We start from the raw sequence: 71199 nt of genomic DNA on the forward strand, positions 1-71199 counted from the left end.
CGGCTGCCGGACAGGGAAGAAGAGGCGGCGCGAAAGCTGCGGTGACGCCTAGGGTTGGGAGGCGGCGGCTGTGTTCTAACACTGGAATGAATCACTTCAATCTCTTCTACTCCCTCTGTTCACTTTTATAAGACGTTGAAGACATTTCAGACAATGTGCAAAACAACCTAGTTTGAGTTGTCTAAAACGACTTACAGAAGTGAACAGAGGGAGTAACGATTTTTAATACTTTGACCTAGTATCGATGAAAAGCGAGAGATAGACTCTTGGTACTAAAGCTGAGTAACACTCTTCTGTCTCCTCGGGGCTCAGGTGCATTACCCTCGCGTCTCTAGTGTACGTGTCGTGTGATATAATCTAAATATGTACTCGTCGTTTTGTTTTCTATTATCTATATCTATATCTATACCAATATAAAAAGACCCAAATGGGCAGATACAAACCATTTCGACCATCAAATAATGTTATCTAGCGGTTCAAATCGCTCCAATGTTAAGCACCAAACATGTTTAACGTTCTAATTACCCACCACTGCCGTTGGTTATAAACACGCTTTGACTCAACGCCATCCCTTGAAATCTGCCATGTAATTAATATCCTATCATTCCGTGAAGAAGTAATTGATATCTTACCAAATGACAATGTGCAACAGATATACTTACCTAATATAACATGCAACTAATATACTACTCAATATAAACGTGCATTACACGTACATTGTTACTAGCCAACACCGGAGGGAAGAATGAAAGATGAGAACTTCCAACCGATCTTGGAAAATTTTGGAAAGAGATGTAATAACTGGAATGAAAGATTCATGTCCCAAGCAGCAAAAGAAGTCAATGTTAAATCAATTGTACAATCTTTGCCAGTATACGTCATGGGGGTTTTCAAGCTCAACCAAAGCTTCTGTGATAAGTATGAAAAATTAATCAGAGACTTCTGGTGGGGAGACAAGGATGAACATAGAAAAGTTCATTGGATGTCATGGGAAAATATGACAAAATCTAAGCGGGATGGAGGCATAGGCTTCCGTGATATGCATTATTTCAATCAAGCGCTGCTAGCCAGGCAGGGATGGAGGCTGCTGCAATTTCCGAACAGCTTGTGTGCCCGGGTCCTAAAATCTAAATACTACCCCAACGGAGAATTACTGAATACTGTATTCTCCTCAGATGCTTCCCCCGCGTGGCGAGGCATTGAATTTGGACTTGAGCTTCTGAAAAAGGGTCTCATCTGGAGAGTGGGCAGCGGAAGGAAAATCCAAATTGAGAGAGACCAATGGATTCCACGAGACGAAGGCCTAAAAACAGCACGTTTCATAAGCCGCTCTAGACTGAGATGGGTCAACCAGCTAATGCTTTCGGACACAAAGGAATGGAACGTTGACCTCATAAGGAAAAAAATTCATGCTTTTGATGCAGACGAAATCTGCAAAATCCGAATCCCCGCTGCTGAAGTAGAGGATTGTGTGGCTTGGCACTATGAAAAGTCTGGCGTCTTTACCGTCAGGAGCGCCTACAAACTTGCCGTCACACTAAGTAGAAATGGAAGGGAGGCTCCCTCTAGCTCGTCGAGTGAACCCGGGAACAGAAGCATTTGGGATGTCATATGGAAAGCAAACATCCCAGAGAAAATAAAATTTTTTGGGTGGAGAGTGGCGACCCAAACTTTGGCAACAAAACATAACACTTTCAGAAGGACCATTGTGAAGGAAGACACATGTGCTTTATGTGGAATGGAAAGTGAGGATGAGTTCCATGCGGTTGTTTCATGCACAAGAAGCAGGGCGTTGAGAGCTGCCATGAGGGCTAAATGGGACATCCCCAAGGAAGTTGAGTTCAGACGAACGGGAGTGGATTGGCTGCAGAACCTCCTTCTGCCACAATCAGCTAGCATCAGAAACAGGATCTTGATGATACTGTGGAAAGCCTGGAGTCTCAGGAACAACACCATCCATGGGGATGGGAAGGATACTGTCACGGGAGCAATGCATCAACTCCTCAGACTGGGCGAAGAATTGTTAGCGGCCGAGCAGGCTGTTAACATGCCTGTTAGCAAACAAGCAATCACACTTTTTGATCAGAGCACAGCCAAGCCTGCACCCCCGGAAAATAATCGCTGGATAGCACCTGCAACTGGGTATATAAAAATCAACTGTGATGCGGCCTTTCTTAAAGAGTCAGGGGACACTTGGGGAGGAGCAGTAGCTCGAGATCATCGGGGTTTTGTCCACTTGTCCGTCGGACGTCGGCTGACCAGTGCAACTCGGTAGAAGAGGCAGAGGCAGCTGCTGTACTGATGGGAATGTCTGAACTGTTGAACATTTATGGGGGACCTATAATCCTGGAGGTGGACTGCGCTGCAGTGGGCCGGAACTTGATCTCGGAGGACCCCTGCAAGTCGTCTAGCTATGCAATCATAGCTGACATAAAGAAACCTCAAATGCCTTCCAAAGGTTTGAGGTCAGGGTGATCAACAGAGCTCAAAACGAGCTGGCTCACCAGATTGCAGCCACAACAAGGGCATCAGATGACCACAAAGTGGTGGCAGGAGTGCATGATTCAGTGAGGCAACAGATGGTCAAGGAGTATACTACTACCATTGCATAAGTGTATGCTTGGTTCTAAAAAAAAAAGGTACACAAATTTTGCGTATTAAAAAAGAAATATTATAAAACGGAGGGAGCTTTTTTGGAAAAGGACAACTGGAGTGACACAGATAGCCGCCAGCTCAAATCTGATGGTCGTGGACCGCAAATCGCCGAGATGAGGACGAAACGAGCAAAAGGGGTTCCGCTGGAGGCCAGGCCAAGCCAACGAACGGACTGGAAAAAAAGCTGAGCTTCCACAGTTTACCTCTTCCCCCTCCGGACCCGATCTCGGCGGATGGCCATTTACTTCGGCCCCTCTCCTTCTCCCTACGGATGCTGCTTCCCTCTCTCTCCACCCCCAAAAATTCCCCAATCCCGTCGACAAGGCCAGCACGGGCGGCTTCAGGTGAGCGAGTCTCTGAATCCATCCGTATTCTCTCTTTCTTCCCTCCTCTCCGAATCAATGGGAGCGAACTCTCTGCGGGTTTCTTTTCGCCGATCGTCGTGGTGATTTGGGGCATTATGGGCACGAAATTGTGCCCGCCTTTTTATATCGGGGTGCCGGGATTGGGTGGATTGCTGAATTCGGGGGCGCTTGCAGCGTCGCGGATTTTGGCGGCGAATGATTGGTTTTGTTAATAAAATATAATGGGTGATCATTTTTCTGTTGCAGAGTAACGCCAGCGCCCCTTTGATTCGAGGGTTCTTGGGCGACATCCATCATGTCTATTTCCATGAAGAATTTGGATCCGGCTTTCCGCGGGGCTGGACAGAAGGAGTATCCTTTTCATGGCTTTCAATCATCAGTTTTGCTAAAGCACTTTAATCATCGCTATTTCTAGGTTTTTTCTTGAGATTATAGGCTGGGCCTGGTCAGGACGATTTTCCTCGGCAGAAGAAGCAGAAATCATCTAGGTCTATTATATCGATGGGATAGAACTGTTTCTAACAGTACACTTTGTTGAATTTCTATTCTGAATAGTATTAAGGATGTAGACAACAAGTAATGCTTATTTAAATTTCTTCATTTAATTGCCACAAGTCGTACCCCCTCCCCGTTCCAAGTCATACTAGTAGTTCTTTCATGGTTAAAATGCTGCGCTAACACAGTTCAGTCGGTAGCAAACATGAACTAGAAGACCTATCATGTCGTCAATGCTCATTGTTTAGTGGTAGAAGTAAGGGCCTTTTGTAATTTGTATAATGGTCACAGTGTTGCATTCTTATTTATACAAAGATGCTCAAGCTTTTCTGCATTATGGACAAGAAGTAGAGAAATGGCTAGATACACTATATTGGAACGGTGAGTAAACAAAACAGTAAGGATGATGAGTCTAAAGCAAAGATCAAGCAAACAATAGTAAATGCTGATAAAGAATGCATTTTTTTTCCTTTTGAAGTTCCTTTTCTTCATTGATCCCCATAAGTACTGTTCATAGGAGTGTCATATACGCCCATAGTGCTCCTTAATTACAATACAGCGGTTTGGAGATATGGCGTATTGAAAATTTCAAGCCAGTTCCTGTACCGACATCTTCACATGGAAAATTTTACATGGGTGATTCATATATCATCTTAAAGGTATGGGCATATTTATGCATTGTTATGCAGGCATTTTTCGTTTGGAACATTGTTGGTGCATAATTGTAGAAGTAGAAGAATTTTTCATTTTGAAAATAAAAAAACTTAGGTCAAGATATAATATTAGCTTTCTCGTCACTATATCAGTACAATATTTAATCATTTTGGTGCATCATATTATTCATATCCATAACAAGCTAGGTTGTTTATGCCAATACACTTATTTTATCTTGATGTTCGGTTTGTATATGGCTCGAATTCAGCTCTTACGTTATTGCTTACGGAACCAAAAGATCCCGCCCTCATGTTCTTTTGTCTCCCTACAGACAACAGCCTTGAAAAACGGTTCCTTCCGCCATGATATCCATTATTGGCTTGGTAAAGATACTAGTCAGGTATATTCTCAAATCATTTGGCAATGCACCACTTGATTTAGCTATTCCGACCTGTTTCCCAGGCTTTGCGACAACTAACATGCTTAATATTTGTCCTTGAAGGATGAAGCAGGAACTGCTGCAATTTTAACTGTGGAGCTTGACGCTGCACTTGGAGGGCGTGCTGTCCAGTACCGGGAATCGCAAGGCAATGAAACTGAAAAGTTGCTCTCATATTTTAGACCATGTATCATGCCACAGCCAGGAGGGGTAGCTTCTGGGTTCAATCATGTAGAAGTCAATGAGCAGGAGCACGTTACCAGGTTATACGTGTGCAGAGGAAAGCATGTTGTTCATGTTAAGGAGGTAAGCTTTCTAAATCACTGTCCTGTTCAATTTAAGGTTAGTTCATTTCTTGATTGTGCTGGCTACTTCACGAACCAGGTTCCTTTTGCTCGATCTTCCCTCAACCACGACGACATATTTATTTTGGATACCAAGTCCAAAATATTCCAGTTCAATGGCTCCAACTCATGTATTCAAGAGAGAGGAAAAGCTCTCGAAGTTGTGCAGTATATCAAAGATACTTTCCATGAGGGGAAGTGTGAAGTCGCAGCTGTTGGTAAGCAACTCTCATAATGTGCCTCGAGTATTTCTAATCACGTTTACAAGATCTGACAAGTGAGAGTCCTCTGTAGAGGATGGAAAGTTGATGGCTGATGCCGAAGCTGGTGAATTTTGGGCTTTGTTTGGTGGCTTTGCTCCTCTTCCGAGGAAGACAGCTTCAGAGGAGACTGGGGAAGAAACAGAAGCTGCAGTCAAATTGCTATGGTAATTGATTACCACTAAATACCCATAGCACAACATCATCAGTAGCCAATAAGAGTAATTTGATATCCACATGATTTCATCCATGACTGTGAGATATATTAACTCTTGAATATCCAACTGAGTAGCTATTTTTGTGACTTCTCAGTTTTAATCAAGGACAGCTGGAGCCTATTGGTTTTGAATCGTTGACGCATGATTTGCTTGAGACAAACAAATGCTACTTGTTAGATTGTGGTGCTCAAATGTATGTTTGGATGGGCAGAACTACTTCTTTGCAACAGAGGAAAGGTGCAAGTGAAGCTGCCGAGGTAATTTGTATGCCTAGATTGATTCTACTACATATTAATTACATCTATGCAAAAGTATTATAAAGCCTGAAGGCTCTGATGACCAGAGTGTAAAATTTTCACTAAGTGGGAACATGAAAGTGACCCGGTTGTAGGGGGAGGCTGCTTAACCTCCTCACCAACCTCAGTTGAGTTCTGGGAACTGTTTGGGTGCATGTCGCCTTGAGAGCGCTTGTCATTTTTTTAATATGAATGTTCTCACTTGCTAGCTGATACTATAATATGTCCTGTTGATTCTCAACAGTCAACTATAGTTTTGTAGAGAAGTATGATAATGTTCTGGAGCAACTTGGATGCATTAATACATGTTCTTTCTGAAGGTTTACTTATTTCCGTCTCAGAACGACAACAATACATTATATATTCAACTGACTTTAGAAAAAGTACCACCTTGGAGAAATATCATATAGCATTCTCTGGAAATATCTTTCTAATCCTACAATCAAAGTATGCTCATGTTTTATATTTTATGTTGCTGCGTGCTCAGTATGCTTTACTTTTGTACAGAAATTGCTCACTGGTGATAGCCGAACAAAATCACATGTTATGAAAATGATTGAGGGATACGAAACAGTAACGTTCAAGTCAAAATTTAATGAGTGGCCACCAACTCCTGATTTGAAATTGTCGTCTGAGGACGGAAGAGGCAAAGTTGCAGGTTACTGTCTATAAATTATCAGTTTTGGTATTACGGATTGCCAAAAGGTTCATTAAATCACACATATTTATCTAGTATTTTCTTTATACAGCTCTCCTCAAAAGTCAAGGATTAGATGTCAAGGGCTTGATGAAAAGTGCACCTGTAACAGAAGAACCTGAGTCTTATATTGATTGCACTGGTCATTTACAGGTATTCTTTTTGATGACTTCCTATAAATTTGTATTGTATGAGTAGTGATCAGTGGTTATCTGTCTTGTGCATACATGTTTTAAGGTGCTAGTCTGCTAGGTCTCTTTGAATAGTCCACATACAAATTAGTCATCTTGTAAATCCCTAAACCCAGCCATGCCATTGATCTGCACTCATTTACCTTTTGTGCTCACCCTCCAACAAAATTTTCTTTGCATAACAGCATTCATCCATTTTATCTTGGTCCATGTTTGATGGTGGTTTTGTATTCTACATCTTGACATCAGGTCTGGCGTGTAAATGGAAATGCCAAGACTCTTCTGGCATCATCCGAACAATCAAAATTTTACACTGGAGATTGCTACATTTTTCAATACACATATACTGGAGAGGACAAAGAGGAATGTCTTATTGGAACATGGTTTGGGAATAAGAGTGTTGAGGTACTATCCATACACAAAACCAAGTCGAGATATGAGTTTGGAATTGATATGACACATGGGTGGTAATCAGTAATTGATATCTGTTCTGAATTTGTTAGCCAAAATAACTGAAGATTAGCAGTGTTAAGCTGCTAGTCGTTTCCTGTTCTCTGTTGATAAGACAACAGATTTTTGGACAAATAGTTGTGTATTTGCCTATTTTAAATGCGGGTTTGTGCATTCAAATGATCTTAATTGCTTTCAGGAGGAGAGGGTGTCAGCAATTTCACTGGCTAGCAAGATGGTTCAGGCTGCAAAATTCCAGGCTACCATGGTAGTAACCCATTAGTTTTTCATATGTGAATCTTGTTTCCACTCTCTAATTTATTCTTCTGTGCAGGCTCGCCTTTATGAAGGGAAAGAACCAATTCAGTTCTTTGTCATATTTCAGAGTCTCCAAGTGTTTAAGGTTTGCTTCTGACAGACTGACGTTGTTAGATAGATAATTCGAGTTGAATGTAACATCTATTATCTCACTAATTTCCGATGTAGGGTGGTCTTAGCTCTGGATACAAGAAATTCATTGCTGAAAATGGTCTGGATGATGATAGTTACTCTGAAGCTGGACTCGCGCTATTCCGGATTCAAGGCTCAGGACCAGAAAACATGCAAGCAATTCAAGTAGATGCAGTAAGTTCATAATCATTTTTTTTTGTGATTAAGATCATATCTTCATATCATTTGCTTTATCTCTACCATCCTTTCACTAGGTGTCTTCATCCTTAAATTCGTCATATTGTTACATTCTACATGATGGAAACAGTGTGTTCACATGGATTGGGAACCTGACTACCTCACTGGATCAGGAGTTAATTGAGAGACAGCTAGATGCAATTAAGGTGTGAACAATCTTCCCTAGGCATTTTTTTTGTATTTATGCAACTTTCCTCTGTGTCAGTTGCAAATTCAGTATCTGAGCTCATTAGTCTTGAAGGAACAATACATGGCATAAAATGAGCTCTTGTTTACATCATTAGTATATGTACTCCAATTGCCATGAAAAAGGAAAAAAAAGAAGTGCCCACGAGAGTAAATGGCGTCTATTCATTTTAATCATGATATATATAATTCTAATAATTATCTGTGGTTATCTGATGTTTTGAATCGTATTGTTTGGTTATCACCATTGCCACCGCCCTCCTTGCTATCTTGGTTGATTTGATTTGAATTGTGTTATTTGATTATGCTCTGAAATAGCTTTGACTTTGGTTCGGCTATCCATTTGTTTATCTTTTAATTTGTGCTTCCCTTTTTGGTTATACAGTCAGATCTGCCATCCAGATCACAGAAGGAGGGCAGAGAAACTGATAAATTCTGGGAATTACTGGGTGGTAAAGTGAAGTATTCAAACAAGAAAATAGAAACAGAGCAGGAAAGTGACCCTCGTCTTTTTTCATGCATCTTACCCAAAGGTATTCACAAAGTCATTATATGATGTCCTACTCAGTGGAGTTTGCATTCCAACATGTACTGACACTTCTGTTTTTCCGGTGCCAACAATATTGCTGTTGGGGGTTCAAGATGGCAACTTGAGGGTAAGCAAAACAACAGCGTGAAGGTTTTCTACCTGAGAATGCCCGTCCATTTGCATGTCTAATGCCAATTTCTTTCAAATTCTACTTGAACAGGTCAAAGAAATATATCACTTTACTCAGGATGATCTGATAGCAGAGGATGTTTTTGTTCTATATTGTCACTCGTACATATTTGTTTGGTTCGGTCAGGAGGTTGATGCTAAAGTGAAAACACAAGCTATGGATATTGGAGAGGTAATAACAAAATCTTGCGTAGTCTAATTAGAACTTACATTTCCTATTTGCTCTCTTACTTTCTTTTTTTCATTGCAACTGTGCCAGAAATTTCTCGTGCGCGATTTCCTTAGGGAAAATCTCTCCCGGGAAACAACGATTTTCACTGTCTCGGAAGGAAGTGAGCCTCAATTTTTTACTAGGTTCTTCACCTGGGACTCTGCAAAATCTTTGGTACGTTTTTCTTCTTTTTTGCTTTTTTGGTGAGGCATTGGTTGTTAGTTGGTATATAAATTGCATGTGCTTGTTGTGAAATTAATTGCAGTTTTTTATTATTTATGATTGCACAAGCACCTAATTATCCCTTAATCCTTATTTAGTTCTAGAATAAAATGCATCTCACTAACTCTTATTTTTGTTGCAGATGCATGGCAGTTCATACCAAAGGAAGCTTGCCATTTTAAAGGGTGGAGCAACTAAATTGCTTGATGTAAGTCTTAATCTAATCATCTTGCAGTCCTCGGTGGAAATCTTAGGTTCCATGGCTTGTAAACGATACTTCCATTCTGTCATTTCTTTGCTTTGTTAGTGGCTGGCTGAGTCTTCCCATGTTTTGTGATATACTCTTGCATTTGTGGATATTGGTGCTGAAGTGTGCATATATGCATGTGACTACTGACTAATGATCATTACCTCTCGTACAGTCGACAGTCCTATGAATGAGCCCATTGTTCAGCATTTGTAGAGCCATTTTGTCATCTACATGAATGAGCCTAAACACAATGCGCACATTAGTTTGAAATAAGGAGATAATTGAGTATCACTTAGTTGGATGTCTGACCTCGCTCAGCCCACCCAGGGTCGATGCCTGGCCTCCCTGTGGTCCTCGGCTGTTTGTTCTAAATAAAAGTACCACAGGTGGCTAGTGCCTGGTGACGAGTTTATTATTTTACTTTATTTCGAAATAAGGTGTACGAACTGGGTAACAATAGTCCTTTAGTGGAATAACTGTTTTTTTCTTGTTCAATTACATAACTTGGAACTGATCAGTACAGTTTTACTTTTGGTCATGTATGGTGGCACTAGTATCTTTCAACTACAATCTTAAGTAGTATGCATCTTGGTATTATTTTGTTTTACTGATAAATTGCTTTAACGACCCTTTGCAAAACATCTCTACTCTGCGTTGTCAGAAACCAAAACGCCGAACACCAGCAGTTTCAGGAAGAGGTGCAGCACAAGATAAAGCTCAGCGCTCAAGAAGCATGTCCACCAGCCCGGAGTGCCACCGCGTTCGAGGCAGATCTCCGGCCTTTGCAGCATTAACTTCTGCCTTTGAGAAACCTAGTACCAGGAATCTTTCCACCCCTCCCCCTGCTGTTAAGAAGCTTTTCCCTAAATCAACCGGACCTGATACGTCGAAAGAGGCAGCTATCAGTGAGCTCACCAGTTCTTTGGAGGGTCCCTTGAAAAGAACAATACCGAAGTCAGTAAAAGGTATTGTGCAATACAACTGCTTAGACTTTGTGATGCCAATTGTGATAGGACTTCTGTTGCCTTACATATCTCCTTTCTGGACCTTTGCAAAATTAAGCGAGCCAAGAGGCAGGGAAGACAATACAGGAGGAAGATGGCGCAGGCGACGACGAGCCAGAGGATGACGAGGGGCGTACAGTCTTCCCGTACGAACGCCTGGTAACCACATCCGAGGATCCTGCGCCCGACATCGACATCACCCAGCGCGAGGTGACTGATGAACTGTTCCTCTTCCACTCCCCACCCCCTCGTGTACTGCTACCTGACATGTGCTGCTGCTGCTTCTGTAAACCGAATACAGATCTACTTATCGGCGGCCGAGTTCCGCGAAAAGTTGGCCATGAGAAGGACAGCGTTCTACAAGCTCCCCAAGTGGAAGCAGAACAAGCTGAAATCTGCAGTGCAGCTCTTTTAGCCCCGTCGAATGCCGACCAATTTTGCGGGGTTCTTCTCTTCACCTAGCTCGAATCGATTATTTTCCTAGGCTCTGCTTCTTCCAGTAAATATAGGTCTCTGAGGGGTGTTTTTCTCTACTGATCAGAGCTCAGGCAGGTTCTGTTCTGGGGCTCGGCGTTTTTGTATTCTTTTTATTTTTTATAAGGTTGGTCGTTTGTGTGCCTGCCGGGCAGCAGAGATAAGCATGATCGGAATGAGTTGTAGCCTGGTGCGTCAGAGGTTCAGGTGCGAAACAAGGGCGCCTAAACATATGTACAGCAGACTGTTGAACCTGCTCAGTCGCCAAATTCGTTTTGTTTATTGCATCAATAAAGATTTATGGCGTGGGTAGCTGCCATTAATCATCCATCAGCGAGAATGTATCCAGTATTCTCGTTGCATCTGAATATGGGTTACCACTGCTGCATCTGTGGCTTTTGGGTCGTTGGATGGGAAAACGATGGACAAGATGCACATTTTAGAAGTAATCACTATGTATTTGTCAAAGCCAATCCGTGCTCCGATTCCGCAGTAGTTTCATTGTTTTGGTGTTTCAAGTTTCTCATGTGCCACATTTCAATTTAATTGCGGTTTTCACAAAAAGAATGATTTTTTATAAGATGCACAAAGATTAGTTGAGTTTTAATTTAGGTTTCCGTTATTCATTGTACGTCCCATCTTATTGATGTTTATTAACTGAGATTTAGCTGAGGTTTCAAAAAAGGGCTAAGTGAGGTTACAACTATTCATTGTGCTTTCTCCCTGTCGTCGTCATTTCAATGATGTTTCCCACAACTAGTGAGATTTCAAATAAGTTTCAAGGTCTAAGATGAAGTTTGACAGAAAGTCGGTAAAACTCAAACCACAATTTTACCATAGTGAAACACGTATGGAATTGAGAAATCATCAAGCAACAGTGGAACTTGGTGAAACACAATTTGAAACTCCATGAAGAAATGTGTGGTTTTAGAAAAAAATTTAGTTGTCAGTCAAGTTACAAAAAAGTGAATATTTCAAATTTTGAAAACATATCTGACATTGCTGTTGTTTCGAAGATGATGGTCAAAATGGATCCGAAATTGGACATTCGATTCAAATTTTATGACTTTTCTGTTTGGACAATAAAAGATAATAAATTTATTGATGGAATAGTGAGATGCGTTCCATAGGTTGCTTTTGATGAAATAGAAGGTCTATTTTGGAAATGCGTGCTACTGATCTAGCCTTATAATGGCCCTCTATTTTCTATCCAATGGCTTAAATGCCATGGGTAAGGAGTCCTCTATGGACGGGCTCAATACGCTATGTCCATCAGCCACACCTCTTGATTCAGGTCTGTAGTTGCCGATCGTGCCATCTCTACATGTGTGATGACCAAATAAATGGACAGAGTTGTGGCACTCGAAATTTATGTACGAGGTGATAGTATGGAGTTGTGGCCGAGGCCCTGCTGGCAATAAACATAGGTACAACCTGTTGCCAAACTCCACTTGAGGCAACTTGGTTTGGTCCAGCGTCAGAATTGCCAACTGGTCGATTTTGAGTGAGCTAGATTGCGTTTAGCTCAACTCATATAAAAAGGAGAGCGATATGGATTTGACACAATCGACACAATGTAAAAATTTGAGCTCAATGTGGTTTGTAATGTAAAATTTTCAGGATCCGCCTATTGTTGCACTGCACAAGGGCTAAGTCTAACAAATGAGAGGTCTACATAAGTACTTATTGCCTTAGGCCTCTTATTTGTATGACTAGCTTAGCATGCATGAATGATATTCAAATCAGGCATGGTAGGGCCAAGCAATATAAGAGGATAAAAGTGTAGGTCTTGATCATGAGTTCTGTTGATTAGGGCGAGAGGTACATGTGATTGTTATAGGCAACCAAACAAACCAAGGAGTTTGACAATACAAACATTTTCAACATATCCAATTGCAAGCGGTCTTCTTTGCCAAGCATTGGTTAAGCAATCTAATCCAAATTGTAAATCAAACTAGGGAAACAGACTTTACACAGTTTATACGAGTTGAGAGCGGTGCTATCACATGGTAAGTACTAAGCAACATCAACTACTTGTAGAACCAAGCAATGTGAAAGACATATATGTTCATGAAAGAATAAACAACCTATGCCAACGATCAAGAACGATCACTAGGTTAGGAATGTGCCTTATTTTAGAGGCAATCATGTGATGATCAAGTTCCTTGTATTCATGAGATATTAACATTGGCCATTGAATATCATCTTAGACATGGAATACGTGATTAGTTTGTGAAACTCTATATTATACCATGACATTATTCTAATGTCCCTAGTTGCGGAGGATACGGGGGCCACATATCCAAAATGTAGCATGTCTATCAGCTGATGATCATGTTTGAAAGGTCATGGATATAGAGATATCGATCCGATAGATGTGGTTGAGTTGGACTATCCTGTTTCCGGATGCAACGAGTAGCGACAATATAGGAGGATGGATCTGTCCAGAAGACCAAGCTAAGCCTAGGAGTTGGAGTTGGTGTGCGGAGTGAAAGTCGGCTGCTAGGACAAGTAGGTCGGCTCACCTATGATGGGCCTTTCCATGTAACCCTTTAGTTCGTATCCCACAGGGGAGACTCTCTCGGAAAGCCCTAGATTTAGGTCTTCCCCACCTTCGACCTCTCCGCTGCCAGGTTTATAAACAATATAGGATTATGAATACCAAAGCATGAGTTTCAAAGAGAGCTCAGTGATATTCAGATATACCTTAAACTACAAGGCCACAAGCCAAACAAACAAATAGAAACCAAATTAATACCGAAGAACACAAGTTGTGCGCCGGTTTTGACCTCCAAATATGCTGAAGTTTAATATAGTACGTACTACCTCCGTCGTGGTTTATTGGTTCCCTTCGCATTTTGTGCTAAGTTTTGATCTTAGATTTAACTAACAAAATGTTAATGCATGTAACAAAAATGATATCATTGAAAACTATATTCGAATGTGAATCTAATCATATAATTTTTTATTACATGCATTATTATTTTATTAGTTAAATCTATGGTCAAAGTTTGACACAAAATACTAAGGGAAATAATAAACCTGGACGGAGGTAGTACAGTATATAGGAGATGAGGAGACTTCCGGTGAAGCGAGTTGGCAAAAAAAATGATCCGATTTGAAAATGATCTTGGACAAGGCAAAGAACAAGAGGAAAAATGGTCGGTGGGAACGGCAGCCGAGGGAATCGAAACATTGGACGAACAATACCTTCATCGTGGGCAGCATTGTGCGACGCTAACCGGGCAACCGGCGGGAGCCGCGGCGCCGTCCGCGCACTGGCTGGCCCAGATTGCGCGTCGGTGGCCACTAGCCACGGCGCAGGCCGTCGCTACGCCGCCCGAGGCACGAGACGGAGCGCACACAGAAACTGGAGGCGGAACCTTCGTACGCATCGAACGAAACGGAGCGCCACGTGAACACGCGCAGGGACAGGCAGGGTGCCCGAAGCTCGATCTGGCGGCAAAGACACACGGCCGGCCAACTGGAAAACCGAGATATGCCCGTTGTCCCTTCTGGCTCGTGCCCTCCCGCGGCGTACCTCGCGGCGCCGCGCCCGGCCGGTGGCCTTGCCCAACGGCTACGCCTCCTCGGTCAGCGGCGCTGCGGCGCGCGGGACTGCTTATAAAGCCGCCGCGGCAGCTCTGCTTTCCTCCGTTACCTCCTCCACCCCAGCAGAGCTCGAGAGACCAAAGGGAGTTGGGGGAGATCATGGCGAGGAGCACGCGCTCGCTGGCGTTCTTTGTGCTCGTTGCCCTGGCCGTCCGAGCCATTTCCGCCGTCACCGATGGTAACATCTCGGAAACTTTATCCCACGAAATTCCAGGGGCCATATACTGTGATCTTTTCTGACAAGTGCACCTTCTTGTTGCGCAAAGGGCTGTTGCCCAACGGGGACTTCGCGCAGGGGCCGGACAAGTCGGAGATGAACGGCACGGTGGTGACGGCGCGCCACGCCATACCGAGCTGGGAGATCTCCGGGTTCGTGGAGTACATCGCGCCCGGGCACAAGGAGGAGGACATGATCCTGCCGTTGCCGGCGGGCGCGTCGGCCGTGCGGCTGGGCAACGACGCCGCCATCCGGCAGCAGCTCAACGTCACCCGCCACATGTTCTATTCCGTCTCCTTCATGGCCGCGCGGTCGTGCGCCCAGGCCGAGAAGCTCAACGTGTCGGTCGACCCCGAGTTCGGCGTGCTCCCGATCCAGACCGTGTACACCAGCACCGGCTGGGACACCTACTCCTGGGCCTTCAAGGCCAGGCACAGCACCGGGTGGCTGAGCATCCACAACACCGGCGTCGAGGAGGACCCGGCGTGCGGCCCCCTCCTCATCGCCGTCGCCATCAAGACCCTCTACGCCCCCCACCACACCAAGGGTTCGTCGTAACATATATATATATATATATATATATACATATATAATTCCCAGCATGTCAAGATCATGCATGATTCAACGCCATTCCGAAACTCACCATGATCAGCTTGGAAATCTAACTAGCTCTCGATCGACAGGTAACATGCTGAGGAACGGGGACTTCGAGCAGGGGCCGTACATCTTCCCCGGCACCCCGTGGGGCGTGCTGGTGCCGCCGATCACGGAGGACGTGCACTCGCCGCTGTCGGGCTGGACGGTCATGTCGGACACGAAGGTGGTCAAGTACGTGGACGCGCCGCACCACGCGGTGCCGCGGGGCGCGCGCGCCGTGGAGCTGGTGGCCGGCCGGGAGGGCGCGCTGGTGCAGGAGGTGCGCACCGTGCCCGGGCGGGCGTACAGGCTGTCCTTCGCCGTGGGGGACGCCGCCAACGGCTGCAGCGGGTCCCTGGTGGTGGAGGCGTACGCGGGGCGGGGGACCCTGAGGGTGCCGTACGAGTCCCTCGGCACGGGCGGGTCCACGCCCGCGGCGCTCGAGTTCACGGCGGTCGCCAACGAGACGCGCGTGGTGTTCCAGAGCTCCAACCATCTCATGAAGTCCGACGCCACGCTGTGCGGGCCCGTCGTCGACGACGTCTCGCTCGTCCCGGTGCGCGTGCACGCTGCCCGCCGGCTGCGTTTGTAGCGCATATCTATCTTTTTACAGTAGTTTTGGAGTTTCTTACGTTTGTACCGGCCGGCATTCGATGCGCCCTAGTGTTGAGCGCCGCGCTCGAGGCCGTTGCATCAACGACACAATATATAACAGTCTCCCTGAAGGGACACTTCAACGACGCAAAACTCCCCAGCGTGGGCTAGGTAAGTTGCTCGAAAATTTTGCACGCGTAAGTCGATTTTGCACAGAGAAGAAGTGGGCAGAGGCGCGCGTGGAGCTCCGTAGCCGAGGCGAGGACGCTGGAGGTTGAAGGAAACGGCTCGATGTAAAAGATGCATAGGGGCCCTTAGATTTAAATCGGACAGCTCAAAATATCAACCAACACCAAAAAACAACAACATGCACATGCATGCATCAAGCATGCGCACTCTTATATGATTTAAATGTAACATATTTGCATCAACAGACGAAAGCCAGCGATGGTCACTCCACAGGTCCTTGCTTGACTACACATGTGTGACATATATGTGCACGTTCCAGCACCGGTTTGAAATCAGTCCAAAAGAAGCTTCCCATAGAAATAATACCTGATGGGTGGCGTCCGCCCGCCTCGTCAAGAAGCTTCCCCTTGCATGATTGACATAGCGTTGGCAGGCTGATCGACGACATTGGCTGATTGGCAACGCTCCAATTTCCTGTTGAAGCTAAAGTGGTACCCTCTATGAAATTGCAACCGTCAACACTTCGCCTCTTGGACGATCTTCCTCACAATATCGTCGAGGGTGATCATCTCCCACTCTTTGTCATTGAGACGTAAATGAGTGAGTGGATCCATCTGCCGGAGTCAGCTGCAAACTACACACCAACATCTGCGTTCGTGCACAGGTTGGATGGGCTCCATGCAGAAAAGCCTCTCCAATTGTGAACCGAGGGCCATGTAAGGGTACTGATCATGTTAGAATCCCCTTCTAACCGTTAGATCTTGAACGATTTGGTCACGTCGCATCCGACGGTCATGATGACACGCTGGTTGTTGTTGCCTATGGCCTTCTAGGATACGAAGAAGGCGGTGACCTCGGCTTCTAGGTGTCACTTCCAAACGAAAACACCGTCCATCTCTGTGATGCACTTTGTTGAACGCCCTACACCAAAGACCATCATCGCGATTTAGTCGTTAGTGGGGAACGGAGTCAAGCAATGATTAGGGTGATGATTTCGAGAGGAGCAAGGTGGTTTCGAGAGCATGCAATAAAGATGACGACAGTTAAGGACGTGAGAGGGTGGGGGTAGAAAAGACAACACCTTTATAACTAGATTTTTTATCGGTCATGTGAACGTGCAAAACCAAGTGTTACATTTCGACAATTGTTGATGTGTCGATCCAATCCGAGCAATCGCCTGAAATCTGCATCTTACCTACACCCAACTATCACTGTCCGGATAGTGTCAAGAGCAGGGTTAAGTCTCAGCTTGGAGTCCATAGTGAGGATTTTCATGGTTCTTATCTTGGGATGCCCACGAAGGTTGGGAAATCTCCTACTAGCACCTTCACATTCTTGACTGACAGAGCATGACAGAATATTTTTGGATGGTCCGACCGACCATTGTCTAGGGCTGGAAATAAAACACTACTGAAATCAATTACACATGCCATCCCAACATTTGTCTCCAGCTGCTTTCGCCTTCCTATCGCAACAACGTGTGAGAAATTTCGCCAAATTGTGGCCCATCAATGGTGGGGTCGAGAGGATGGAAAGAGGAAGGTACACTAGAGATCTTGGGCTTGGCTCTCGACCCCGAAGTCGCTTGGTGGTATGGGTTTTCGCGATATGGCGCTATTCGACCAGGCAATGCTCGGTAAGCAGGGATGGTGGCTCCTCACTGTACCTGATTCACTTTGTGCTCGTGTTCTGAAGGGCAAATACTATCCAACCGGGGACTTTTGAAATGCCACGATGCCTCGAACTGCCTCGGCGACCTGGCGTGGTATCCTACATGGTCGGGACTTGCTGAAAAGAGGTGTTCAGTGGGGGCATTGGTGACGGTAGAAACATACGCATCCTATCTGATCACTGGATTCCATCAACACCGCCGGCTATGATGCATCCTTTGTCTCCCATTCTTGTAACCGCCATTGTCCATTGTCTTCTTGACGAGGTGAATGGCTCTTGGGATGTGGAGACCGTGAGAGCTTTCTTTCCTGAGAAAGTGGCTGATGATATCCTTTAGATTCCAGTTAACAGCTTCAGGGGTCCAAATTTTGCTTGCTGGCCTTTTACCAAATTTGGAGAGTATACATGGCGTCTTGCTCTGAACCTGTGAAAGGTGTGTTGGATCCTGAAGTGGCCGAGGCCATGGCGCTCCGTCGAGCTGTCCGTTTGTCGAGGGAGGAAGGCTTTGCTGATGTGTTTTTCAAGTCAAACTGCCTCTCAGTGGTGCAACGCATGAAATCTCCAGTCTTGGATCGTTCCATGGTGGGATCTGTTTTGGCTGAGGCCAGGGAAGTGGCAAATGGTCTCCACTCTGTGTCGTTCTTGCATGTGCGTCGGCATCTTAATGTTTTAGCTCATGTCTTAGTTAGATCAAGCTTGTTTTCTACTAGTCTTTGTATTTCTGATTCTGCTTCGGATTGCATCCGGGAGACTCTTTGTAAGTTTGTTGCTTGATCAATAAAGGCCGACGTTCTCTCTCTAAAAAAAACTAACAAAATAAGGCATGGTTAGCCAACCAATAAGACTGAAGTAAATATTATGTTCGCCTCCCCCCCCCCCACACGTAGTTGGTCCAGCATGTCACACAAGAAACCATGTAACCTCCCTTGTATCACTCATGAAAGGCAACGGTCGTTGGCTTATTAAATCACTGACATGTGAGACCGTCTGTGAGTAAACATAGTAAGCCAAAACTCATTTCTCCACCGCCAAAACTCATCTCTCCACCGTGTCTGAAAATTTCCCCAAAACTCTTCTCCACCACGCTTGGAAATTTCGTTATTTTTTCATGTTTTATTTACAGTTAAGTGTCAAGAGTTGTCTTTTTTGAAGGCGGAAAAAGTGGTGTACTGGAGGACTCACACAGCCGTTGGATGAAAATTGAGCGGTGGAGAGTACGGATGTGAGCATGTACACGGGGAGAAGGGAGAGCAGCGCCCGTGTAAAAAAAAAGGCCGTGGCAGCCACCCCGTCCACGTGGCGCCCAACTGCTGGGCCAGCAGATCGATTTCCCATCCAACACCGGCGCACTGCACCCGGGAGGCGCGAACGCAAGCCACAAACGAACGACGCGCCCCCATTCTTCTACCGGGCGCCATGGCCGCCGCCGCACTAGCAACGCCTACAGGCCTCCTCAAGCTCCCTCCTTCTTACGAGCCACCTTCTTCCCCGTCCTTTGGCACCACCTACGGACGGCACTCGCGGAGACGGCCTCGCCTTTGCCGCCGCGGAGCCCCGCTGCTCGCGGTGGCGGCTGGGGAGGTGTCGTACACTGAGCCGGAGGAGGCGCTGCTGGAGGCCCTCGTCGGCGTACAGGGCCGTGGCCGTGCAGTCGCGCCGCGCCAGCTCCAGGCAAGGAACCAGCCCACTTGGCTTCAGACTGCAGTACGCGCGTGGGCGCGCGCCATGTGCTTGTTGAAATGTTACTGATGCGGCGTGGTGATCCGCGTGTGCAGGAGGTGGAAAGCGCAGTGCAGACTCTGGAAGCGCTGGAAGGTGTGCCCGATCCGGTAGGTGCCCTTGTGCTTTTTCTGTATGATTGCGCTTGAAGGTAGCTATGGAGTTACCTAATGAGCTCATGGAAGTGTATATTTGTGTTTTACAAAAAAGGAAAAAAAATAACCATCATTTGTCGGCAGCATGTGCATATTTGTCTCGAAATACTTTGATCTTCAAATGGGCACAACTAAAGAAGTGAAGATATGCATATTGTGCCATGAAGTGAATTGCCATCAACAATTTTCATTATTCTAGAAAAAATAAAATCAAATGATCCAATCATGTTTAACTAATTAATTGTACCAGTACAGAAGATACTCTCCCTCCGTATAAGTTTACTTGTCACTTTTGACCGTATCATGGTTACCAAGGAAACAAATTCATTCATCCAGTGTGTCAAGAACAAAAATGCATCTATAACTGAAGATGGAGTATGGTGAATGAAGTATTACATTGCTCTTAGCATTTACCGAGGTGACTATTAGAGAAAATACAAATAACGAATACCTCCATTAGCATGCATGTATTTGACTGCTGTAAATTTTCTAGAAAAATATATTAGAAAACAAAGGTTGCTGCTTAGCATTTATGGTTTATATGCAGACCAATTCAAGTTTAATTGAAGGTAGCTGGAAGCTCATATTCACTACAAGACCAGGGACGGCATCCCCCATTCAGGTAGAATAAAACTAGCATGCTCATGTGAGCAACTATATGTTCCATTTTGTATTTTATCTATGCATTACGTATTCAGCTGTTGGATCGTTCACACCTGTAAAAGTGACTAAATTTATTCTCAATTCACATTCGATGCAGAGGACATTCGTTGGAGTTGACTCTTTCAGCGTCTTTCAGGAAGTTTACCTTAGAACAGATGATCCAAGGGTGGTCAACGTTGTCAGGTTTTCAGAAACAGTTGGTGAACTGGCAGTACAGGTAACTGCTCTGTCGATAACTCAATGTCGCCTTAGCTTCAAATGTATAGGGAAGCTTTGTGTATTTTGATGTTTCCTATTCAACCATAAATATGCTTGTGATAGTCTTGCCCCAAATTCTGCTGCTTCATTTATTGCTGCCCTCAGTGGCGTCTAATTGTGTTTTCCAGAGTCTGGTTCTATATAGAAACTCATCGGGTTGTAGAAGAATTACATAATAATATATGTATAGTAAGCTTCAATGTCATGCTAGAGGGAAGTGCATGGGTATTTCCTGCACAGAGTAAATACAACACTGAAATTAATATGAGGACCAATATTATCAGGAGCTAAACAACAAAATTGATAAATATAAATTCACTTGATCATCTGATTTTTGCTAATAACAGTGTTTTAGGATAGACCGGAGGGGATACGGTAGCACTATATTGAAACACATTGTATAATACATGATACCATTATGGGTGTCCTGATCTTTCGATGAAAACCATGATATTGATTTGGTGGAGTAGACTTTGACGATCGGATTACTCTGTGCCCAAGAATTCTTTTTTAGCTTCATGGAGAGGCTTCATTTTAGAATATAAGGCACCAAGCAATACATCGTCTTCATGCACTGTCTTCATCTTGAAGTGACATTATCATCATTTTCTTCTTGGTCTTGACATTGATTCCTCTTTTGAACTTACATTCTTGGTCTTAACTCGTGCTTGAACCTTCTTTTGACCAGCAAGTGGAAGTAGAGGTAGTAGTGGTTGTATCTACGGTGGTCATGTCCCCGTTAGTACATTACAAAGCCGGTAGTAGAGCCAAACACATAAATATCGTTCATTTTTCTTAGTGTGGTTCTTTCGTAAGACTTGGCGGATAGAAGATTACTGCTCAATTAATATGTATTTTTTTTATTATTGTAAATGTTGAAGACTCACTGAGTGTTTAATTGATCTATTGCCATAGTAAAAATGGAGAACGTTGGGAAGAGATGGCTTCTGCTCCCTTAAATATAGATACCTAAACTAGTAGTCTGGAACTGTTGATTCAATTCAAGGAGGATATATGCTCTTACTTATGCTACTACTAAGTGGTACATCTATAGTGCTTTAAGGATGTTCTGCATGATTTTGCAATGAGGTTTGTTAAACAAAATATCAGGCAGAAGCAACTATCAACGATGGGAAGCGCATTCTCTTCCGTTTTGACCGAGCAGCATTCGCCTTCAAGTTCTTGCCATTTAAGGTTCCGTATCCGGTGCCATTCAGGCTTCTTGGGGATGAAGCAAAGGGTTGGCTTGACACTACATACTTATCTCGTAGTGGTAACATACGTATTTCAAGGGGAAACAAGGTATGTAATACATTGTCTGCATGTAACGTTGCAGCCATGGATTTAGGGTTTTGAATTGCGCAATTATTCTCTCAATTTTGTTGAACCCATGGTGGAGTATATGTAAAGCACTTCTCTATAAAAGATGCGGTTTTTTCCAGACCTCCTTGTATTTATTAGCTTTCCAAAACAACATGTAGTGCAGGGAACCACATTTGTTCTCCAGAAAAGTGCAGACCCAAGGCAAATGTTGTTGTCAGCTATATCTGCAGGAACCGGAGTAAAAGAGGTATGTTATTATACCTTGGATGTCCATTATAGCAGTAACATGAGGTATTCATTTGTATAATATGCTTGTTGGACAGGCTATAGATGATCTTACTTCAAGCAAAAAAGGGGTTGTGGTTGATATGAACACCCTAGCGGGAGAATGGCAACTGTTGTGGGCTTCACAGGTCAACCTTTACATAAGCATTACAAAAGCGATTTGAGATTTCTATGCATGTCATCTCTTGTCTGTGGAGCTTGATTTCTTGTTGGTCATGATTTTATTATAATTGAGTATTTGACTATGGAAATCAAAATATAACAAGGCATCCCCAGACATTTATGAGTAACATCATTTGCTCTACAGTATCTTTTTATCCAGTAATTTATATTTGTTACACAACTCTAACAATATTGTACAGTTTGCTATGATTTATGTGTAAATCTATTTACACCAGGGTTCTTCCCAGCCACTCTTATAAAAGAACATACAAAATCGTACGGGTATCAGACCGAGATTGAAGTTATGATTCTTGCTAGAGTCAAAGAAGGTCGATGCTTTTCTGAATGTTTTGAAGGGTCTGAGAGCTGATGCATATTTATGTTTGATGAATGCAAATGACTTGGTAGCCCTGACTCCTGTTATTCACAAAAACTTTGGCGGTCCTGAATGTAACCTGCACCTAATGGTTCAGATAATTACTCTCTTCTGTGTAAAAATGTGAAGGCTTTACGAAAATGGGCTCAAAACTATCTGACTCTTGTGCAATCTAGTGGTTCAGAGAATAACTCTCTTCTGTGTAAAATATGAAGGCTCAAAAGTCAAAACTATCTGACTCCCGTGCAATTTTCCATGTAACCGCATAAGTAATTAAGTATATTCAAAATGATACAGGAGAATATATACTATACTTTAGAGATGGCATCTGAGGCGTAGGGGTAACTTCCACTGCTTGTAGGATGTGTTTTCCCTTTCATATATTTATTTGTATGTGCAGAGTGAGAGTGGAGGTGGAAGCTGGTCATCTGTTGCATCTGCCGGTCTCAAGGATTTCCAGGTAAGCTGCAGAACCTCAGAAAAGCCGAGGAAAAAGATGATATGATACTCTCGTGTGTTTCTTGGTAGTTGACGTGAATCAACTATTCATTCAGACCATAAAGGAAGATGGGCAACTGAAGAATTTGGTGAACCCCTTTCCAGGTGTCAGCCTCAGTGCAAGAGGCAACATATGGTACGTTTGAAGAGCTGCATATATGTTTATGTGTATTTGTCTGGGATGATTCAGTCGTCAACCATAGCAGTGAAGCAAACATAGTGTGGGTGTCTTTACTCCATTTCGTTAGTACGTGTGATATACAACTCTTAAAATTAATATGCTCACAAAATCAAAGAAAATGGCATATATTTCACTAATGCCATAAGGAAATGCGAACATGCATGACTGTACAGTTCAATATTCTGTACACATGGTCACATTCAGGAGAGGTGATGTTAGACGTGTTGCAGGAAGATTGTAAGAATGGTACATACAAATGACTACATAGATGTTTAAACCATCCGGACATTGGCTCGTTTCAATGCTACTTTCATACATCAATACGCTGTGGTGCACAAGCTTGATACATCAGTTTGTTACTATTCAATCTGTACATGTATCAAAATTCAGGTCACACATATTTATTCTGTTCCTTCTTGGAGTTCCCTTGTGATCTTGATTTATAATTTTATACACCTCCATTTCAATACTAACACAAAAGGTACACTTATATTTTGTGCTAAATATGTTCTGTTGAACTTGCAGCAAAACTGGGAACAATACCTTCGGCGTGTCCATGAATGAAGGCGTTACTCAAGTTGGTGGTGTACAGTTTCCCTTGGAAACTGGAGGAGAGTTTGTCATGGAGATCTTGTAAGACCCGATTCCCATTTCCCTTGACTTAAAGATAAGAGTTATGGACTGACCGATTTGTTGGTCATTGGTGACTTGACATATTTAATAATTAATTATTGTCCTGATATCTATGAATTTCCTTTCAGGTACATTGACAATAAGATAAGAATATCTAGCCTCAACCAGCACAAGCTTGTTCATTTACGCATTGTAAATAAAACATAAATGGCCAAATTGCTTGAGCTTATTACTGTAGATTGTTGTATATACCACAGTACTTAGATTGATGAAATTATGCATCTGCGCATATTTACGATCATGCAAATTTTGAGTTCTTTATTATTGGGAAACTGTACTTTAATGTAATATAAGAGATTTCTCAAATCATTACTGTGATGCACCCCTTTTTTTTATTTTCCCTAATTATCATTTCCCATGATTTATGCTTTTAGTTAGGAATATTTTCTCTGCCTAGTCATGATGTTTGAAGAATGCCAAGACCTCCAACGTATATAAATCTTGTTATGACATTCCTCATCCACCAAAAACACCGACACCCAATTCCCCATTTTACCCCTTGGTAAAAAGCCTCCAAAAATAATAAGAAGAATTCCCCCATTTTCATGCACTTACAAGACTTATTTTTTTTCCCAACGAGCTTCCTTTGATACCTAGACTCGTCGACGGCATCACTGTAGTAATCCTGGTCAGCACAAGCCATGTATTCATGAAGCACAAATCTGTAAGCACTCCTAACTGAAAAAACTTCATTCTTCTCATAGTGCCAACTGCCAAACAATAAAATTTTCACTGGCGATATTAGGAACACACAAGCCAATCATAGGTATAGCATCACGAGGGTAAAAAATATGCCTAACCAGATCCTCATCCCAACTCTTTGTCCCGGGGAGGAAAATGTTACACCCACTTAATCCTTCATCTATTTCTCTTGCTATAATTTTTTAGTCCAGACTTTCTTGGCAGCCAATTTGTTCGGCCAATATTGACATGCTTGCCACATACACTCTTCACATGACTCTTTTTTCAATAAGTCCAAACCATGCACGATTTACTTGCCACAACAGTGAAAAAAAGAAGAGAAAAAGATAATCCAATAAATGACCATTAGAATAATATTTTCCCTTGAGTAGTCTCGTATAAAGAGGCCCAGAATTACTAGGAAGTGTCAAACATGTATTGCCAAAAGAGCCGTATTAAATAAATGTAGGTCATGAAAACCCATACCTCCATGCGCTTTTGGCTTGATAGTCCCCCTCCCCACGATAACCAACGTACCTTTTGTGGGTTTCTCCTTCTCCCCCACCAGTAGTCCCTAATCAAATGAGACAAGTCGTTGCATAAAGCAGCGGGAAATCTAAAAATCCCTATCACATAAGTTGGCAAGGCCTAAATGACAGATTTAATCAAACTCTCCCCAGTCGCGCTAGAAGGATACTTCTTCATCCAATTCACTATCTGCTTCATGAATTTGTTTTTTGTAGATTAAAGTTTGCCAGCTTTCATGTGCCCCTCGGGAATTGAGAGTCTCAAACATTTGCCCTCAAAATTGTCCGTGACCACATGAAGAATCACCATGATGCCTACTTGGTCCTGAAACTGCACCTTTTGCCAAACATAATATAAACATTTGGATGAACTTAAATTTCCGTCTCTCACCCGATTCTTACGAAGCCAGTATATTCTTGATGACCAGGGATTGGTCAATGAATGGTTTTACAATATAATTGCGTTCGAAATTTCCATTCGGCCGGTCGTGAGTTTGATTCCAAGTAGCTGCTTTTAGTTTTGTTGAAATGTGTTAAATGGTTCCATTCGAAAACGTTTTCTTGGGGGGGATTTTATGCTCAATTTCTTTTCGTGCATCTAAATCTATGAATCTATTTAAGGGCGAAGTGAACTTCAGAACACGATATTTTTGACCCCTCCTTGTTTCAAAACAATAAAACTTCTTTGGTCCCTGTTACACTTTTTTTTCAGGGTCCTACTACACTGATGTGAATGTGATGCTCAGAGTTGTGGAGCGAATCAATCTGTGATTGGATGGTTAAAAAGATAGTGATATCACCTACAGCTCACTAGGGTTCAAGTCATAGACTTACACTAGTGCTCGCATTTTTTCTGTATTATTTTAGGCCCAGAGACGATGTACGGCTATCATAGGAGCTAGCTCTTGAATGCGTCAAACTTCACCAAACCTCTCGTTGCAACGGAACGGACGGCGATCATTACTGCTCGTCAGCGTACGGCCACACACCGCCAGAGGTCGCCGTCGCCGAGCAGCTCCGCCCTCGTGCGGATATACAGTAGCACTCCAACGACATCACATTGGCAAGAGACGACAACGCAGGTCGCGCTCGGGCCAGTCAGTTCCCTGTCTGTCCCCGCCGGGGTCCGGCAACGTCCGCGCCGCACGCACGCACGCCACGCGCGCGGCTCACAAGTGTCCGTTCCATCTTGCCGCCACGATCCATCCCCGGATGCATGAGCGGCCGCGGAGACGTGACCGGTCGGCTGTCCCGCTCCGCATGCCCGTGTACGTCGGCAGATCTCCGTCCGGGAGATATATGTCTGCGTACGGTTTGCTCGTTATGGCCAGAGGACTTTGCCGGTGCGTACAGACCATCGCACGTTCGAAAGATACTACCGGCACATGCCCGCTCCTCGAGGCGGGCGAGGGCGAGATTTCGAAGATACCGGTGCACACGCAGCCGGCCACGGGAGACTGGATTGAAGGCACGGAGATTTTAGGATTTTTGGGAAGAACATTCGGGTCCGATAGAAACGTGCTCTCGGAAGCGTCGTCGGGTGGAGTACGCCGTGGTTGACTTGAGCGAATGGGAGCTCCCCACGTGCCACCATATGAGGCGGAGGTTAAAGCCTCGTGCCATGCGGATGCGTGGGCCTGAAAACGGTGTATGCCGAAAATGCTGTCGCCACAAGCGAGAGGGAAGCGTCGGTGATCTGCTCATCATCATCCTAGCACTGACAGGCGGGTCCAAGGGTTGGTACAAACATATAAAACCGAATGCACTAAGTGGGTCTATGGACTACTTCCTCGGCTCTCAAATATAAGATGTTTTGGATATTTCAATATGAACTACATACGGACTGAAAACACACTAAAATGTGTCTATATATCCGATCCAAAAAAAGTTAGAACATCCGATATTTGTGAACGGAGGGAGTACAACACTTACAACTATGATGAAAAATTCACATTATCTTGTGTGCTTTCAACATCTTTAAAATTTATGGAGCATGGAAGGAAAAAAAAACATCCGGAACAGGTTTTCTACGGAATTCAAGGGTTACGATATCTTGCTTTTACATCTCCTTATTCCTGAATTCTATGATACGTTGGCCCTTGTACATTTTACCCCGAAAAAACTACGAGCGTGATTACACGGTATTTTTGCTCTAAAATTTCCCACATCTGAATGCACCGCCGTCCTTTTGGCAATACCATCCAAGTAGCTAACCCGTCAATTGTTCGCGACAAGCAACAAAATGTACAGCTCATGCACACCTTGCATTGCACCATCTTCAAATCGCATGGATCATAGAAGAAACCAAACGCTAGAACGTGTTTTCTACGAAATTCAATAGGTCATGACATCTTCTGTAAAACTTGTATTCTACTGAAATTCAATTTATTCTGCGTGCTTTCACCCTGCTCAAACTTATGGATCATCGGAGAATCCAAACCACGAAATGTGTTCTCTACGAAATTCAATAAGTCACAACATCTCCTGCAGAACTTGCATTCTACTAAAATTGACTTTTCTTTTGCATGCCTTCACCCTCTTCAATTTTTATGGGCAAAAAAAAAAAAATCTTGAAACATGTTTTCTACGGCATTCAACAGGTCACACTCTAGAATTTTCCAACTGAAATGCTTGATATGCCTGTGTGTTGCCTTGTGCCTTTTGGCAATACCATCCAAGTAGCTAGCCTGTCAATAGTCAGCGACTAGCCACAAAATGTACATCTCATGCAAAACTTGCATCATACTAAAATTCACTTTATTTTGTGTGCCTTCAACATCTTCAAATCTTATGGATCATGGAAGAAACCAAAGTCTAGAACATTCTGCCTACGAAGTTCAATACGTCACGGCATCTTCTGCCGAACTTGCATTCTACTAAAATTGACTTTTATTTTGTGTACCTTCACCCTATTCAAAATTTATGGACACATAAAAAACAATTTCATAACATGTTTTCTATGGAATTCAACATGTCATACTCTAGAATTTTCCATAACTGAAATGCATGCTATGCTTGTGTGTTGCCTTGTACCTTTAATTTGGCAAACCATCCAAAGCTATCCCTTCAATAGTCCGCGACAAGCCACAAAATGTACATCTCCTGCAAAAATGTCATCATACTAAAATTCACTTTATTTTGCGTGCCTTCACCATCTTCGAATCTTATGGATCATCGAAGAAACCAAACTCTAGAACATGCTACCTATGAAGTTCAATACGTCACGACATCTTCTGTCGAACTTGCATTATGCTAAAATTCACTTTTTTTTTGTGAACATGCTGTTGGGGAACGTAGCAGAAATTCAAAATTTTCTACGCATCACCGAGATCAATCTATGGAGTTTACTAGCAACGAGAGGGAAGGAGTGCATCTACATACCCTTGTAGATCGCGAGCGGAAGCGTTCAAGAGAACGGGGTTGATGGAGTCGTACTCGTCGTGATCCAAATCACCGATGATCCTAGCGCCGAACGGACGGCACCTCCGCGTTCAACACACGTACGGAGCAGCGACGTCTCCTCCTCCTTGATCCAGCAAGGGAGGAGGAGAGGTTGATGGAGATCCAGCAGCACGACGGCGTGGTGGTGGAAGTAGCGGGATTCCAACAGGGCTTCGCCAAGCGCTGCGGGAGGAGGGAGATGTGTCACGGGAGGGAGAGGGAGGCGTCAGGGCTTAGATGTTGCTGCCCTTCCTCCCCCCCACTATATATAGGGCCAAGGGAGAGGGGGGGCGCAGCCTTGGCCCTTCCTCCAAGGAAGGGTGCGGCCAGGGAGGAGTCCATCCTCCCCAAGGCACCTCGGAGGTGCCTTCCCCCTTTAGGACTCTCCCTTTCCCTTATCTCTTGGCGCATGGGCCTCTTGGGGCTGGTGCCCTTGGCCCATATAGGCCAAGGCGCACACCCCACAGCCCATGTGCCCCCCCGGGGCAGGTGGACCCCTTGGTGGACCCCTGGACCCCTTTCGGCACTCCCGGTACAATACCGATAATGCGCGAAACTTTTCTGGCGACCAAAACAAGACTTCCCATATATAAATCTTTACCTCCGGACCATTTCGGAACTCCTCGTGACGTCCGGGATCTCATCCGGGACTCCGAACAACTTTCGGGTTACCGCATACTAATATCTCTACAACCCTAGCGTCACCGAACCTTAAGTGTGTAGACCCTACGGGTTCGGGAGACACGCAGACATGACCGAGACGACTCTCCAGTCAATAACCAACAGCGGGATCTGGATACCCATGTTGGCTCCCACATGCTCCTCAATGATCTCATCGGATGAACCACGATGTCGAGGATTCAATCAATCCTGTATACAATTCCCTTTGTCTACCGGTATATTACTTGCCCGAGATTTGATCGTCGGTATCCCGATACCTTCTTCAATCTCGTTACCGGCAAGTCTCTTTACTCGTTCCGTAACACATCATCCCGTGATCAACTCCTTGGTCACATTGTGCACATTATGATGATGTCCTACCGAGTGGGCCCAGAGATACCTCTCCGTTTACACGGAGTGACAAATCCCAGTCTCGATTCGTGCCAACCCAACAGACACTTTCGGAGATACCTGTAGTGCACCTTTATAGCCACCCAGTTACGTTGTGACGTTTGGTACACCCAAAGCATTCCTACGGTATCCGGGAGTTGCACAATCTCATGGTCTAAGGAAATGATACTTGACATTAGAAAAGCTTTAGCAAACGAACTACACGATCTCTTGCTAGGCTTAGGATTGGGTCTTGTCCATCACATCATTCTCCTAATGATGTGATCCCGTTATCAATGACATCCAATGTCCATGGTCAGGAAACCGTAACCATCTATTGATCAACGAGCTAGTCAACTAGAGGCTTACTAGGGACATAGTGTTGTCTATGTATCCACACATGTATCTGAGTTTCCCATCAATACAATTCTAGCATGGATAATAAACGATTATCATGAACAAGGAAATATAATAATAACCAATTTATTATTGCCTCTAGGGCATATTTCCAACAGTCTCCCACTTGCACTAGAGTCAATAATCTAGTTCACATCACCATGTGATTAACACTCACAGGTCACATCACCATGTGACCAACATCCAAGAGTTTACTAGAGTCAACAATCTAGTTCACATCACTATGTGATTAACACTCAATGAGTTCTGGTTTGATCATGTTATGCTTGTGAGAGAGGTTATTAGTCAACGGGTCTGAACCTTTCAGATCCGTGTGTGCTTTACGAATATCTATGTCATCTTGTGGATGCTACCACGCGCTACTTGGAGCCATTTCAAATAACTACTCTACTATACTAATCCGGTTTACTACTCAGAGTCATCCGGATTAGTGTCAAAGTTCGCATCGACGTAACCCTTTACGACGAACTCCTTTTCACCTCCATAATCGAGAAAATTCCTTAGTCCACTAGATACTAAGGATAAGTTCGACCGCTGTCATGTGATCCATTCCCGGATCACTATTGTACCCCTTGACCAACTCATGGCAAGGCACACTTCATGTGCGGTACACAGCATAGCATACTGTAGATCCTACGTCTAAAGCATAGGGGACGACCTTCGTCCTTTCTCTCTCTTCTACTGTGGTCAGGTCTGGAGTCTTACTCAATACTCACACCTTGTAACACAGCCAAGAACTCCTTCTTTGCTGATCTATTTTGAACTCTTTCAAAATCATGTCAAGGTGTGCGTTCTTTGAAAGTATCATCAGGCGTCTTGATCTATCTCTATAGATCTTGATGCCCAATATGTAAGCAGCTTTATCCAGGTCTTCCTTTGAAAAACTCCTTTCAAACAACCCTTTATGCTTTCCAGAAATTTTACATCATTTCGGATCAACAATATGTCATTCACATATACTTATCAGAAATGTTGTAGCGCTCCCACTCACTTTATTGTAAATACAAGTTTCTAACAAACTTTGTATAAACCCAAAAACTTTGATCACTCCATCAAAGCGTATATTCTGACTCCGAGATGCTTGCTCTTGTCCATGGAAGGATCGCTGGAGCTAGCATACCTTTTAGCATCCTTAGGATCGACAAAACCTTTCTGATTGTATCACATACAACCTTTCCTTCCGAAAACTGGTAAGGAAACTTGTTTTGACATCCATCTGCCAGATTTCATAAATGCAGCTAATGCTAACATGATTCTGACGGACTTAAGCATCGCTACGGATGAGAAAATCTCATCGCAGTCAACTCCTTGAACTTGTGAAAATACTCTTTGCCACAAGTCGAGCTTCATAGACGGTAACATTACCGTCCACGTCCGTCTTCTTCTTAAAGATCCATTTATCTCAATGGCTTGCCGATCATCGGGCAAGCTCACCAAAGTCCATGCTTTGTTCTGATACATGGATCCTATCTCGGATTTCATGGCTTCTAACCATTTGTCGGAATATGGGCCCACCATCGCTTCTCCATAGCTCATAGGTTCATCGTTGTCCAACAACATGACTTCCAAGACAGGATTACGCATTACTCTGAAGTAGTACGCATCCTCGTCGTCCTACGAGGTTTGGTAGTGACTTGATCCGAAGTTTCATGATCACTATCATAAGCTTCCACTTCAATTGGTGTAGGTGCCACAGGAACAACTTCCTGTGCCCTGCTACACACTAGTTGAAGTCATGGTTCAATAACCTCATCAAGTCTCCACCATCCTCCCACTCAATTCTTTCGAGAGAAACTTTTCTCGAGAAAGGACTCGTTTCTAGAAGCAATTACTTTTGCTTCCAGATCTGAAATAGGAGGTATACCCAAATGTTTTGGGTTTTCTATAAAGATGCATTTATCCGCTTTGGGTTCGAGCTTATCAGCTTGAAACTTTTTCACATAAGCATCTCAGCCCCAAACTTTTAAGAAACGACAACTTAGGTTTCTCTAAACGGTGTCGTCTCAACGGAATTACGTGGTGCCCTATTTAAAGTGAATGCGGTTGTCTCTAATGCCTAACCCATAACCGATAGTTGTAATTTGATAAGAGACATCATGGTATGCACCATATCCAATAGGGTGCAGTTATGATGTTCGGACACACCATCACACTATGGTGCTCCAAGCGGTATTAGTCGTGAAACAATTTCCACAATTTCTTAATCGTGTGCCAAACTCGTAACTCAGATACTCATCTCTATGATCATATCACAGACATTTTATCCTCTTGTCACGACGATCTTCAATTTCACTCTGAAATTACTTGAACCTTTCAATAATTCAGACTTGTGTTTCATCAAGTAAATACACTCAGCATCTACTCAAATCATCTGTGAAGTAAGAACATAACGATATCCACTGCATGCCTCAGCACTCATTGGACTGCACACATCAAAATGTATTACTTCCAACAAGTTGCTCTCTTGTTCCATCTTACTGAAAACGAGGCCTTTCGGTCATCTTGCCCATGTGGTATGATTTGCATGTCTCAAGTGATTCAAAATCAAGTGAGTCCAAACGATCCATCTGCATGGAGTTTCTTCATGCATATATACCAATAGACATGGTTCGCATGTCTCAATCTTTTCAAAAACGAGTGAGTCCAAAGATCCATCTACATGGAGCTTCTTCATGCGTTCTATACCAATATGACTCAAATGGCAGTGCCACAAGTATGTGGTACTATCATTACTATTTTATATCTTTTGGCACGAACATGTGTATCACTGCGATCGAGATTTATTTTAGGTGCAAGACCATTGAAGGTATTATTCAAATAAACAGAGTAACCATTATTCTCTTTAAATGAATAACCGTATTGCGATAAACATAATCCAATCATGCTCAATGCAAACACCAAATCTCAATGGTAGAGGGAGCATGCGATGCTTGATCACATCAACCTTGGAAACACTTCCAACACATATCGTCATCTCACCTTTAGCTAGTCTCCGTTTATTCCGCAACTTTTATTTCGAGTTACTAACACTTAGCAACCGAACCGGTATCTAATACCCTGGTGCTGCTAGGAGTACTAGTAAAGTACACATTCATATAATGTATATCCAATATACTTCTGTCGACCTTGCCTGCCTTCTCATCTACCAAGTATCTAGGGTAGTTCTGCTTCAGTGACCGTTCCCCTCATTACAGAAGCACTTAGTCTCGGGTTTGGGTTCAACCTTGGGATTCTTCACTAGAGCAGCAAATGATTTGCTGTTTCATGAAGTATCCCTTCTTCCCTTGCCCTTCTTGAAACTAGTGGTTTTACTAACCATCAACAATTGATGCTCCTTCTTGATTTCTACTTTCGCGGTGTCAAACATCGCGAGTTGCTCAAGGATCATCATGTCTATCCCTGATATGTTATAGTTCATCACGAAGCTCTAACAGCTTGGTGGCAGTGACTATGGAGAACCATCACTATCTTATCTGGAAGATTAACTCCCACTCGATTCAAGTGATTGTAGTACTCAGACAATCTGAGCACATGCTCAACGATTGAGCTTTTCTCCCTTAGTCTGCAGGCTTAAGAAACTTGTCAGAGGTCTCATACCTCTTGACGTGGGCACTAGTCTGAAATCCCAATTTCAGTCTTCGGAACATCTCATATGTTCTGCAACGTTTCAAAAACGTCTTTGGTGCCACAATTCTAAACCGTCAGCATTACGCACTGAACTATCACGTAGTCATCAAATCGTGTATGTCAGATGTTTCGTAACATCTACAGACGACGCTCGAGGTTCAGCACACCGAGCGGTGCATTAAGGACATAAGCCTTCTGTGCAGCAACGAGGACAATCCTCAGTTTACGGACCCAGTCCGCATAATTGCTACTATCAACTTTCAACTAAATTTTCTCTAGGAACATATCTTAAACAGTAGAACTAAAGCGTAAGCTATGACATAATTTGCAAAGGCCTTTTGACTATGTTCATGAATTAAGTTCATCTGATTATTTAATGAACTCCCACTTAGATAGACATCCCTCTAGTCATCTAAGTGATACATGATCCGAGTCAAACTAGGCCGTGTCCGATCATCACGTGAGACGGACTAGTCATCATCGGTGAACATCTCCATGTTGATCGCATCTACTATACGACTCATGTTCGACCTTTCGATCTCTTGTGTTCCGAGGCCATGTCTGTACATGCTAGGCTCGTCAAGTCAACCTAAGTGTTTCGCATGTGTTCTGAGGCCATGTCTGTACATGCTAGGCTCGTCAACACCCGTTGTATTCGAACGTTAGAATCTATCACACCCGATCATCACGTGGTGCTTCGAAACAACGAACCTTCTCAACGGTGCACAGTTAGGGGGAACACGTCTCTTGAAATTTTAGTGAGGGATCATCTTATTTATGCTACCGTCGTTCTAAGCAAATAAGATGTAAACATGACAAACATCACATGCAAATCATAAAGTGACGTGATATGGCCAATATCATCTTGCGCCTTAGATCTCCATCTTCGAGGCGCGGCATGATCACCTTCGTCACCGGCATGACACCATGATCTCTATCATCATGATCTCCATCATCGTGTCTTCATGAAGTTGTCTCGCCAACTATTACTTCTACTACTATGGCTAATGGTTAGCAATAAAGTAAAGTAATTACATGGCGTTTTTCATTGACACGCAGGTCATACAATAAATTAAGACAACTCCTATGGCTCCTGCCGGTTGTCATACTCATCGACATGCAAGTCGTGATTCCTATTACAAGAACATGATCAATCTCATACATCACATATATCATTCATCACATCCTTTTGGCCATATCATATCACATAGCATACCCTGCAAAAACAAGTTAGACGTCCTCTAATTGTTGTTGCATATTTTACGTGGCTGCTATGGCCTTCTAGCAAGAACGTTTCTTACCTACGCAAAAACCACAACGTGATATGCCAATTTCTATTTACCCTTCATAAGGACCCTTTTCATCGAATCCGATCCAACTAAAGTGGGAGAGACAGACACCCGCTAGCCACCTTATGCAACTAGTGCATGTCAGTCGATGGAACCTGTCTCACGTAAGTGTACGTGTAAGGTCGGTCCGGGCCGCTTCATCCCACGATGCCGCCGAATCAAGATAAGACTAGTAACGGCAAGTAAATTGACAAAATCGATGCCCACAACTACTTTGTGTTCTACTCGTGCATAGAAACTACGCATAGACCTAGCTCATGATGCCACTGTTGGGGAACGTAGCAGAAATTCAAAATTTTCTACGCATCACCAAGATCAATCTATGGAGTTTACTAGCAACGAGAGGGAAGGAGTGCATCTACATACCCTTGTAGATCGCGAGCGGAAGCGTTCAAGAGAACGGGGTTGATGGAGTCGTACTCGTCGTGATCCAAATCACCGATGATCCTAGCGCCGAACGGACGGCACCTCCGCGTTCAACACACGTACGGAGCAGCGACGTCTCCTCCTTCTTGATCCAGCAAGGGGGGAGGAGAGGTTGATGGAGATCCAGCAGCACGACGGCGTGGTGGTGGAAGTAGCGGGATTCCAACAGGGCTTCGCCAAGCGCTGCGGGAGGAGGGAGATGTGTCACGGGAGGGAGAGGGAGGCGCCAGGGCTTAGATGTTGCTGCCCTCCCTCCCCCCCACTATATATAGGGCCAAGGGAGAGGGGGGGGTGCAGCCTTGGCCCTTCCTCCAAGGAAGGGTGCGGCCAGGGAGGAGTCCATCCTCCCCAAGGCACCTCGGAGGTGCCTTCCCCCTTTAGGACTCTCCCTTTCCCTTATCTCTTGGTGCATGGGCCTCTTGGGGCTGGTGCCCTTGGCCCATATAGGCCAAGGCGCACACCCCACAGCCCATGTGCCCACCGGGGCAGGTGGACCCCTTGGTGGACCCCCGGACCCCTTTCGGCACTCCCGGTACAATACCGATAATGCGCGAAACTTTTCCGGCGACCAAAACAAGACTTCCCATATATAAATCTTTACCTCCGGACCATTCCGGAACTCCTCGTGACGTCCGGGATCTCATCCGGGACTCCGAACAACTTTCGGGTTACCGCATACTAATATCTCTACAACCCTAGCGTCACCGAACCTTAAGTGTGTAGACCCTACGGGTTCGGGAGACACGCAGACATGACCGAGACGACTCTCCGGTCAATAACCAACAGCGGGATCTGGATACCCATGTTGGCTCCCACATGCTCCTCAATGATCTCATCGGATGAACCACGATGTCGAGGATTCAATCAATCCCGTATACAATTCCCTTTGTCTACCGGTATATTACTTGCCCGAGATTCGATCGTCGGTATCCCGATACCTTGTTCAATCTCGTTACCGGCAAGTCTCTTTACTCGTTCCGTAACACATCATCCCGTGATCAACTCCTTGGTCACATTGTGCACATTATGATGATGTCCTACCGAGTGGGCCCAGAGATACCTCTCCGTTTACACGGAGTGACAAATCCCAGTCTCGATTCGTGCCAACCCAACAGACACTTTCGGAGATACCTGTAGTGCACCTTTATAGCCACCCAGTTACGTTGTGACGTTTGGTACACCCAAAGCATTCCTACGGTATCCGGGAGTTGCACAATCTCATGGTCTAAGGAAATGATACTTGACATTAGAAAAGCTTTAGCAAACGAACTACACGATCTTGTGCTAGGCTTAGGATTGGGTCTTGTCCATCACATCATTCTCCTAATGATGTGATCCCGTTATCAACGACATCCAATGTCCATGGTCAGGAAACCGTAACCATCTATTGATCAACGAGCTAGTCAACTAGAGGCTTACTAGGGACATAGTGTTGTCTATGTATCCACACATGTATCTGAGTTTCCCATCAATACAATTCTAGCATGGATAATAAACGATTATCATGAACAAGGAAATATAATAATAACCAATTTATTATTGCCTCTAGGGCATATTTCCAACACATGCTACCTATGAAGTTCAATACGTCACGACATCTTCTGTCGAACTTGCATTATGCGAAAATTCACTTTTATTTTGTGTGCCTTCGGCCTCTTCAAATCTTATGGACACATAAAAAATATATCTCAAAATGTGTTTTCTACAAAATTCAACAGGTCACACTAGAATATGCCATAATTGAATGCATGAGATGATTTTGTGTTGGCGTGTGACTTTTGGCAATAATAACATCCTAGTAGCCCGTCCCTAAGGTGCAAGGAGCCACAAAATATACATCTTCTACAGAACCTGCATTTTACTAAAAAAGCATCACATGATTACGGTATTAATAAGAAAACAATCCTTACACACCCTAGCCCACTTTGATGAACGAGGTCATGGGGAGGGTGGCGGGACCGTAGGAGACATGTCGATGTATAATCGTACACACATGTTGAAATCTCTGTAGTTTAGAGTGGCTCGAGATTGAACCATTGGTTGAATGCCTAGTTCATCATGGACTAAACCGTGCATTTAATGCACTCGCATCTCATTAAAGCGCCTTAAATTTTAAGCATCCTGATATTATAGTCGATAGCATGATCTTTATCGTGACTTCGTTAATCTTGACGCTTTACGAGCCTAATATTCAGTAGATGAGTGTTGGCCTATGTGCATCTATGTTATGTTGTACTTACAATATTAAAAAAATAGTTTAGGGTACTTAATTTGTCCAAGTTTATTAATCATCCTTATATTTTGGATCAAACTTTGACCATGAACTTGACTAAATATAAGTATAGTTATTCCGCCATAAAACTAACTAGCTAATTGCCCATTTGTTGCAAACAGGGGCATACATATTCTAATGGTTCAACATCAATCATGTCTGACATATACAATACATCCATCATATTCTAGTTTTTTTGCGGGAAATCATATTTTAGATTTTGGTAAAATTGATTTGAATTGAGTATGGGTACAAGAAGACATGTAAAATTTGATTTAGTTAAGGTTCTACCAAGATTTTATTCGATTTAATTGAGTTAATGCAGGACATGGTTTTAGTAAGATTTGATTGGTTTAATGCCGGGTTTTCACTAGGATAAGGTAAGAAAAATATCGATTTGGTTTAGATTATTCCAAACCAAGGGGAGGGACGAAACCACGTTTGGGGTGGGGATGGCAGCAAAGCCCTGCCTAGCCACGCGAGGGGCACGCGAGGGATAAAAAGGCAGAGCAGAGCACACGAATCCAAAACGCAGCGAGTGCAACCAACCAGCAGCAACAACAACCAGCGCCGCTGCCCCGCCTATAAACAGCAACCCAACAGTGCCCATCAGCCGCGGCGCGTTCGATTCGATTCGAGATCAAAATCCCGAACACCCGGCCAGAGCGAGAGCGAGCGAGAAGGTGGGCGTCGAGGCTGGCCGCCGCCGCGAGGATAGCGGCGCCCGTGCGCGCGATGATGGCCTGGTGGCGCAAGAAGGTCGTCTTCCCCGCGCGCCGCGCGCTCGCCGCCGTCTCCACCCGCGTCCGCTCCCGCAAGACAGGTACGCGCCACCGCCGCCGCCCCCTCGCCTTCACCGCCGTCCATTGGTCGATCCGTGGCCCTGGGCACGGCTACCACGCGGATCGGATGCGTCGTACTCCAGTGTCTGGCTGTTTGATCAGTTGAGTCAGTTGCTCTGAATTAGAGGTTTATGGTTGCCACACGCAGAGCGACACCTCCGACTTCAGTTTTGTCAGTTGAGTTCCCATGATCACTGCGGAATTCACTCGTGGTTTGTTTTACCACTCCACTCTGCGGGACAAAACAGCAGTATCTAGAATTCTAGGTAGGTGACACGCGCGTGGCCGAGGTTTATTCAGGTTAATCTGCAATTGCCTGGATGAACAGAGAATTTCATACTCAGCAGGACAGTGATAGATAGCCTAGCCATGCATATTATTTGCCTTGTTCATCTTTCCTCTCCGGATCCAAAACTTAAGAAACTTATCAGAGTTCGGTAGCGGTTAGGTGACGTTTCAGTCTGAATAATTAGTCAGTTTATACAGCCTCCGCAAGAAACCACTGAATCCTGCAGCTGTTTTCTACTACAGTAGAGTAGTAGTATAATAATTGGATCGAACTTACTTTAATCGGCAAATTCTTCGCCCCTACGGCATTGACCACACTCGTCAGTTTAATTTACACGGGTCAAAGACTAATCCATTTTGGAATGTGATACTTCTCCACTAAAATACAACTAGCTAGGTAGATCGGATTGGACTTTGCAGTTTGAGTCTAGAAGCCACGCCTCTGCGCCCCGTCACCTCGCACTAGCGTCCTCCCTCCCAAATCTAGCTCCTCCCCTCACATATTCTAACACACGCGGGCCCCGGGGTGAAAAGTCTGGCGACCTCTTTCTCAGTTTCTGCTGCCGACCACGGCACCCATGCTGAAAATTTCTTTGGAATTTCAACGGGTTCAGTTAGGTATACTTCTCTTCGAAACAACAGGCAGATAAAAGAAAGATCCAACTCTGCACTTGCACGAGACTGAATGTTGTGCCAAGGAAGTCAACCTCCCCTGTCGGTACGCAACTGTACATACAAGGAACTTGGCAGCAGCCTGCAAGTGCGAGGAATGAAGTAGCAGCGCCGCACAGTGTGAGATCTCGTCGCCAGTACCTGGCGCTAGCCGCACTGTGCCGCCAGCCAGTACCGTCCATATTCAGTAGGCGCCGACAAGTGTCGTGGGCCTGCTCGTCTACTACGATGCGCCATCTGATATTTGCCGCACGGTTAATAATTACTGATGAATTATCTTTGCCACACACCTGCACAGATCTTCCTTGACACCGTGCAAATCTATCCATAGAGAGAAAAAGTAGTAGCAGTGCTGCTTGTCGTGTCCTCTTCTCTCTCGCAGCTTCCCTTGTCTGGTCTTGGTCTTGAGATCCTTGTCTTAGCAAGTGTGCATTGTCATTGCCCTCCAATAATTCAGTTCTTGCCGTCTGAACCGAGCTTTTGCGGCTGCGGCGGTGCGCAAGGGGAGCGGTCTGCCACTGCCAATGGTTCTCTTGCGGCCGTCAGGATATGGCTTTCTATGACACTCGACCACACAATCATTGGGAGATAGTGTCGCCCATAAAACTTTAACCGCACCAACTTGTCTAGTAGAACTCGAGCTTATGGCCATGAACTTATGGCAGGATCGTCGTAGGACACTGTATCTTAGTACCGGTACTCGTAGGCGCAATGATCGTATGCACAAATCAAACCCAGGGCCCGAGAAGAACGCCGCAGACCACCGGAGCCGCCCATGGGCCATGGCTCCTACATCTTTTTTCTGTTGGAACAGTGCGATGATATCAGTTTTTTTGGAGATCGGGCTGATGATAGCCGGCCAATAGGCGATGTCAACCTTTACATTTTGTTTTGTATCTTTGTGGAGCTATCTCCTTTCCTTTTTGTCCCCAGCCGTCCGTTGCAGCAACATGGAGTCACGGTCACCATGGCACATTGGCATCCCATAAAAAAAAGCCACACGTCGCCGTGTCAGTGAACTTGCGGCGCTCCATCGGTCTCGCTTGGGGCTGGGAATAAAGGGCGTATATATTCATGTGTGTCATGCGCCTTTGTGGTAAAGTTTTAGGTAGTGGAGAAGGAGGCGAAGAAGCTTCGTGGTGAGAACCCGAGGTGGGGAATGTTCTTGGCTGAGGAAAAGGCACATGCGGTTTCTAGATAAGGATGCATGACGGAGTGCGTTTAGCCGTCGATTTCGCGGTAGAAGAATATCGAATGTCTCCCTTTACCCCGTTGGTCTCACTTTTTTTTCCCCTTCTTTTTGTTGGGGGTGAGGTGAGAATGAGATGCTACTTCATCTTTTACTTCCTCTTGTGGGAGTTTTTTCTTTGTCTAGACTAGATAGCTTCTGGTGTTTCTGTGTGGTGCCAGTAATGATATTTATGCGGTTGTGTTCTTTGGATCGCCCGCCCTTTTTATCCAGAAGAATAAAAGACACCCTTGACTCGGCAGCTTCGGTTGTATCGCCAGTGGTGGAAGTGGAAGCCCATTATTGTTTATGGCCCCAAGGTCTTATTAATAGATACTATAGAACTTTAGTACACGGGCCTTGGTGGCTTTGCCATTTGTGCTAGGCCCATGACGCCAATTGCCAAGTTGTTCGACCTGCCAGGAAAGGAGGAATGGGCTTCCACTTAGGTGGGCCCAATCTACTTGCTAGTTCGCCGTTTGTGCAAGGAAAACGTGAAGTAGGAGATGTTCAAAAAAATAAAAATAAAAATAAAACCGGGGGTGGGGAGTAGCCAGTAGGAGATGATGACATCAAAAGGATTGAAGGCGTACTCCTGTTTGTTCTAGTTCTTTCAACCAAATATAATCTCTTTCTTTAGTTAATAAATTCACTCTGTTAACCGTTCAAAGAAAAAGTCACTCTGTTGCTAAAAATCATGAAATGAGTGGGGAAAAAAAAGGAGAAAGAGAACAAGTATACACAACAAGCCGAGGTGAGGTGTCATTATTCCCTTAAAAAAAGCTGAGGTGTCATTATTACCTTGAAAAAAGCTGAGGTGTCATTCCATTCGCACGAGTGGCAACGAGTGCCACATATCTTTCATCTCCCCACGAATTCCCAAGGTGTAGAAGAAGCCAGCATAGCATAGCTCCTGCTTTCCTCTCCACTAACAAAGTGTGGGGAGGAACCCATGACAGTGACAACAAAACCCTTATCTGAAACCAACCCGTGCGTTCGTGCGTGCAGGCGGTGGAGGCAGCATACTGAAGCTTCACGAGGACGTGCAGACCTGCGGATACAAGGACGTGCAGGTGATGTTCGAGATGCTGACGTCGGAGCTCGAGGACCCCAAGAGGCGCAAGCAACAGACGGCGGCCTCCTGGAGGCCGCCCTCGGCGTGGCCCGCCCGGTCGTCGTCGTCGATCGCGGCCGCGGCGCAGTAGAGACCCTGAGGACGACATGGAAGGAACAGGCAGCTCGGTTTGGTGGCACCGGTCCATAATAACAAGACGAGGAGGAGGGCCGATTTAGTAAGTAAGTAAGTACCCTGTGGTAATAGTGTTAATTAGTCAGTCTGGCGACTCAATGCCTGATGCCAGGTATCGATCAGTCCCCCTGCCCGTCGACTCTCCGGGAAGAAGAGCGAGGGTTTCAGTTTCCAGAGCGCGTCGCAAGCCTCTGAAAGTCTGAATGTTTTCTGTACATGTTGCATGTCGATTGCGCCGAATTCTCGCAAGCTCGGAGAAACGATGGAGCAAGAGGGGTTTACATTTCAATCAACCATATATAAATATCCGGTTTCTCTGTCGTTCATATGTCCTTTAATCAGTTGTCACCTGCTATTCAACAGTGATGTTAAGTCGGCCGAATTTCGGTATGTGCCTTACTCATTTCTTGGTGTTATTATCTGGTATGGCGAAATGAAGGGGGCCAATTAGCAACAAAAAATATGTTCAAGGCAATTTGTGGGGGAGAGTAATGGAGGAGCACGACGGGCGCAACTTGCAGGGTTTCTTTATGGCAGAAGTTGACACTTAACAGAAAACCGGGCGAACCCCAACACGGGAAGCGACACGTTATGGGCCGTTAATTCCCTTGCGGAGAGGCGACCACTGCATTATCCATCGACGTCTCCTTTTTAATGGTGCCATTTTTATATACTACGAGCATCGTGTTGCAGGTTATACTTGTATTGTCTGGCACCAGCTTCTGCTTTCTGTTCAGCCATGACTAAACATGGGTTTGGCAGAAGTGGTTTTTATTAGTTGACATTCGACAAGACGATGCAATTCAGGCAAGGTGCAGCTTCCAAAATTTCCAAAAACTGAGACCTCAGATCAGTGCATATCTACATCCTTCTGTTAAAGACAAATGGATGGCCTGAAGAAACAACAGTGCAGTTTGGAATAATCACTGTCAACCTTTTCTAAACACCATCGCGTGCGTCCTGACCCTTTCGTCGTTCGCCGGAGAAAGCGACTAGCAGGAAGACCAAACGGGTTAAGGGGGCGACTGATGAAAGCATGTCCTATCAAGCACTCTGAATAATGATTGATCTGAGGAAGCTAAGCCTAGGCACAACCTAAAAAAATCGATGGCCGTAATCCAAATCATGCAGCGCAGCGCTGTGCCGTGCCGTGCCGTGTCGAATTATTACACCAGCAACACGCTAAGAGGTACTCCCTCCGTTCCAAAATAGATGACTCAGCTTTGCACTAACTTTCAAAACTGAGTCATCTATTTTGTGAGTCATCTATTTTGGAACGGAGGGAGTACTTCCAATTCAGAAAACCCAAAGAGCGCGCAAAAACCTAAAAACAAAAGGGTTGCTCTCCTGATTGCTGCATCATGTGATGTTACAGAGATTTATAGCATCTTGGTAGGCCACGGCGCTGAGAATTGCCATTTGCCATCCATCCACACACCCATCAAGCCCTCTCAGAAAACAAGAACTTGTGGACGGCCTGTGTGTACGTGTGTGTGGGCGAATGATGGCGAAGAATTGAATAGAATTATGGTGGAATGACGTTGATACGGCACGAGGAGAATATGATAAGTGCGAGGCGGTCAGAGCCATGAGGATGTTCGCAAAGTAAAGGCAAGACAAAGGTATCCCGATGTCTCTGCGTCCGCGACTTTGTCCAACACCAAGTACGCGCACATTGAGTATTGTAAGTCTTGTAGCTTGCTTGATTCTTTATGTAATCATGCTGACACAAAGGGGGCGAGAAAGGCTTGGGAGTTCATGGCTGCTATGATTCTGTGCGAGGACAAGGAGTGCTGGTGGGATTCCCAGGACTATACAGGAAAGGTAGCCGGCATTATACAGGACAGACAGGAAACTACAAAGAACAAATGGAGTTTTATAGTGCAGCTTTGGATCAGGTGTGCATGTTCCCGTATCACTGTCCGCTGCCGACCTCGACAAATGGAGACGACAAGTGAGGGAGATCATGTACTGCTCTTGCTGGAACTGTCCGAAATCGAACTAGTGCTAATTGTCTTGAAAAAAGCCGGTATAAAACATGGTATATTTCGAACTCCTTGTTCTATTGTAGTACTATATGAGTACATAGATGCCAACAGGTTCAGAATTCTACCTAAATGTTGTTAACCATGAGAGACCAACTTACCTCCGTTTGGAGAGAAAATATGTAGAGCAAATGTTGGGTTTCACCATCAAGTTCGATGTTTCTGGGTGGCCACCTAGCACCCTGGGGTCTACAATCACCTGTTTGCAATTAATTAATGACAGCCGATGCTTTCCCATGTGGTTTTCCTTGCACGGCAACAAGAAAAGGTTGTTTCGACACGTTAAACCAAGAACATGACAAAATATTTAAGGACGAAGTGCGGATTTATTACCTTTTTTTAATGGATTTTTAATACGGAAAGCGGATTTATTTCTTGCTCCGGAGCTTCAAATAACCTGAAGTTTTACGGAGAATTATTTTGGATTATACAAAATATATTGGAATATAGAAGTACCAGAGACCCACAAGGCAGGGGCGCGCCCTACCCCCCCCCCCCCCCCCCCCCCCCGCGGGTGCGCCCAGGTGCCTTGCTAGGCCCACATAGTCCCTCTGTTGCCCATCTTCTGCTATATGAGGCCATTTTTCCTAGAAATAAAATAAAGAGAAGACTTTCGGGACGAAGCGCCGCCGTCTCGAAGCGGAACCTGGGCAGGAGCACTTTTGCTCCCGCCGGGGATACCGCCGGGGATACTTCTCTCCAGAGGGGGAAATCGAAGCCATCGTCATCACCAACGCTCCTCTAGTCGTGGGAGGACTCTCCATCAACATCTTCAGTAGCACCATCTCTCTTGTATTCAATCTTTGTCCCAAAACCTCAAATTGGTACATGTGGGTTGCTAGTAGTGTTGATTACATCTTGTAGTTGATGCTAGTTGGTTTATTTGATGAAAGATCGTAAGTTTAGATTATTAATCATATATTATGAACATGAATATGATTTCTGAATAGTTCTGTTTGTTCTTGAGGACATGGGAGAAGTCTTGTTATAAGTAATCATGTGAAGTTGGTTTTCGATCAATATTTTAATGGTGTGTTATGTTGATCTTCCTCTAGTGGTGTCATGTGAACGTCAACTACACGACACATTACCATGCTTGGGCCTAGGGGAAAGCACTGTGGGATTAGTAAGTAGAAGATGGGTTGCGGGAGTGATAGAAGATTAAATTACGGGCTATTCCGTATCATGCTATGCTTAAATTTATATTAATTCTTCTTTCATAGTTGTAGATGCTTGCGAGAGGGGGTAGTCATAAGTGGGTTGTTTGTTCAAGTAAGAACATCACCATAGCATCGATCCACCATATACCAACTTATCAAAGTAGTGAATGTGAACCAATGAATCCTGGTAAACGTGACTAGACAAAATTCTCATGTGTCATCGAGAACGCCTTTCTCATTATAAGTACTTTTGGCTTGTCCTTTGCAATGAAAGGATTGGAACACCGTGCTACACTTTGTTACTTTGGTTACTTGTTACTTGCAACGAATTATATTACTTTTAAACTATCTGCTACTACTACTTTATTACTACATTTGCACATAATACCTTGCTAAAAATCGCTTATTGATCACTTCTGCTCCTCGTTGGGTTCGACACTCTTACTACGATTGATCCCCTATACTTGTGGGTCATCATAGTACAATGGGCTCGGCGGTCCCATGATGGGCGCAAACTATCGCGAAGACTGCAAGCACATGACTCCAGTGTGTGAAAGCTAGAGTGATGGTCCAGGCGGAATCATCTCCAGTCATCGGCGGGCGGCTTAGGGCAGAGTAGATTGTGTGTACCATCACGTGAAAGATTTAGGTACGGGTTTTCACACAGTGGAGGTTTTACCCAGGTTCAGCCCCCTATTCTATGGGTAACACCCTACTTCTGCTTGGATGTTTTCTCTCTTATGTGAGCCGAGTGATTACAAAGAATTTGTTTAGCCTGTAGTCTTGAGTGAACATGTCTATGTCTCTCGCCCTTTTCACCTTATGTACTATGGTGAGAAGGTGGAGTTACAAGGGTTGTGAGAGCCATGATGTAATAACGGCCATAAAATGGTGACAGTTGCAGGTAAAGTTACCATGTCGTCGTCTTCATGATGTTGTGGGTAACGTTCGTCTCGATTGAGCACGTCCTGGTCTAGTCGAATGGACATTGTGGTGATTAATCGAATAGGCTTCATGGTGTTCAGCCGGATAGGCTTTACCGGTCCGGTCCGGCCCAACCGAATGATTTTCCTGCTGACGATTGGGTCGTTGAGCTTGCTAGGCCGAATCCTTACCGTAGGCCTACCCCGGGGCATCCCACTGTCAGGAGGTATAAGGTAGTGTAGGACCGAAAGTATGTCTAGAGGGGGGGGGGGGTGATTAGACTACTTGACCAAATAAAAATCTAGCCTTTTCCTAATTTTAAGTCTTGGCAGATTTTAGCAACTTAGCACAAGTCAAGCAATCAACCTACACATGCAATTCTAAGAGTATAGCAGTGGAATGTAAATCATTGCATATGAAGGTAAAAGGGAGGAGTTTGGAGGGAGCAAACGCAATGTAGACACGAAGATTTTTCCCATGGTTCCGATAGGTGGTGCTATCGTACATCCACGTTGATGGAGACTTCAACCCACGAAGGATAACGGTTGCGTGAGTCCACGAAGGGCTCCACCCACGAAGGGTCCACGAAGAAGCAACCTTGTCTATCCCACCATGGCCATCGCCCACGAAGGACTTGCCTCACTAGGGTTGATCTTCACGAAGTAGGCGATCTCCTTGCCCGTACAAACTCCTTGGTTCAACTCCACAATCTTGACGGAGGCTCCTAAGTAACACCTAACCAGTCTAGGAGACACCACTCTCCAAAAGGTAATAGATGGTGTGTTGATGATGAACTCCTTGCTCTTGTGCTTCAAATCATAGTCTCCCCAACAGTCAACTCTCTCTCACGGATTTGGATTTGGTGGAAAGATGATTTGAGTGGAAAGCAACTTGGGGAAGGCTAGACATCAAGATTCTTGTGGTTGGATTGGAATATCTTGGTCTCAACACATGAGTAGGTGGTTCTCTCTTAGAAAATGAATGCTGGAAGTGTAAGCACATTCTGATGGCTCTCTCCATGAATGCAAGAAGGGTCGAGGGGTATATATAGCCTCCACACAAAATCTAGCCGTTACACACAATTTACCAAACTCGGTGGGACCGAACAATGAAACTCGGTCAGACCGATTTAGTTCAAAATGTGAACGTTAGGTTTTTCGGTGGGACCGACATGATCAACTCGGTGGGACCGATGAGCTAGGGTTAGGGCATAACTTGATCTCGGTGAGACCGATCACATGAACTCGGTGTGACGCTCCCGATTTGACCGTACACTAATCATGCACGCAAATGTGTACGATCAAGATCAGGGACTCACGGGAAGATATCACAACACAACTCTACGACATAAATAAGTCATACAAGCATCATAATACAAGCCAGGGGCCTCGAGGGCTCGAATACAAGTGCTCGATCATAGACGAGTCAGCGGAAGCAACAATATCTGAGTACAGACATAAGTTAAACAAGTTTGCCTTAAGAAGGCTAGCATAAAAGTAGCAACGATCGAAAAGGCAAGGCCCCCTGTCTGGGACCTCCTAACTACTCCTCGAAGCCGAACTCCATGTAGAATCATCCTCGGGATCTCTAGCTCCTGGACTCCAGCATCTGGTTGCGACAACCAGGTAGATGGAAAGGGGAAAAGAGGGAGAAAAGCAACCGTGAGTACTCATCCAAAGTACTCGCAAGCAAGGAGCTACACTACATATGCATGGGTATATGTGTAAAGGGCCATATCAGTGGACTGAACTGCAGAATGCCAGAATAAGAGGGGGATAGCTAATCCTGTCGAAGACTACGCTTCTGGCAGCCTCCATCTTGCAGCATGTAGAAGAGAGTAGATTGAAGTCCTCCAAGTAGCATCGTATAGCATAATCCTACCCGGCGATCCCCTCCTCGTCGCCCTGTTAGAGAGCGATCACCGGGTTATATCTGGCACTTGGAAGGGTGTGTTTTATTAAGTATCCAGTTCTAGTTGTCATAAGGTCAAGGTACAACTCCGGGTCGTCCTTTTACCGAGGGACACGGCTATTCGAATAGATAAACTTCCCCGCAGGGGTGCACCACATAACCCAACACGCTCGATCCCATTTGGCCGGACACACTTTTCTGGGTCATGCCCGGCCTCGGAAGATCAACACGTCGCAGCCCCACCTAGGCTCAACAGAGAGGTCAGCACGCCGGTCTAAATCCTATGCGCGCAGGGGTCTGGGCCCATCGCCCATTGCACACCTGCACGTTGCGAGGGCGGCCGGAAGCAGACCTAGCCTAGCAGGCGTTCCAGTCCAATCCGGCGCGCGCCGCTCCGTCGCTGACGTCAAGAAGAGCTTCGGCTGATACCACGACGTCGAGTGCCCATAACTGTTCCCGCGTAGCTGGTTAGTGCGTATAGACCAAATGGCCAGACTCAGATCAAATACCAAGATCTCGTTAAGCGTGTTAAGTATCCGCGAACGCCGACCAGGGCCAGGCCCACCTCTCTCCTAGGTGGTCTCAACCTGCCCTGTCGCTCCGCCACAAAGTAACAGTCGGGGGCCGTCGGGAACCCAGGCCCACCTCTACCGGGATGGAGCCACCTGTCCTTTCAGCCCCCTCATCAGAATCACTTGCGGGTACTCTACGAGCCGACCCGACTTTAGTCACCACATGTGTCATGTATAGAGTATATAAGTATATACCCGTGATCACCTCCCGAAGTGATCACGGCCCAGTAGTATAGCATGGCAGACGGACAAGAGTGTAGGGCCTCTGATGGAACACTAGCATCCTATACTAAGCAGTAGGATAGCAGGTAAGGGTAACAACTGTAGCAACAATGACAGGTTATGCATCAGGATAGGATTAACGGAAAGCAGTAACATGCTACACTACTCTAATGCAAGCAGTATAGAGAAGAATAGGCGATATCTGGTGATCAAGGGGGGGGCTTGCCTGGTTGCTCTGGCAAGGAGGGGGTCGTCGTCGACGTAGTCGATCATAGGGGCAACATCGGTCTCGGGGTCTACCGGAGAGAAGAGGGGGAAGAAACAGTAAATATAAAGCAAACATAGCTTCACAAAGCATAACGTGGCAATATGATGTGCCGGGTGTGACCTAACGTATGGCTACACGATATAGGTGAAGGGGGAATTCAACCGGGAAGGGGTTCCCGGTTCCGGACCTGTGTCAGTCAGATGACCGGAGGGGGAATGTTCCATGTTCAGCATGCTAAGGGCATGTGACAGATGAACGGACCGCGTATTCGGATTCGTTGGATTTTTCTGAGCAACTTTCATATAGAAAACATTTTCATCGGAGTTACGGTTTAATTACTATGAATTTCTAAAGGTTAAGGTATTTTCTGGAATTATTAATATTAACATAAAAGGAATATTGCATCAGCATGACGTCACTGTGACATCAGCGGTCAACAGGACGGCTGACCAGGTCAAACTGACCAGTGGGTCCCACCTGTCATCGACAGTGGACTGACAGTGGGTTATTTTAATTAAACATGGCTAATTAGCAGCTGGGCCCCACATGTCAGTGACTGTTTAGCTTAACTAATTATTTTTAATTATAAAACATTTTAATTAGTTTAATTAAGCGGTGGGGCCTGCATGTCAGTGGCACTGGGCTGCCCAGTCAGCAGTTGACTGGGTCAACCCAGTCAACTGGGGCCCGTGGGGCCCACTGGCAGCCTCAATGGGGTGGCCCCCATAGGGCCACGTTGGCGCCAGGTCAGCACGGCGGCCGGAGCAACGCCGGCGACCAAATCGCACGGCGGCGCGCACGGGAGGCCGCCGGATTTGCGCTACGGTGGCTCAAATCGGACGCGGCTGGACTCGTTCGAACGAGAAGACGACGGCGAGGCGATCTGGGGTGGTGGCAGAGGCTGCGGTGGTCGGGAACGTCGACGGCGAGCGGCGAGGCGGACGCCGGACTTCGGCCCTCGCGCGAACTGCGGCTAGAGGGCACGGCAGGACTACTGGGAGGCTCTACGGGGTCCTGGGGAGGCCTAGAGCACGGTGGCGAGCTCGGGTGAGCACGACATCGACGAGGACGACGGTGACGAGCTCCGTTGCGGAGTGGGCTTTGGGCGGCGATGGCAACGGCGGCTACGGTGATGAATCCGTGCGGGGGAGCGAGGGGGGAGACGTGGTGGCTCACCGGGAGCCGTAGGGAAGTGGCAGTGTGCTCGGGGAGGCGCGGAGCATCCGGAATCGACGGCGATAGACGGCGGCGATCCGAGGAAGGAGAAGAAGATGGCGGCGGCGTGGAGGCTTCCCAGCTCGTTTCGTTCGGCGTAGTCGACGTAGTCGACGTCGGGGAGCCGTTCGGGCACGTCGGCGGGGCAATCGGGGCACGGTGGCCGCGGGATCGAGCGTCGTGGCGGCAAGCTCTCGGGCAAGCTCGCAGCGGGAGCGATAGAGAGAGCGAGGGGGAAAACTGGGGGTAGCTAGGGTTTCCCGGGGGTCGGGGGCGGCCTTAGCCGTGCGGGGGCTCGGCGGATGGTCGCCGCATGGCCATCCGCGGCCTGGACGAGCGCCCGGCGGCCACCGAGCTCGGATGAGCAGTAGGAGGAAGGAGGGGACTCCAGGTGGGCTGGGCCGCACCTGTAGCTAGTAGGCCTAAGTGCACAGTAGAACTTAGGCCCCTTTTTATTTTCTTATTTCTGTTTCTGTTTTTCTTTTACTGTTTTATTTTAGTTCCTCTTTTATTTAGTTTTATAAATTATAATGTAAAATCCTAAATTAGCGATATTAATTATGCTACTTCCCCATTATCTTTTTGGCAACTAAATGAATAGTTTAATATTTTATAAAATACAAAAGGCATTTATTTAATTGTTTTAACTACTGTTTTAATTATCTTAGAGCCTTTAAGCATTCTATAAAAGTGTGGTTTCTCCACCATAATCACCCATGTAATACTTGGCACTAACCGAACATTTTTGTTTTAATGTTTGAAAACTTATGTTGTTTGCCATATTTTGAATTTGAATTTTGAATCGGTTCCGAACTAACGCGTGATTAGCAACAGTAATCGAAGTGACATGGCATCATTAGCAGAGAATTACTGTAGCTTGATTATCCGGGCGTCACAATTCTCCTCCACTACAAGAAATCTCGTCCCGAGATTTACGCGGTGTAGTAAGGGGGGAAGGTGCTGGTAGCGAAAACCTAACGAGTCTTGTCGGTCTTGGCTCCCCTTTCGAAGAGGTTGATCCCTTTCGTTGATGTCTTCATTTCTCTGCTTCAAGTCACCATGTTCAAGTCGTCATCCTTTCTTCGGGAACTCCATCGTACTTACGAAAGAATAAAGGGTGGTTATTCCGGAAGAACGGACCTCTGCAAGGTTGATTACCTGGTAGCTAACATCGGGGAAAGGTGGCGGGAAGTAACTCTCGAACTGAAACTTAAGAAAATTTCGAGAGCAAAGTAAGAAGGTACTATGAGAAGTTTAAGCGGGTAGGCAATCGTTCGATGCCTGAACAAAGTGTGAAAGGGGTCCAGAGTAACGAGAATAAGTATTGCGTCTGACACCAAAGTATATTACTAGGAAGATGATCCATGAATTATATACGAAATCAAGCGCGAGGAATAACTTTGGCAACATGGGGGTACAGGAGAGTCAGGTTTCGATCCTGTGGAACTGTGGGTTATGGGCCCACCATGTGGGATAAAAGTTGGAAGGGTGGAGACGTCTTGCGTGATCATGCAAGCAAGGCATGTCAGAGGGTAGCCTGTCGATTATGTCGGCAACAACGTCGGTACCAAGGGCGAGGGACGAAGAGAACCATTTTCCTGCTCGTTGAACGAGGCGGACCAATAGGCAAGGTTCTCGTCCATCGGTGGCTACCGGAATGTCATCAACAATAGTAACATGGTCTACTGAGAGAGTGGTACAACGAGGTGCTCAACTAAGCAGGGAATTATCTCTGCTCAGCTAAGTCAGATTACAAGAAAGGTTAAACAAAACAATGGAAAGGAAAATATGATTATCAGAGTAAACAGAACAATGGAAAGGAAAATGTGTTTAAACACATATTTCAAGGGTATATCCTTCCCAAGGACAAGCAGAGCATGATATCCATGACAGGATATAATGTAGAAAACCCTTTAGGTAAGGGGAGAGCAATTTCATGACATTACCCATACAACGGCGTCTGGATAATTGAGCAGGAAACAATTAGCTTTGGGCTTCAAATGTTCCTGTTGAAAATCGGAGTACCATAGACATGCTTCGAGATAGCATTGACATGGTCAACAGGTGAAGATCAGAATTAGGGAACAAAAAGGATCCATCAGGACCAACTTATAGAATAAGTCTTACAATTTCCTCATGGAAGAATGGATAACCTTGCTGAAAAGGAATCTATAACAATAGGGCCAACCGGCCAGGTGTGCTAGGCACGACATCACCTTACCGGGTCACATAAGACCAATGTTATAACTCTTGGAAATATGTTCCAACCATCATATCTGACCGAGATTCAGATCTGATTGGTGTCAGGATAACTCAGACTCAGGATGCCTGAGAAGAAAGGTGCAACACAAATTGTCGAGATGACATTGTAAGATTCTCGAGAATTGAACTATGGAAGCGAGTTCCGAAAAAAGAGTTCATCATTAAACCAAGGAGAGGATGAGGGGGTGGCTGATGGACTTAGCGACAATTCCTCGAGATTAACAAAAGATGGATTTCCACAACTATGTGAACAAGGAGATAACATTTGTCAGATCAAATGGTATAATGATGTATGCTCGAGGAAAACATACACAATTAAACATTGGTTGAAAGGTGCACCCGAAATATGGGGTTAGGTAGCATGATCAATGTTAGAAAGGTGGTTCAGCAACCGATAGGCTAGGAATGAATTATCGATCATTAACTTCAAAGCAATAGGGTTGCTAGAAGTGCAGAATCCAAACAACACCGTTCACTTGTGGGTACCCCGGTTGGAATCAACCCGAGGACCAAGAAAGAATGGTGATGGTGAGAAGTATCATTATAGCGAGAATTCTTAAGAGGTGGAGCAATCCTCACAACATTCTTGACATCAAAGATGGTAATACTCCGCGGTAGAACTTAACATAAATTGGATAGCAAGGAAATCAAGGTACAACACAAAACACGAACAAGTTTGTGTTGAATGGAAGGCAATAAAATGGTCGATGATAAAACAAATCATCGAGGGCAAGGATGGTATTTCTCATCCAGAATTCGATAGAGATCTTGGAAGAGTTCAGAATGTTGATGATGTTCACGACACATTTGTAGCGAGAATTTATGAAGAGGTAATCGATCGGCGATGACATCAAGTCAAAGGAATGATGAAGCGAAAGGTTATTGGAACCAGGGGTACGACACAAACTCGAAATCAAGCTTGTTGTTCAAGGCTAAATGATATGGCAAGGAAAATCGACGTAAGCTTAGCTCATCATCGAAGTGGTGCTCCAAGAATAAGGACCAAGTAGCACAGTTAAAATCACCACGACATTGATATAGCCATACAGGCTAGGAATGGGGTGATCAGGTACAAACTCGTACTTAAAGAAGATTATCAAGTGTCGTTGAACCGTAGTGCGGACTCGGTTCAGTTATCGGTGTCTTTGAGTGTTTAATAACTGAGAGCCCATGAAAAATTGGAATCAGTGAGAATATTAGTTGATGAAGAACTCACAAGAAGTTATGTAGTTCCGTGGTATTCTCGAGATACTTGAGGGTACTACTCAAGGGAAGATCAGCATAGAAACTGAACTGGAGTGCAGACTTGCAATAGCAGATACTTTAATCTTGTCATGATAGATGAGGCAATGGAATGGTTTCCTTCCAGATGTATTGAATATGGTTAGAATGGTTGAAACCATAACTGCAAGGGATCCAATTTACTACACCAGAAGAATCATTCGAATGTTTAAATATTCTTGCAAGAAGCTTTTATGATAAGTTCCACATCGTGTCCATGGGCATGAACACAAAGGTTCAAGGTCGACTCCCACTTCTTCAATGCATAACCTTTTATTCACTTCTCGCGTTTGATGAAGTTGCAGTGTTGAAAATTTTATCTGGCAAAATACTAGAAGAGTATGACTCATGAAAACTTTCGAGTTCATACGGTTTTTAGGGAAGGTATAGGTTCAACCCATCGGGCATCTTAGTAACATATACCACAAGTTTCAAAAGTAAATACACAAGCTCGAAAGCAGAGCATGGTTGGCCAAGCCGAGGATACAATGTACCAAAGGCATTATGTATCAGGGGAAGATGTCACAAGGTGATTGAATATGAAGGACATTGTCAGACAAAATCCAACAAGGTTCTGATGGTCCATAAAGGATCTGAGGTGAGTATCGGCACTCAACCGGAAGAAAAAGCATGTAAGGAGATCAGATGATAGAAACAACTGACTACTTTAGAGCTCATTTGCAAAAGAATTATGAATTCCAAGACAAGGGATCAGAAGCAATGCTCTGATTAGGAATGGATAAGCTGAATAGCCTTAGGGGTACAAACGACGATGATTTGATTGGTCGAGATCCAGCTCATGTTAAAAATGATGTCTGAGCCGGAAGGATGAATTCTAGGATCTGATTGAGGATTGCAAGCATTCGCAACATATTGAATCAATGGACTCAAAAAGATAATGACAAAGGGTTCCAATAAGATTTCGAGACTTATGGGATTAATCATAATGCTAGTAAGCAAGAATTTCAAGAGCAATAGGCTCCTGAGGATTTTCGGAAGATCGAATAGTATTTTGAAGACTATTGTGAAATACATGAATCAACTGGGGATGAGTCGATACTCGGTAGGTGCGAGTAATTATCCGTATGGGTATTTCTGCGGCAAGGAACTACAAGGCAGTGGTACAAGGGATTCTTAAAAAGCCAGAGAGCAATTCGATGTATCTGGTAATAACAAGAGAAACTCAGAGTAATTGTATGAACAACAAGTGTATGTTGTTATCCATATGGATATATCGGTAGTAGGGAATTGAAAAGGCAGAGGGCACAAGGGTCTCGGGAATGATCGAAGAGTATCTTCAACATCTTCTGGTGCAGTCGGCGACCATCTGTGATAAAGGGCTCTCCGGGAGAAAGTATTAACGAGATCCTACAGTTAGTCTTTTAGCAAAATCATTTAACCCGAATAGGAGAGAGATCAGAGTCCCAGAGTATAGACAAGGAGTAAAAGATCCTAATACCACCCAATGGCGACGTGGGCCCGTAAGACACACAGCCATGTTAGTAAAAGTTTTGCAATGTCTAGACTCGACTTCGGCCAAGGAGTTGGAAAGGGGGATTCCTACAGGCAGTTGGCTCTGATACCAACTTGTGACGCCCCCGATTTGACCGTACACTAATCATGCACGCAAATGTGTACGATCAAGATCAGGGACTCACGGGAAGATATCACAACACAACTCTACAACATAAATAAGTCATACAAGCATCATAATACAAGCCAGGGGCCTCGAGGGCTCGAATACAAGTGCTCGATCATAGACGAGTCAGCGGAAGCAACAATATCTGAGTACAGACATAAGTTAAACAAGTTTGCCTTAAGAAGGCTAGCACAAAAGTAGCAACGATCGAAAAGGCAAGGCCTCCTGCCTGGGACCTCCTAACTACTCCTCGAAGCCGAACTCCATGTAGAATCATCCTCGGGATCTCTAGCTCCTGGACTCCAGCATCTGGTTGCGACAACCAGGTAATGGAAAGGGGAAAAGAGGGAGAAAAGCAACCGTGAGTACTCATCCAAAGTACTCGCAAGCAAGGAGCTACACTACATATGCATGGGTATATGTGTAAAGGGCCATATCAGTGGACTGAACTGCAGAATGCCAGAATAAGAGGGGGATAGCTAATCCTGTCGAAGACTACGCTTCTGGCAGCCTCCATCTTGCAGCATGTAGAAGAGAGTAGATTGAAGTCCTCCAAGTAGCATCGCATAGCATAATCCTACCCGGCGATCCCCTCCTCGTCGCCCTGTTAGAGAGCGATCACCGGGTTGTATCTGGCACTTGGAAGGGTGTGTTTTATTGAGTATCCAGTTCTAGTTGTCATAAGGTCAAGGTACAACTCCGGGTCGTCCTTTTACCGAGGGACACGGCTATTCGAATAGATAAACTTCCCTGCAGGGGTGCACCACATAACCCAACACGCTCGATCCCATTTGGCCGGACACACTTTTCTGGGTCATGCCCGGCCTCGGAAGATCAACACGTCGCAGCCCCACCTAGGCTCAACAGAGAGGTCAGCACGCCGGTCTAAATCCTATGCGCGCAGGGGTCTGGGCCCATCGCCCATTGCACACCTGCACGTTGCGAGGGCGGCCGGAAGCAGACCTAGCCTAGCAGGCGTTCCAGTCCAATCGGCGCGCGCCGCTCCGTCGCTGACGTCAAGAAGAGCTTCGGCTGATACCACGACGTCGAGTGCCCATAACTGTTCCCGCGTAGCTGGTTAGTGCGTATAGACCAAATGGCCAGACTCAGATCAAATACCAAGATCTCGTTAAGCGTGTTAAGTATCCGCGAACGCCGACCAGGGCCAGGCCCACCTCTCTCCTAGGTGGTCTCAACCTGCCCTGTCGCTCCGCCACAAAGTAACAGTCGGGGGCCGTCGGGAACCCAGGCCCACCTCTACCGGGATGGAGCCACCTGTCCTTTCAGCCCCCTCATCAGAATCACTTGCGGGTACTCTACGAGCCGACCCTGACTTTAGTCACCACATGTGTCATGTATAGAGTATATAAGTATATACCCGTGATCACCTCCCGAAGTGATCACGGCCCAGTAGTATAGCATGGCAGACGGACAAGAGTGTAGGGCCTCTGATGGAACACTAGCATCCTATACTAAGCAGTAGGATAGCAGGTAAGGGTAACAACTGTAGCAACAATGACAGGTTATGCATCAGGATAGGATTAACGGAAAGCAGTAACATGCTACACTACTCTAATGCAAGCAGTATAGAGAAGAATAGGCGATATCTGGTGATCAAGGGGGGGGCTTGCCTGGTTGCTCTGGCAAGGAGGGGGTCGTCGTCGACGTAGTCGATCATAGGGGCAACATCGGTCTCGGGGTCTACCGGAGAGAAGAGGGGGAAGAAACAGTAAATATAAAGCAAACATAGCTTCACAAAGCATAACGTGGCAATATGATGTGCCGGGTGTGACCTAACGTATGGCTACACGATATAGGTGAAGGGGGAATTCAACCGGGAAGGGGTTCCCGGTTCCGGACCTGTGTCAGTCAGATGACCGGAGGGGGAATGTTCCATGTTCAGCATGCTAAGGGCATGTGACAGATGGAACGGACCGCGTATTCGGATTCGTTGGATTTTTCTGAGCAACTTTCATATAGAAAACATTTTCATCGGAGTTACGGTTTAATTACTATGAATTTCTAAAGGTTAAGGTATTTTCTGGAATTATTAATATTAACATAAAAGGAATATTGCATCAGCATGACGTCACTGTGACGTCAGCGGTCAACAGGACGGCTGACCAGGTCAAACTGACCAGTGGGTCCCACCTGTCATCGACAGTGGACTGACAGTGGGTTATTTTAATTAAACATGGCTAATTAGCAGCTGGGCCCCACATGTCAGTGACTGTTTAGCTTAACTAATTATTTTTAATTATAAACATTTTAATTAGTTTAATTAAGCGGTGGGGCCTGCATGTCAGTGGCACTGGGCTGCCCAGTCAGCAGTTGACTGGGTCAACCCAGTCAACTGGGGCCCGTGGGGCCCACTGGCAGCCTCAATGGGGTGGCCCTCATAGGGCCACGTTGGCGCCAGGTCAGCACGGCGGCCGGAGCAACGCCGACGACCAAATCGCACGGCGACGCGCACGGGAGGCCGCCGGATTTGCGCTACGGTGGCTCAAATCGGACGCGGCTGGACTCGTTCGAACGAGAAGACGACGGCGAGGCGATCTGGGGTGGTGGCAGAGGCTGCGGTGGTCGGGAACGTTGACGGCGAGCGGCGAGGCGGATGCTGGACTTCGGCCCTCGCGCGAACTGCGGCTAGAGGGCACGGCAGGACTACTGGGGAGGCTCTACGGGGTCCTGGCGAGGCCTAGAGCACGGTGGCAAGCTCGGGTGAGCACGACATCGACGAGGACGACGGTGACGAGCTCCGTTGCGGAGTGGCTTCGGGCGGCGATGGCAACGGGGGCTACGGTGATGAATCCATGCGGGGGAGCGAGGGAGGAGACGTGGTTGCTCACCGGGAGCCGTAGGGAAGTGGCAGTGTGCTCGGGGAGGCGCGGAGCATCCGGAATCGACGGCGATAGACGGCGGCGATCCGAGGAAGGAGAAGAAGATGGCGGCAGCGTGGAGGCTTCCCAGCTCGTTCCGTTCGGCGTAGTCGATGTAGTCGACGTCGGGGAGCCGTTCGGGCACGTCGGCGGGGCAATCGGGGCACGGTGGCCGCGGGATCGAGCGTCGCGGCGGCGAGCTCTCGGGCAAGCTCTCAGCAGGAGCGATAGAGAGAGCGAGGGGGAAAACTGGGGGTAGCTAGGGTTTCCCGGGGGTTGGGGGCGGCCTTAGCCGTGCGGGGGCTCGGCGGATGGTCGCCGCGTGGCCATCCGCGGCCTGGACGAGCGCCCGGCGGCCACCGAGCTCGGATGAGCAGTAGGAGGAAGGAGGGGACTCCAGCTGGGCTGGGCCGCACCTGTAGCTAGTAGGCCTAAGTGCACAGTAGAACTTAGGCCCCTTTTTATTTTCTTATTTCTGTTTTCTGTTTTTCTTTTACTGTTTTATTTTAGTTCCTCTTTTGTTTAGTTTTATAAATTATAATGTAAAACCTAAATTAGCGATATTAATTATGCTACTTCCCCATTATCTTTTTGGCAACTAAATGAATAGTTTAATATTTTATAAAATACAAAAGGCATTTATTTAATTGTTTTAACTACTGTTTTAATTATCTTAGAGCCTTTAAGCATTCTATAAAAGTGTGGTTTCTCCACCATAATCACCCATGTAATACTTGGCACTAACCGAACATTTTTGTTTTAATGTTTGAAAACTTATGTTGTTTTCCATATTTTGAATTTGAATTTTGAATCGGTTCCGAACTAACGCGTGATTAGCAACAGTAATCGAAGTGACATGGCATCATTAGCAGAGAATTACTATAGCTTGATTATTCGGGCGTCACACTCGGTGAGACCGATTTCAGTAATAGGCAAACAGAGAGTTGGTCAGGCAAACTTGGTGGGACCAAACGCTCATTTTGTTGAGACCGAAACGTTACGGAAAGAAAACAGAGAGTTTGCATTGCGAACTCGGTGGAACCGATCGCTCATCTTGGTTAGGCCGAAACGTTACGAAGGGAAATAGAGAGTTAGCAATCCCATCTCGGTGAGACCGAGATCCGTATCGGTGAGACCAAACTGATTAGGGTTTCTGGCTATGGCTATGTCAAATGAACTCGGTGGCGCCGGATAGATCAAATCGGTGGGGCCGAGTTTGAATTTAGGTTTAGGACATATGTGGAAATGAAAGAGTGGTTGAGGGCTTTTGGAGCATATCACTAACCATTTTGAGCAAGCAAGCCATTAAGCAACACCTCATCCCCTTTTAATAGTATTGGCTTTTTGTATGGACTCAATGTGATCTTGGATCACTAAAATGAAAATGTAGAGTCTTGAGCTTTTGCCAATATGTGTCCTTAGCATTTTGAGGGGTCCACATCTTTAGTCCATGCCATGCCAATCATTGAACTTTTTGAAATGTCATCTTGAAAGAGTATTAGTTCAATGAGCTATATGTTGTTAGGAATTACCAAAACCACTCAGGGATTAGTTGCACTTTCAATCTCCCCCTTTTTGGTAATTGATGACAACATATAGATCAAAGCTTCGACAAATGATAATGAGAATGAAATACATCGTCGCTTGAAGAAGTATGTGATAAGCAAGAGCTCCCCCTAAATTTGTGCATTATTTAAAATTTGCTTTTGAATGCAAATGCACAATCGTTTAGGATCATGGCTTACTCTTCCATGTCACACACATCTTGGTGGAGCGCTCAAAATGATAGAATATAAAATATACACTCATCACCAAGACAAAGTGAATGATCATACATGAGAGATAAATAATATCATCATCCAAGCAAGCACACAAATAAGTAGCAAATAATTAGTAGAAAAAGAGGCAAAAAGAAGCAAAGCATTCTCTCTCTCGAAGCCTATGATCTATACACTTTATCCCCCTTTGGCAATAAGTTACCAAAAAGCTTGAAAATGCATAGTGTTATGCGGCTCTCTAAGCTTGATCTTGTTTTGACTTGAGAAAAACTTGAGATGCCTCTTCAACACTTGGCATCTTGGCTGCCTTCTCTGCTTTTTGCTTTTTCCCTCTTCTCTTGAGCTTCTACTGATGTAGGATCTGTGGCATCCATGACAACTGTGTTATCCTCAAAGTCAGGCCTCAAGGGAAGATGCTCTTTGTCCAACAGATATATGCCTTTGCCTATCTTGGAGTTGATGAGCATCTGAATGTGTGGAGCATACCCACATGATCTCTTCTGATCAGCATCTGTCCTCTTGATTGTCTCTACAATCAGTGTCATCACCTTGAACTTTTCTGGCACATCAAACATATGTAGCAAATTGACGGAATGTCCACTTATCATCCTGTCATCTCCAAACTTGGGCAACAATGTGTGCCTCAGAATAGTATTGATTGTGGGCAGTCCTGACAGAAGATAGTAGACAGAGCCATACTTGTGATGTTCCAAGGCTGCATCTGGAATCTCATTGTACATATGTGCCATGGAGTTGTGTCCTTTCCTAGGCTTTGCATACACATCTGTATCATCCTCATGCTCTTCAGGAGCATTGATTAGCTTTGCCCGCTCAGCAATGGTGGACTGGTACCTTGTACCTTCAGTCATCCAGGCGATCCTTCCATCTGGATAGAAATGAGCTGTTGAATAAAACTGCATGATAATCTCATCATTCCACATGGTCAATTTCCGACCCACAAAAATAACAACTCCATTCATCCTGAAGATGTCATGTACTCCAGGAAAGTGATCTTCATTTTCATCAATATATTTCCAGTCAACCCACTTCATGTCACTGACCATGGGCTTCTTATCTAGGAGTACAGTCTCATAGAAATCATGTTGTTCCTTGGTGTGGAACCTGTAGTCTACAGCAGTTCTCCTTCTTGCAGCATAGGGATCTGACTGTCTCTAGAGTCTGAGACCTGCATCCTTTCTGATCTTCATGTTTTCAGCCACTGGATGTGTATCATCATGATTTGGGATCTTGGGCTTCAACTTTCTGAGCACTTGGGCTTCATCTTTCTCTTCTATTTCAGGCACTGGGGCCTTGTTCTTTTCTGCAGCAGGTATGTTCCTGGTGCTTCTCTTGGGTGCAGTCTTGGAGGCTTGAGTAGTAGCTTTGGGGGCAGTCTTGGGCTTTGATGATGTAGCCCCAGACTTGATGGCATCCCCCGTCAGCTTCTGAGCTTTAGGTGCTGGTGCAGCATCTTCTTCTTCATCTACTTCCTCATCAGAAGAGTGCTTCTCAAATTCTGCCATGGGATCTACTCGCTTGCACCATCTCCCACTCTTTCTTTCTTTCTTTTTCTTGCCCACACCAGCAACCTCTCCAACAGTTGATTTGGAGGCTTCAAAAGTTGAGGCTCTGGCCTTAGACATAGGCACTCTCTTGGCAGGGGCCTTCTTGTTCAGACTTGGCTTAGTTGAAGCAGCTGTGCCAAATTCCTTCTTGACAACTTTCTTCTTGGAGCTGACTTCTTCCCCAGCAGCAACATAGTCTTCATCCTCTGAATTAGAGTTTCTCTTTCTCCTTGTTCTTGTTGCTGCCTTGGGCCAGTTGCTTGGGGTGCTTCTGCTACCCTCATCATAACTGCCAGAGGGACTAGTGCCCTCACTCAGGTTAACTTGCTCTTCAGACTTGTTCTAGCTATCACTCTGATCTAACATAGCTGACGCTGCAAACTGAAAGCTGGCCCTGTGAATAGATAGAGTTGCGATAGATTGGATGAGCATCACAAAGTGCAGAGATTTTGCAAAACAATTGAGTCAAAAAATTAGTTTTAGTTTTCCACAAAAAGCATTTTGGAGCTATCGATTTGTTAAACTCGGTGACACCGAAGCAACTTTGGAGTCTAAACTAGTGAAATCGGTCAGACCGATACCCAGTTCGGTGACTCCAAGATTGCTAGGGTTTCACTGAGAGTTGAACTCGGTCACACCGATTTCCAAGTTTCGGTCAGACCAAAAGTTACAAGTGCAATGGCATAGGCCAAATCGGTGAGACCGATTTCCACAACTCGGTCGGTCTGAGATGAGTTCGGCGGAATCCTAACCCTAAATTTTCAAATCTAATCTAATCTAAAGGAAGTTTTTGTTGGATAGAAGTATCTCAAACGTGGTAAGAATCATGGCATTGACGTTGTGCTAAGAATCAGAGGTAAAGATTGCACAAAGGATCGAACTCATACCCTAACTTGGCGATGAGCTTGCTACTGCGGCAACGGCGGTGAAGATTCCCGTTGACGGCAACGGAGACCAGCGGCAGGGGGTCGCTGGCGATGAGAGGACGATCTGGAGACCCGAGTCGGCAGAGCAGGATACGCGTGGGCGAAGGGTTTCGGAGAAATTTCCAAAATTTGACCCGTGGGTATTTATATCCTGACCCTGTCGGTGTGATGGAGTGGAACGACTCGGTGGCACCGAGCTGCAGAATCGCAAGCAGTTACTGCAACTCGGTGTGACCGAATTGTTCTAATCGGTTGCACCGAGATTGAAAACCTAGATCAACTCAGTGAACACGGTATGACCGAAAGGTATGAATCAGTCGGACCGAAATACATAAAGAGGTTTTGGAAGTTTAAGTCTGTGACGAATCGGTGACTCTGAGTGCTCCTCACCCAGAGGGTTCGAATCTGACTTGATCAAACTTTGTGATGTAGCATGAATAGAGTTTGAGAAGAGAAAAGCATAGATAGCTAGAGGAAGTTCTTAGGCATTCTTATCCATCCATTTGGCAAAAGACAAAGAGCCAAACAATCAAAGCAACAAATGGATGTCCTTGAATGAGAAAAATATGCAATCAACATGCTCACACAATAAGATGGAAAATGAAATATGTGACAAAGCATGCACAAACACTTTAGCATCTATCAAGCAATTGGCGATGACTAGGTCATCTATATATGAGTATATTGACTGAGGAGTCAAGTGAGAACATTTGATCGTAGGTCATACTCATCGTTTAAGCACAAGTGGGGTTACCACTTTTACATAAAGCATTGTTGTGTTCACACCATTATAGTTGCTTTAGCTCAATTCTTAGAGTACAGCTCCCCCTAGATGTGATATCCCTCCTAGGAGGGACAAACTAACCTTGGGTTTTGTCGATGATGACTTCATGTAGATGTTGAAGATGCGGATGCTCAATGTTGATGTAGATCATAAGGAGCAATCCATTGGAGTGAGTTGCACTTTCAATACCTACATGGGTTAGTCCCACAAGGAACAAACAAGGATATCCATAGATGGTACGTCTCCAACGTATCTATAATTTTTATTGTTCCATGCTGTTATATTATCAATCTTGGATGTTTTATAATCATTTTATAGTCATTTTATATCATTTTTTGGTACTAACCTATTGACATAGTGCCAAGTGCCAGTTACTATTTGCAGCATGTTCTTTACATCGCAGGAAATCAATATCAGACGTAGTCCAAATGCAACGAAACTTGACGGAGATTTTTTATGGACCAGAAGACACCTAATGGGCCAAGGCTGCGCCTGGGGGGTGCTCCGAGGAGAGCACAACCCACCAGGGCGCGCCAGGAGGCCCAGGCGCGCCCTGGTGGGTTGTGCCCACCTCGGCTGCCCCCCGGACCGCCTCTTTGCTCTATAAGTACCCCAATATTCCAGAAACCTTAGGGGAGTCGACGAAAATCAATTCCAGACGCCGCAGAGTCCAGAACCACCAGATCCAATCTAGACACCATCACAGATGGGGTTCGCCACCTCCATTGGTGCCTCTCCGATGATGCGTGAGTAGTTCTTTGTAGACCTTTGGGTCCGTAGTTAGTAGCTAGATGGCTTCCTCTCTCTCTCGTTGAATTCTCAATATAATGGTCTATTGGAGATCCATATGGTGTAACTCTTTTTGCGGTGTGTTTGTTGGGATCTGATGATCTTTGAGTTTCTGATCAGTTATATCTTTTTATATCCATGAAAGTATTTGAGTTTCCTTGATCTCTTTTATGCATGATTGCTTATAGCCTCGTATTTCTTCTCCAATATTTGGGTTTTGTTTGGCCAACTTGATCTATTTATCTTGCAATGGGAAGATGTGCTTTGTAGTGGGTTCGATCTTACGGTGCTTGATCCCAGTGACAGAAGGGGAACCGACACGTATGTATCGTTGCTACTAAGGATAAAACGATGGGGTCTATCTCTACATAGATAGATCTTGTCTACATCATGTCATTGTTCTTATTGCATTACTCCGTTTCTCCATGAACTTAATACACTAGATGCATGCTGGATAGCGGTCGATGTGTGGACTAATAGTAGTAGATGCAGGCAGGAGTCGGTCTACTAATCTTGGACGTGATGCCTATGTAATGATCATTGCCTACATATCGTCATGAGTATTTGAAGTTCTATCAATTGCCCAATAGTAATTTGTTCACCCACCGTTTGCTATTTTTCTCGAGAGAAGCCACTAGTGAAACCTACGGCCCCCGGGTCTCTTTCTCATATATTTGCCTTTGCGATCTACTTTTCCTTTGCTTTTATTTTCAGATCTATTAAACCAAAAATATAAAAATACCTTGCTGCGTTTTATTCTTATTTATTTTATTTGGCATTCGATTTATCAATCTATTACAACTTTCTCCTGTCCACGTGCCAACTTCTGGCGTCGTTACCCGAAAGGGATTGATAACCCCTTTAACACGTTGGGTTGCGAGTGGTTGTTATTTGTGTGCAGGGGCTGTTTACGTTGTGTTGCTTGGTTCTCCTACTGGTTCGATAACCTTGGTTTCATATCTAAGGGAAATACCTACCGCTGTTGTGCTGCATCATCCGTTCCTCTTTGGGGAAATACCAACGTATCTTCGAGCCACATCAAAAGGAATTTCTGGCGCTGTTGCCGGAGAGGATCTTCAACATAAACTAGGTTCCTAATCACAAATCTCATCTCCTTGCAATTTACATTATTTGCCATTTTCCTCTCGTTTTCCTCTCCCCCACTTCACAAAAATTTGTCGTTTTATTCACCCCTCTTTTTCGTTCGCCGCTTTCTTGCCGGATCTGTTTTTGTGTGTAATCTTGTTTGCCGTTATTATCATTATGGATAGTTCTTCCTCTATTGCTTGCACTCCCGAGAACGAGGTTCTCAACTTTAAACAAAGGGGAGGAGAAAATTTAAAAGATGCTTGGTATGGGATTTGCAATGCTCATAATAGATCTATCCGTAAGCAATTTACCGTTGTTCTTCTTCGTTGTTTTTATGTTGGCATCACCACTTGTATAGATTCGTCCTTGATACGATTACCGGTGGAAATTTTTTGATGTGTCCCTCTCTTGATGCTTTTAATGCTATGGGAAATTTAGTGGGCTCACCACCTCTTATGATTAATGAAACAACTTTGACTCTTGAGCATGTTATGCAAAGACTAGATGCTATTGAAAAGTAAATGCTTACCGAAGATCATATTGAAAATATAGATAAAAAGATGCATAATTTTGCCACCAAGATTATGTCAAAAGTGGGAGAAGTTTTTAAGTTGTTAAAAGAAAAGAGAACCATAATTCATGAAAGAATTGAAGAAAGCCCGTCTCGGATTGATAAACTGGAAGAAATCTTTAGCAATTTGAGTACGACTTTTGCCTCCGCTAAAAATGTTGAAAAAACTCCCGTAAAAATTGGCAAGACTACCCAAGTTACTAAGAGCAAGGGTGCAACTTCTAGTAAAGAGGATCTTAAGATGATTAGTATCCACCCGAATTTTGTTGAAGCTATAAGAGATCCCTTTGTCAAGAATGAATTCTTTAAATTTGTTCCTAGAAGTATTGTCATTGAAAATCTCTATGCTAAATCTCTAAGGGATTCTAAGTGTTTGATTGAAGAGTTGAACAAGGAAGACAGAACTTAGATCCTTGCTTTATGCCTAGCTAAGGGCGTAAAACTATAGCGTTTGTTGGGAGGCAACCCAATGAATAAAATTTATTTTTGCTTTTTTGCTTTCTGTTCTTGAGTGTTTGCACAATTATCTATTGTCATGATTGTGTTTTGTGTTTTAATTAGTGTTTGTGCCAAGTAAAGCCTTTAGAATCTTCTTGGGTGATAATTGTTTGATCTTGCTGAAAAACAGAAACTTTTGCGCTCATGAAAATAATTGTTAAAAATCATCAGAGCGTGATAAAATACCAATTCTTTTTGTAGAAGATTAATATACAAATTACCCAAGGCGTCCTGATTTTTCAGAATTTTTGGAGTTCCAGAAGTATTCGAAATAGTCAGATTGCTACAGACTGTTCTGTTTTGACAGATTCTGTTTTCTTTGCATTATGTGCTTGTTTTGATGGCTCTATGGTTTTCTTTGATGAGTTATTGCCATAGAAAAGTTGGAATACAGTAGATATAATGCAAAAATAAAATATGAATGTGTTTGATACAGTACTTATAGTAGTGGTTTGCTTTCTTGCACTAACGGATCTCATGAAGGTTTCGTTGAGTTTTGTGTGATTGAAGTTTTCAAGTTTTGGGTTATCTTACGATGGATGAAGGAATAAGGAGTAAGAAGAGCCTAAGCTTGGGTATACCCCGGCAACCCAAGCTATTATCCAAAAGTGAGCAAGCAACTAAGCTTGGGGATGCCCCCGAGTGACATCCCCTCTTTCTTCTAACGACCATCGGTATTTTACTCGAAACTATATTTTTATTCATCACATACTATGTGTTTTGCTTGGAGCGTCTTGTATGATATGAGTCTTTGCTTGTTTTATTTTGTGTTTTAAATCTTGATTCCTTGCTGGACACACCTATTTGAGACAGCCAAAATTATGTCATGACTGGTTAGAATTGCTCTCTATGCTTCACTTAAAAAAATTATGAGCTATGGACTTGCTCTAGTGCTTCACTTATATCTTTTTGAGCACGGTGTCGTGGAATTGTCATGGCAGATGTCCTAGTGTGAGGACTTAGTCGTGGAGCCATCACACTAGGTTAACTTAAAGGGGTTAAATGGGACAAAGGACACAGGAGTTTATACTGGTTCAGCCCCTTGCGGTGAAGGTAAAGGCATAATCCAGTTTGAGGTGGTATTGCTTATGTTTCGATTACCAGGGAGCGAATACGCTTAACCTAGCTTTTGATCTATTGTCTCCTCCCCTAAACCGCCGCCGGGTCGTCCCTTTATATACACAGGTTGACACCCCGTGGCTTACAGAGTCCCGGCCGGCTCATAACAACGTGTCCGGCTCGGTGACCAAATATACATGCCTTACAATGCAAGTCATACATACATGGCGGTTTACACCTATGGGCCTTAAAAATGCCTCCTAGGCTTTGGGCCCTTAGTAAGTCTGCTCCATGAACCGCCATCTTCAATATCTTCATGGGCTTGTCTTGATGAATCGCCACAGGTATAACCCGACCCCTCCTGGGCGGGTCATACCTAATAGTCATATCCCCAACATTAGGCCCGAGATTGATTTGAACTTGTTCATGTCAATCTTTAACATTTAGAAAAAATCCTTCTTCGCTTGTTCTAGTTAGATACTGTAAACCGCCATGATGTCATTTCTTGGAATTACGGGAACCCGCCATGACGTCATCTGCCATTAATTTCGCACAATACCCAACATATCTTAACAGATCCTTATCTTTAATAACCATCCCGAAAATTGAGGCGCCCGAGTAGCTGGATAATCATTCTTCGGCCTCCTTGTTTTTCGCGCCACTTGTTACCCTTCTTATAAATAGGGTCACGCAGCCCTCTTTCCATTTTCCCCTCTTTCCTTCTTGTCTTCCACCTCTCTCCGCGGCGCATCTGCACACCTGAGTCCTGCTGCCGCCGCGAAGCTCATCGTCTTCCTCAACCTCGGCTGCTGCATCAACCTGAACGTGTCCAGAGAAAAACGCGGCGCCTCTCCTCTGCTAAGTGGATCCAGTAAGTGCCTCTTTCTCCACTACAGATCTCCATTAGGGTTTCTCGCAGTTCTTCAGAGTTCATCCTCGTTCTTCAGAGTTCATCCTTGTTCTTCGCTGTAACTTGCAACTTTGATTCAGACTTAGCACTCCTCCTGCACGGCGGCAGTCGTGATACTTGTTTTGTTAATAAACCACCTCCTTTGCGCAAGAAAAAATCAATCCGAACATCTGAACTGCTGGAGTACTGTAATTTAGGTCAGAAATATTTTCCGTTATCCGAACTGTCGCAGATCTGAAAACCTAACAGTAATCTGTGAAACATGTTTGCTTCAATACTTAGTAGAATTCGCTCTTGACAGATGTTGAATATTATTGCTGTCATGGCGGCTTAAATCACCAGTTATAATTATCCATATATCATTAGGCCCCATTTAAGCCGCCATTCTAAATATATACTGCAGCTTTTTAGGCTTAATGAATCAATTTGAACCAGCCAAAATTTTCCTTTATTTTAGGCTTCTTCCTTCACAATGCCGCCGAAAACAGTCACATCATGCAATTGGGTTCCTTCGATTGTCACTGAGAACACACTCAAAGATTTTGTCAAGATTGGCTTCTTACCAGCAAAAGATGTCATGCATTGGCGCGCCCCCAAACCAAGTGAAGAAAGACCTCACCCAAAGGATGGTGAAGTCGTCGTTTTCACCGATCACATGAACCGGGGCTTCTCACCTCCCGGGTCAAAGTTTTTCCGAGACGTTCTGCACTTCTTTCAACTCCATCATCAAGACATCGGACCCAATTCCGTGTCAAACATTTGCAATTTTCAAGTTTTCTGCGAAGTATACCTTCAAGAGGAGCCCAGTGTTGAACTCTTCAGGGAATATTTTTACTTGAACCGCCAAAACAAGTTTACAAACGGACCCAGCTTGGAACTCGGTGGTATCTCTATTCAACGAAGAAGAGGTGCTATCTTCCCCTATGCTTGCTTGCCGAGTCACCCCAAAGATTGGAACCAGACATGGTTTTACTGCAAAGACACCTCTCCGACTGATGAGAATCCACTGCCGGGTTATCGTGTCCAGCGTCTTGACCCAAAGCATCATCTTCCCGAAAAGCTCACTGCTGCTGAACGTGCGAAGCTTGCCCCCACCATTGCAAAGGTTAAGGCTCTACTGGGAAACGGTTTAACTGGCATTGACTTAGTTTGGTGCTGGGTTTCTTGGCGGATCATACCCTTAAGTCGCCGACCCGGCTTAATGTGCACTTACACGGGTGGTGTAAAAGATCCACTGCGCCATAGTTCTGTGTGTTTAACTGATGAAGCAATCACTGAAATGACAACGAACCTTCTGCATGAAGAATTAGAAGACTGCAGCAAAGTGGGTCTAAGCCCTTTCTGCAAACTTAACCCGCCACCAGATGTGAGTTTCTAAATCTTTTTACTTTTACCTCATTATTCAAATATTCTTCTAACTCAACTCTGATAACTTTCACAGGCTGAATCTAATTTTTGGAAAAAGCAATATGATCATGAAGCTGCCAAAAAGGCCAGGGCTGCCAAGAAAGCCGCAAGAAGACTGCCAAGAAAAACAAGAAAAAACCAAGTGCTTCCAGTATGTTTGAACTGGACGACAGTTCTGAGTCGGAGGTAGCCCTTGACTCCCTTGGCTCCTTTTTCAATTATCTTATTGACAATGATTATTGTCAGGATGACACAGGGGCCAGCCAAGCAGTTGAAGAAGAGGTAATGATTATTTCCTCCGAGTCAGAGCCTTTGCCAAGACAGAAATTTTGACGGGTAACCCGGAAAGTAAGCTTTTCACACCCCTTAGCTCATTTGGATCCTCACTTTCTTTTGAAGCAACAGCAGCATGAAAACCGGCGACGGACTCGGACCAGCGGAGGTGAAGAATTATCCTTCGGCCTACCGAATACTCCAGCTCCGCGGAAACTCCGAAATGAGGTCCTTCCAAACATAAAACTCTTTTTACCTACTGGCGGGTCTGATAACCCACAAGTATAGGGGATCAATTGTAGCCTCTTTCGATAAGTAAGAGTGTCGAACCCAACGAGGAGCTAAAGGAAGAACAAATATTCCCTCAAGTTCTATCGACCACCGATACAACTCTACGCACGCTTAATGTTCGCTTTACCTAAAACAAGTATGAAACTAGAAGTACTTTGTAGGTGTTGTTGGATAGGTTTGCAAGATAATAAAGAGCCCGTAAATAAAATCTAGGGGCTGTTTAGATAAAGACACAATAAAGTTAGTATAGCGAGTGTGGAAAAGTGGTGGTAGGAGTTGTGAAATTGTCCCTAAGCAATTGACTACTTTACTAGACCGATAGCAAGTTTTATGTGGGAGAGGCCACTGCTAGCATGTCATCCCTGACTTGGAATTCTATGCACTTATGATTGGAACTATTAGCAAGCATCCGCAACTACTAACGTTCATTAAGGTAAAACCCAACCATAGTATTAAGATATATTGGTCCCCCTTCAATCCCGTATGCATCAATTTCTATGCTAGGTTGAAGCTTCTGTCACTCTTGCCCTCCAATACATAGTCCTATCAACATACAACTAACCCTATGCTGTGATCCACGCGCGCGCTCATATGATGGGCACCAAAGGACAGCAACATAACCACACGCAAATTAAACCGATCATAGCAATTCACCAATTACCGATAGGACAACGAAAATCTACTCAGACATCATAGGATGGCAACACATCATAGGATAATAATATGAAGCATAAAGCACCATGTTCCAGTAGAGGGTACAGCGG

General features: G+C 44.9%; 4 protein-coding genes across 4 annotated transcripts; all 4 read left to right on the forward strand.

Moving 5' to 3' along the window:
* The first annotated feature begins 2760 nt into the window (after positions 1–2760).
* On the forward strand, positions 2761–11146 carry LOC123054391 (villin-4). Its single transcript, XM_044478160.1, has 23 exons — positions 2761–2999; positions 3267–3371; positions 4075–4174; positions 4501–4569; positions 4672–4914; positions 4993–5170; positions 5247–5379; positions 5525–5687; positions 6234–6384; positions 6476–6576; positions 6864–7019; positions 7264–7332; positions 7399–7467; positions 7551–7688; positions 7769–7897; positions 8323–8470; positions 8580–8593; positions 8687–8827; positions 8915–9040; positions 9231–9296; positions 10000–10303; positions 10401–10552; positions 10644–11146. The coding sequence occupies exons 2-23, from the start codon at positions 3316–3318 to the stop codon at positions 10755–10757; spliced, it is 2820 nt and encodes a 939-aa protein (XP_044334095.1). The 5' UTR covers positions 2761–2999; positions 3267–3315; the 3' UTR covers positions 10758–11146.
* Positions 11147–14127: 2981 nt separating this feature from the next.
* Positions 14128–16220, forward strand: LOC123049905 (uncharacterized). Its single transcript, XM_044472759.1, has 3 exons — positions 14128–14606; positions 14695–15192; positions 15329–16220. The coding sequence occupies exons 1-3, from the start codon at positions 14528–14530 to the stop codon at positions 15871–15873; spliced, it is 1122 nt and encodes a 373-aa protein (XP_044328694.1). The 5' UTR covers positions 14128–14527; the 3' UTR covers positions 15874–16220.
* A 1920-nt stretch (positions 16221–18140) lies between these two features.
* Positions 18141–24381, forward strand: LOC123055907 (probable plastid-lipid-associated protein 12, chloroplastic). The gene is made up of 12 exons (XM_044479718.1): positions 18141–18383; positions 18981–19406; positions 19511–19564; positions 20157–20231; positions 20370–20489; positions 21641–21832; positions 22017–22100; positions 22177–22266; positions 23077–23136; positions 23231–23310; positions 23881–23988; positions 24117–24381. The coding sequence occupies exons 1-12, from the start codon at positions 18141–18143 to the stop codon at positions 24193–24195; spliced, it is 1611 nt and encodes a 536-aa protein (XP_044335653.1). The 3' UTR covers positions 24196–24381.
* Positions 24382–38329: 13948 nt separating this feature from the next.
* LOC123054392 (uncharacterized) lies at positions 38330–42438 on the forward strand. The gene is made up of 2 exons (XM_044478161.1): positions 38330–38661; positions 41877–42438. The coding sequence occupies exons 1-2, from the start codon at positions 38574–38576 to the stop codon at positions 42071–42073; spliced, it is 285 nt and encodes a 94-aa protein (XP_044334096.1). The 5' UTR covers positions 38330–38573; the 3' UTR covers positions 42074–42438.
* Positions 42439–71199: the final 28761 nt, after the last annotated feature.

This window comes from Triticum aestivum, chromosome 2D (assembly GCF_018294505.1).
Source record: "Triticum aestivum cultivar Chinese Spring chromosome 2D, IWGSC CS RefSeq v2.1, whole genome shotgun sequence".
Lineage (NCBI taxonomy): Eukaryota > Viridiplantae > Streptophyta > Magnoliopsida > Poales > Poaceae > Triticum > Triticum aestivum.

What these genes read in the sequence shown, in the direction of transcription:
- LOC123054392 (XM_044478161.1), top strand. Translation starts at nt 38,574, where the DNA reads ATGATGGCCTGGTGGCGCAAGAAGGTCGTCTTCCCCGCGCGCCGCGCG. An exon ending in CGTCCGCTCCCGCAAGACAG is followed by an intron (nt 38,662 to 41,876) that starts GTACGCGCCACC and finishes TCGTGCGTGCAG; the next exon opens with GCGGTGGAGGCAGCATACTG.
- LOC123049905 (XM_044472759.1), top strand. Translation starts at nt 14,528, where the DNA reads ATGGCGAGGAGCACGCGCTCGCTGGCGTTCTTTGTGCTCGTTGCCCTG. An exon ending in CATTTCCGCCGTCACCGATG is followed by an intron (nt 14,607 to 14,694) that starts GTAACATCTCGG and finishes TGTTGCGCAAAG; the next exon opens with GGCTGTTGCCCAACGGGGAC. An exon ending in CGCCCCCCACCACACCAAGG is followed by an intron (nt 15,193 to 15,328) that starts GTTCGTCGTAAC and finishes CTCGATCGACAG; the next exon opens with GTAACATGCTGAGGAACGGG.
- LOC123054391 (XM_044478160.1), top strand. Translation starts at nt 3,316, where the DNA reads ATGTCTATTTCCATGAAGAATTTGGATCCGGCTTTCCGCGGGGCTGGA. An exon ending in ATTGCACTGGTCATTTACAG is followed by an intron (nt 6,577 to 6,863) that starts GTATTCTTTTTG and finishes TCTTGACATCAG; the next exon opens with GTCTGGCGTGTAAATGGAAA. An exon ending in GACAGCTAGATGCAATTAAG is followed by an intron (nt 7,898 to 8,322) that starts GTGTGAACAATC and finishes TTGGTTATACAG; the next exon opens with TCAGATCTGCCATCCAGATC.
- LOC123055907 (XM_044479718.1), top strand. Translation starts at nt 18,141, where the DNA reads ATGGCGTCTTGCTCTGAACCTGTGAAAGGTGTGTTGGATCCTGAAGTG. An exon ending in GTATTTCAAGGGGAAACAAG is followed by an intron (nt 21,833 to 22,016) that starts GTATGTAATACA and finishes CATGTAGTGCAG; the next exon opens with GGAACCACATTTGTTCTCCA. An exon ending in AGTGCAAGAGGCAACATATG is followed by an intron (nt 23,311 to 23,880) that starts GTACGTTTGAAG and finishes TTGAACTTGCAG; the next exon opens with CAAAACTGGGAACAATACCT.